Raw genomic sequence first — 72,089 nt, 5'->3', positions numbered from 1 at the left:
TAATATTTAAAAGATATAAAATACATCAGTTCTAAGCATTTAGTTTTGAAAATATTACATATGCATGAATAAAGATGAAAACTGGTGTTAGAAATTAAGGATAAATCTAAGTTTTATCAGTTTTTCATGATACTATCGAGCATGAAAAGTTTCATATGGTTGCTGAGTGAAATGTTAGTGGATGTTGAGCTAGAATTTTTTCTAGTTATGGCCAAGCTTGTGGTGGTTGCTGAGCATATGGAAAGACATGTGGGTGCTGAGTGAGCCATAAATTCAATTAATGTTGAGCTTATAGTTGTGTAAGCACTTAACATTAAATACAATATTTTAAGGGCTATTTGATCAATTTCTTGTTCATTTGACATCATTTGAAATTGAAGAAGTGCATGAAGAGCTAAAAGAAATCTAGATAATTTGATTTGAGCATTTGCAGGAGATTTAAACAACTGTTCGACACCATTCTAGTAGAATTTATAAGGTATTTACTATGTGTTGAGCTATTTAGTTTCAAATTTTGCAAACCCTAGATATATGTAATGGCATCTAGTTCTTTGAAAGAAAAAGGAGTAGAGGGAAAAGAGGTTTTGAATGATGAATTAATTAGCAATGAAATCAAACAACCTATTTTCAGGGGAATTCTAGATATAGCTTATAAGTAGGATCCGTTTGGTATGTTGTCTATGATACTACCCCAAGTCTTGATTTACACATGTAAGATTGGAAGAATAGGAGACATGGAAATAAGAGAAGCATATGGGAAGCTATGCAAAAATGGAGCCTTGAAGAAAGAATTCAAGATTGTAGAGAAGAAAGGGTTAACTCGTGCCCTAGATTTTCCCAACATCTTCAAAATAGAGTGGATTAATATTATTTTAAGTAGAATTCATGATAGCTTAGTATGGTTAGAGAATGAGCCAATAAAAATGACAAAGAAGATTGTTCATAGGGTAATAGGGCATTCAACCTTGGATTGGCCAAAGACTATGAGAATTGAATCAAAAGAAGTTATTGAAAAGAACACAGGGGCTGTATGGAATAAAAGGGGAATGACCATTGATACTTTCATAGATCCATTGATAGCTTTTGCAATAAGGGTAATAGCACAAAATTTTTATCAGTCTAGCAGATTAAAAAATGTACCTTGCATTGCAGTGGATATGGGCTACAAAATTGTTAAGAAGGATCATGCTTATGATCTTGCCGAGTTGTAGTTGCAACAATTGATTGAGAATTTGGGAGCCATAAGGAAAATGAAGAGTGCTCTATGTAAATTGTTAGGATAAACCACAGATAGAAATAAAAACTACATGCAAATATAACCAATAACAGAAAATAATAGATCACACAAAAATGAGCACAAGTCACCAAGATTTAATGTGGTTCACCCAATCCCTGGGCTACATCCACCAAATAGAAAGTCCAATCTTATTACAATCTAGTGATTACAACCTAATTACAATCCCTAATCCCTTACAACCTAATTAAAATCTAAGAAGAACTGAATCCATATCATCTCCTTGGCTGCCTCTGTAGCAGCAACATACTCTGCCTCTATAGTGGATAGAGCATTAATCTTTTGTAACCTAGAAACCCAACTCACGACTGCCCCACCAATAGTGAAGACATAACCTATAGTACTCTGCTTGGTGTCAATATCCCCTGCCAAATCTAAGTCAACATAGCCTTGTAAATCAGTAGTAGAGCCCCCAAAGTGTAAACACTTATTGGATGTTCCTCTCAAATATCTGAGAATCCATTTAACAGAATTCCAATGCTCAAATCCTAGATGACTCATATACCTACTAATGACTCCCACTGCATGGGCAATATCTGGCCTAGTGTATACCATAGCATACATCAAGCTTCCTACAACTAAAGCATAGGGTACCTTGGACATCTTATCCTCCTCTTCTTGTGTCTTAGGACACATCTCCTTAGTCAATTTCAAATGACCATGTAAAGGTGTGCTAACAGTTTTAGCATTCTCCATAGAGAAATGTTGAAACACCTTCTCAACATAATTAGCCTGAGATAGTGTTAATGTTCTATTCTTCCTATCTCTGCAAATCTTCATACCATAGATTTTTTTTGCTGCCCCCAAATCCTTCATAGCAAATGCATGTGCTAACTAGCATTTTAGCCCCTTAATATGATCCATGTTAGACCCAGCTACAAGCATATCATCAACATATAAGCATAAAATAATGTAGCTATCATCATCCAACCTCTTAAAATAAGCACAATAATTTGAATGACACCTGTTATAGCCATGATCATGCATAAAACTGTCATATTTCAAATACCATTGCCGAGGTGCTTGCTTCAAGCCATATAAACTTTTCTTCAATTTGCACACTAAGTTCTCCTTACCTGTGACCTCAAATCCCTGTGGTTGAGCCATATAGATTTCTTCATCCAAATCACCATGAAGGAAGGCTGTTTGAACATCTAGCTACTCTAAATGCAAATCTTCAGTAGCCATAAGACTTAAAACAGTACGGATATAAGTCATTTTAACAATAGCAGAAAATATCTCATCAAAGTCATTTCCCTTTTTTTGTGCAAATCCTTTTACAACTAACCTGGCCTTAAATCTTTTCTTACCTCCTTCCTCTTCTTTCAACCTATAAACCCACTTATTCTATAAAGCCTTTTTACCTGCAGGCAACTTGCACAAATCCCATGTCTTATTCTTCAGCAAAGAGTCCATTTCATCTTTCATTGCAGACTCCTATTGAATCTTAGTATCCACCTGCATAACTTCATCATAACTTTCAGGTTCACCAACATCAGTAAGTAAAATAGAATACAAAGAGGGAGAAAATATTTATGGAGGTCTAATTTGCCTCATTGACCATCTAACATTCACTAGTGTGTGTGGTATTTGTTGTTTTAGTTGTTTCACATCATGAGGAATGGCTGGAACAACAGCTTTTGGAGTATCATCTAGCACTACATAATCATCTTCTTTCTTCTCATGTTGCTGCAACAGATCTTTCTACAACACTTTCTCATTGAATATGACATCCCAACTTCTAACAATTTTATGATTTTCAAAATCCCAAAGCCTATAACCAAATTCATTAATGCCATATCCAAAAAATACACATTTCTTTGATTTAGCTTCTAGCTTGGTTCTATTTTCAGAGTCTATATGAGCAAAAGCTTCACAACCGAAGGTCTTGAGAAAAGAATAACTCACCTTCTTACCAGTCCATGCTTGCTCTAAAATACCATAGCCCAAAGGAGTAGAGGGACCTCTATTAATAAAATATACTATAGTATTGATAGCCTCTGCCCACATGTGTAAGGGCAACCCAGCATGCAACCTCATGCTCCTTGCGTGCTCCATTATAGTCTTGTTCATGCGTTCAGCCACTCCATTTTCCCGTGGAGTCCTTGGAATAGTTTTCTATATACAAATACCATTATTGGAGCAATAATCTTCAAATTCATGACTGCAATACTCACCACCATTATCAGCTCTGAGACATTTTAATTTCTTACCAGTATCATTTTCAACCAAGCATTTCTATTTCTTAAAAGTTTGAAATACATCAGATTTTTGTCTAAGGAAATAAACCCATACTTTTCTAGTTGCATCATCAATAAATGTAACATAATAATGAGAGCCACCAAGGGAAGATACCTGAGCTGGTCCCCATACATCTGTATGCACAAGCTCTAATTTCTCCTTTTTGTTTTCCTTCGCAGTCTTTACAAAACTCACTCTCTTGTTTTTCATACACACAACTTTCACAGAAATCCATATTAACACATTTCAGACCTGGTAAAACTTTCTTTGAATGAAGTACTTTCATACCTTTCTCACTCATGTGCCCAAGTCTATTGTGCCACAACACTGTATCAAAATCTACAACAACTATTTGTTCTCCCTGCTCAACTGCAACAATTTTTCCTGAACATTCATTTTTCTCTGAAACAATCAAAGTAGAAGGAACAATATGACCTGTACAAAGATATAAGGTACCTACTTTCACAACTTTTACTACTACAAGAGAACCTTTTGAAACCTTCCAATTTTTATCATTAAAAGTAACTACACAACCCTCATCACCGAGTTGCCCTGCTGAAATTAAATTCCTACTCAGCCTTGGAACATGTCTTACCTCATGTAGTAGCTAATGATTCCCATTCTACAAATCAATCTTAAATTTTCCCTTTCCAACAATTTGACAGGGTTCATTATCCCCCAAATAAATAAGCCCAAAATTCCCTTGGACATAATCAATGAAATAACCCCTATGAGGTGTAGCATGAAAAGAAGCACCAAAATCTAAAACCCATGAATCATCAACACTTTCTAAAGATAGAAGCAAAGCATCCTCTTCGGATTTGTTACTTACCACATTTTCCTCCTTGTCTCCATTTGATTTATCTCCTTCATTTTTCTTTTGATTCCAGCAATCTTTCTTTTTGTGCCCTAGTTTCCCATAGTACCAACAATCATTTGGTCCTCTCGATTGAGACCTCCTCCCCTTTGACTTTCCTCTTGATTTCCCATGATTTCTAGAGTTACTTCCTCTCTCAGTCATTTTTCCCTTACTTTGTGCATTCAAAGCACTTCCTGATGTAGATCCACCTAAGGATTTCCTACGAGTTTCCTCACTCAAAACAACACCGATCACATCATCATATTTTAGGGTACTAGATCCAGGAACAGAATTACTCACCGCCATTACCAAGCCATTCCAGCTTTCAGGCAAAGAACACAAAATCAAGAGAGCCCTAATTTCTTCATCAAAATTAATACCCACAGAAGATAATTGACTAGTAATAGTATTAAACTCATTTAAATGATCTGCAACAGATCCACCTTCTGCCATTTTCACATTAAATAAACGCTTCACGAGAAATATCTTTTTTGAAGCGGAGGACTTTTCATACAGTGTTGCTAGGGTTTTCATCAAATCTTCTGTCATCTTTTCTTTTGTAATATTAAATGCCACCGATGGTGCCAAGCATAATTGAATGCTTTCGAGTGCCTTTCTATCCAAAAGATCCCATTTAGCCTCTGACATAGTTCCCTGATTCTTGGCTTTGCCTTCCAATGGCTTCCATAAATCCTTCTGATAAAGATAGTCTTCCATTTGCATCTTCCATAACTAGAAGTTATGCCCATTAAACCTATCAACCCTCAGCTTACCCTCATCTACCATTGCTCCCACTCAACTGTGAGACTCCCACTCAACTATGAAACTTTCCTATAGAGGATAACTAAAAAAATAAGTAGGCTCTGATACCACTTGTTAGGATAAACCACAAACATAAATAAAAACTACATGCAAATATAACCAATAACATAAAATAATAGATCACACAGAAATGAACACAAGGCACCAATATTTAATGTGGTTCACCCAATCCCTAGGCTACGTCCACCAAACAGCAAGTCCAATCTTATTACAATCGAGTGATTACAACCTAATTACAATCCGCAATCCCTTACAACTCAATACCACTACAAGAACCAATTTCACATCACAACATAATGAAAAATACCTTACCCTAAACCCTTTTATACAAGTATTTTATGGAATTTTAGGGTTACAACATGTCGGCCATATGTCGGCCATAATATGTCAGCTACAAAGTCGGCCACGACCCACTAATTATGAAGTATGTACAATACTTTCCTGATCAAGCACCATAATCTAACATAAATTTGGATCTATTTTGGTATGCATTTTCTTCTATGTGCAAAATACATTTCCTACATTTGGTAAGGTTGCATGGAAGGTGAATATATCAATTGCATTATAGATAAGAGAATTTATTGAGAAATTAGGTGATAACTTTGAGTCAGTAATGACTAGTTATTTTGAAGATTTTAAGCAATTTATGAAGAAGAGATTAAGGATACTAGTCTCACTAGTGGAGGAACATTTTAATGATGTTTTCTTCCTAGTTGATACTGATTTCACTTATGTACAAGCAACAATTCCCAAGGTGAGATGGCTAAGGCCATTAGGATATGAGATCAATGTTGATGAGGCCTCTATAGCAATCACAACATTACTTATAGAATAAGTAGATAAGGAAGCCAAAGCATTTGGTAATTATGACTTGACCAAATAAAAAATCACAATGGAATTGAAGACTACTTTAGCAATGAGAAAGAAGAAGAAATTGGTGAAGAAATTGAAAGAAAAATTTGGTGAAGGAGCTGAGGAAGAAGAAGAGGAAGATGATGAAGAAGAAGAAGAAGAGGAGACACAGGCTCAAGCACCATTGGTATTGACACAAGGTTAGGAAGAAGATAAGCATGAGGAGGAAGTATAAATTGTAGAAGGTGCTAAGGAAGAAGAAGTCAATGAAGCAACTATAACTATTGATAAGAAGAAAAGAAAGAGAAAGGCTCAAGCAGTGAGAAAATCAAAGAAGGTTGTAAAACCTAATAAGTCCAAACCTACAATACCTACCACAAGGGATAGTAAAAAATTCATTGCACATAAGGCTAAAGAAGTAGCCAAGCCTAAAGATCAGGAAGGTGGAGCACAAAAGAGACCAAGAAGGAAGTATGTTGCTCAGGATGAATCTAATGAGGAGAAGACTGAATTTGATGACAAAAAATTCCAAGTGGTGAGTCATAGTCCCTCCTTAGACTTAGAAAATTTATGTAAGAACACTAGAAAAAATGTAGATTTATCAAGTTTCTCTCACATTCAGTTTGATAATCTTGGTAAGATTGAGAAGAACCAAGTAGAAGAGGCAGTAAATGCCATGATGACTACATTTAAAAAGTCTCCTCTAGAACTTGCCAACTCCATTCCTAAAATCTTATATGATAGAGTTGAGTAGAAATGACACTATTATTTAGACACTGAGAAGAAAATTAGGGCGACAACCCTTGCTCAAGTTATGCAAGAACTTAGAAAGGCATAAATGTCTAAAGCCATAAAGAAATATGATGTAAGATTTGTGCCAAAGTATAGGGCATTTAGCATATTGATAAACAACATAGAGGATGTTGTACATAAATCCAAACAAATGTGGAAAATTACATATGGACTTTCAATAGCCAAAGAAGCTGACCAAGTACCTATTGAAGTAGGAGAAGATGAAGAAGATGACAATGAACAAGGCACAATTGAGGGATGCACCGATATGAATATTGAAAATTAGGAACTATTTGAAGAAGAGCAGTAACCATAATAGTGTACAAGATACACAAATGCTAAGTGCCAACCCTCCACAAGTGACAAGTGTAAACACTGAAACTATCAAAGTAAAGGATATTTATGATACTATTTCTTAGAACATCAATCCCCTTATAGAGGAAGATTTGAAAAGGATACTTGTCCAAACCACTCTCTAGATAAATTATGTGACAACCTTGTATTGCTAAGTGTGGATGAAATATAGAAGAAAAAATCTATAGCTATAGGGGAGGAGGTGAAAACACAAGAAAAACCTATAATCACTCCTCAAGTCACAAGTGTACAACCTTGACAACCCATAGTTGTTTATCAAAGGAAGGACACAATAAGTTTCATTCTCAATACACTGATGCAAGACACTGTAGTCTCAAAAAATGTAAAAGAAGCTAAAAAAGATAGGGTTGAGATAGTTGGAGTAGACAACGTTGAAACACCAGTTAATGATGGGACTCAAGGCCAAAGTAGATACACCTACAGCTCCAAATCAAAATCTAGGTGCAAATAAAACCATAGAGGTAGAAAAGGACAAGTTTGAAGAGATAATTTTGACACCCAAGCTAAAGGAGCTAGTAGCAATCCAAAAACTGGTAACATTACTATAATCTGGTACTCCTTCTAGTCAATCTCTTCAAAGGCTGAGCACAGATGCTACACCATTGCAATATTCAGTGTTAGGTCCTAACTCATCTAAGGTAGAAGAGGTAATTACTTATGGAGATGTTAGCCTAGATGAAGAGATTGTATTGCCTAAATTTGATTATATATCAATCACAATTGAGCAGCTAGGTGTACTACAAGAGCCCCTAGCAAAGAAGAAACATCAAGAACTACTCAGAAGGGAGCATATGTAGAAGCAAGCTTTGATTGATATCAAAGAAATTTTCATAGATGCATTTAGTTTGCTTATTCCAGATGAAACCAAGCCAATCATTGAACAATTAACCAATATAGTGGCAAGAGTTGGTGACACAGACCTAGCTACTAATGTTAAATTATTAGAATGGTCTAAAAAGAAGTTCCAAAATAAAATAAATGAGAACATATCCAATGATATTGCACTGACACAAGTTGCGCTGACAACTAAGATAGATAGTGTGAAGAAGGTACTAGATAAGATTTTCTCTTTGTCACCAAACTGTGTAATCCTACACTCTTCACACAAGAAATAAGGAATCACATCCTGAGTTTGGAGAGTCAAATCCAGTCATCCGGGGCTCTATTGCCCAAGTCTCTAACTCAAAGTGAGAAACATTTTAGGACCCTATTGCAATCCCATAGTTAGTTAGCATCATTACAAGTAGATGAAACCAACATCAGGGCTAAACTAATCAACATCCAGTCCACATTGACTCCTCACATGGAGATTTTACACAAGGAGCTAGGCTATGCAAAAATACTTTTGAAGAAAGACCCCAATCTTTCTACATTAGACAACTTAGTACATCTTGTTGCTAAGCTGGCCATCCAAATTAAGTCTTTGGAGGTTGCTTGTGACAATTGGGATGTAGCTCTTAAGATTATACTTTAGGTCCATAAATATTTTTTGGACAAATACACTATAAATGTATAACTCATTGACATCAGTGTGAAAAAGGGGGAGTAAGAGAAATGGGGGAGCAAGTAAGAAACAAAGACAAGAGAGGGGAGAGCAAATGGGGGAGAAAGTAAAAAATAGAGACAAGCGATATCTATACCCAAGGGGGAGTAAGGAACAAAGAGAGAGTATTAGTTGATGCAAATCTACTCAACAAGAGAAAGATTTTGATACGGTGTATAGAAAAAATCAAACAACTTAGCGGGAGTTATAAAATTTTGAGGTATAAGTCATGTTGCAAAATTTTAATGTTTTAAAATTTTGTACAGAAGCTAGACATATATCTATGTTATGCTCATAGGAATAAGATTATTAAAGTATGATGAAGTATTTTTGACACTCATGTCAAAGGGGGAGATTGTTAATCTTAGATTGGTTTTAACAAGTGAGTGTCTATACACTTAAGTCATTTACTTAGTTCATGCGAAACAAGTAACATATGACAAGAACAACATGTAAGTTAGAGCATGCCAAGTAAATAGTGAGTGCTAAGTCACTCATGTGCTAAGTCATTCAAGTGCTGAGTAGATAGTATATGCCAAGTGATTTAGGAGCCGAAAAAGTAGTGCATGCTGAGTCATTTAGTTGTCGAGTGACAACATTGAAGTCTTAGTTAGTGCTGAGCACTAGGGACTTCAAGTATTGAGTAACACAATTTTAACATAGTTGTTTGTATTGGCACAAACTACTATGTAAACCATTTTTGGGATGACTTAAGGATTGATTTACAATCTTTTTTTGATAAGGATGAATCCTAAGTGGGAATCCCTATGTGTTGCATGCATCCAATTTGGTGAAGGGAAGGTTTAAGTGGCAATATAGATGAATCATAGTCGTTGATTCATATCTAACCCTAAGTCACCTAGGTCTTCTTAATGAGGACAAAAACCTAAATGTTCTATGAGTGAGAAGGAGAGTTTGCATGCACAAATAGAACATCCATGGTGACCAAGATATTATGATCTGAGATATATTGTAGAATCAGTTAAACGAGAATCGAGGAAGGTAATAGTGAACAACAGAGAGACATTTGATCGAGAAGGATCAAGTACACATCAATATAAAGGTGATCTGACATCAAGCAATAGAGTGCTAATCATAGGATCATTGCTGAGACATTCTAATAGATGAATCAGTCAAATCTCTTAACACAATAGTCCTAATAGGTTATTTTAAAATCCTCTAACAAGGTGCTTACTTAATTGTGTGTTGAAGTCCTTTAACCAGGCACACTTCTAACATGGTATTGAAATGCTTTAATAGGGTAATACCTAATAGTCTTTGTAAGCTTTTAACAGGGCAAAGCTTTCATAGGGTAGATCATATTTTATGATCAAACATTGTAACCTTTATTGGATACACTTTATTACCGTAGTAGTGAAGATTTGTGGGTGTCATCATCACCCTAGTTTTATCTTCTCATTTAAGGGTTTCTGTGTAATCATATCTTGTGTCATATATGTGTGAATGCTCACTTGTTTACATACTTTAGATGTATATGCTTTACATGGTATTTCAATTCACTTATTGAATATTTGAGATGGATGTATGGTGAATTATTTTATGGGTTAAAGTTCAAAGCACTGATTCACCTACCTCCTCTCAGAGTTTACCTTACCTATTGTAATTCCAACAAAATGCATCTAAGATTGAATGCAACTATTGTTCGTTATCAATTAAACCTATTCTATGTCCTTCTTTGGTATCAATATCTACATGAATATGTTCTTGAGATGCCATTTTTTCTTACTTGTTTAACTTGGTCCTCAACCTTGTCCTCTGCATAATAGGTTCATTTTTAGCTAGTTCAATGATCAGTGTTTTTGAACTCTTCCTATTACTTGTAGAACCAATTGAAAATATGTTGTTAGCATTATAAGAGGAAGAAAATTCTTGAACTATATCTTTAGATTAAAACTAAGGTCACTAGTACATTAGGCCCAATTTTCAACCAAAGGCCCATTTGGGTTGTTAAATTCATTTTTTTTTTCCAAAATGGGCCAATATCATAGAAATTTTGACCATGGTTAAATTGATAGTCAAAATTTTGACCTTTCAAACATATGATGTGATATTAAAAAAGGGCAAGGCAGTGTTCATTTTTTTTTCGTGTAGGAGACTACAGTAGGTAGGAGTTTAATCCTTGTGTCTTTCAAGCAGGCCTTTTCCATGAGCTCTCTAAATTATCTGTTCGATGGGCTACTCACCAATCACACTGCTACTCATGAGTTTGTTGGTTAGTTTGTCCTAGCTATACCCTTCCAGGAGGAGGCCGTGCCCCTTCATTTGAGACCGCTAGGCAAGAAATGATGATTACGGGTAATATTGCCAAGGCTAACTACTAGAGCCTCATTTGCAAGTGATTTCCCCAAGTTCTTTACAGTGTTTGATTTAGTGAAGAAGCCAAACACATCAACATAGGTTGTAAGAGTTATTGTACCATGGCATGAGGTTATTTGGTTGATTCACTATAAGTATAGGTTATCTTTCACTTCATAAAGTGACATCTAACCATTAGGGGGTGCCCACAGGTTTTCATAGTAGATTGGAGAATGATCATGGTCTGTGGGGTTATGATTTTTTAAAGCCTGCCACCCTATTTTTTTGCCACCTACAACAGGGTATTATGACTGTGATTTAATTTTCAATCACTTGGTTTAGCATCCAATGCTATTCAAGGAATGTTTGAGGGTCTGAGTTGTTAGAGGAGTTTATCATTGTTGGGAGGAGCAGATCAACCCTATCACTTCATCTAGAAGGCTTGTTCATGGTGACAAAAAACAAGTTAGGAATATGCCGATGGCTGTCCACACTAATTAGTTGTTGTAGAAGGTCTATAACTAGTTTGTAGTGCATCCATTTTCAAGTTATTCAAATTTATTTTAGTGGGTCATTCAGTTGCAGCCTCATACTATTTCTTTTAGATGTATTTTGCTTCAAATTTTGTGATAGTAGAGGTTGATATAAATGCAATAATCATGGGAAATTCCTAACAACGTAGGCTCACTCATTGAAAACCTAAGCTTGTAATAGAAAACTCACATATTCACAAGCTCATTGCTTGAGCTCTTGTTGTGGTCTCATTGGGGAAAATTTCAAAAAGGAATATGTAAGGAAGTGTTCTTACAGTTGATAGAATACATAACCATTTATGGGTTTAATGTTGAGGACAGTGGAAAACCTTCTTTCAAGCAATAAAAATATGAATAAAAAGTGTCCCAAAGATTTTAAAACATGTGAACATTTTAACAAACTATTAGCAATAGTCCAACCATAGTTTTTACAACCATAATTGCCTTATATTTGTTAAACAACTAAAATAGACATATTTGCAAACACTTGATATGTAGGTAGTGATGTAGTATGGCAATACCCATAATGAATGCCATAGGACAAGGAGATAATGAATCAATCTATCCTTTGAACCATTATCAATACTAACTATTCGGCTAGATCATTAGGTCAATTCCACATTCATGTGTAGGTGCCTTTGAAATTGCAAATGCAATCATAGGGAGCAAGAATCAACGTTAACCATTTTAAACCCATCAAAAACCCTCTTTGCTAGGTCATGAGTCAATAAAAAGCTTCCCAACCTCATAAATGACTGCATTATGTCAAAAAAATTCCTATCACAACTCCTTAACCATTCTAAATATGATAACAAATATACAACATGATTGAAATAGGGATGGCAGTAGGTCTTACAACTTCCTATATCATGGTTGCAACCTATTTTCTACCTCCACTATGCTTCTTAAAAAATGATTATGATATAACAAAGTAAGATATTGCTTCTTTTTCTTTTCTTTGGAGTCTCTGAAACCTCAAACCTCTAGCAGCCACTAATATAGGAAATCTAAAATGTCTATTTACAGATTTCCAAATCTACTTTGCCTTGTAGTGAACCTTGAGCAAATCCTCTTGGACTAGCTAGGAAAAAACCCTTACCCTAAAATCAATATTCCCTTGGGGTTTTCATCTTGGTATTTCTCCTTTCAACAAAATGCCCAATCTTTAGTTTCACAATAAAAAATAAATTGTCAAAAATATTAAACTTTCCTTTACAAATCCCTTTTATCCTCACCTTTCGAAAGTTCAAGAATTTTTTTTCTCCATAAATTATTTTCATTTTAATTTTCATTTTGTTCTAGCTCAGTAATTTTAACATAAAATATTTAGCTTTACAAAAATGATTACTTAATTCCTTTTCATAAGCCCAATTAGCTGAGAGAATCAATAATAGTCTACAGGTCTTCATCTCACACTAATGCTTGAGAGAGGACATGAGAAGATAGCTACTCTAGACAAGCTCCAAAAAGAGTTTGATTAAGAGGATTTGAACTCAATTGGGGTGATCTACATCAACCCATCAATAAAAGATTAGCAAGATTTTACGGCCTCAAAGCAAGCCTCCTTTTCAACATCCTTGAGCAAGCTTGTTGTTCTTGTGAGCATAATTCTACATCATATGCTGGAAACATTACAAAATTTTCCACTAGTACATTAGGCCCGCATTTTCGACCAAAATTTGTGACCAAAGACCTATTTGGGTTGTTAAATTCATTTTTTTTAAAAAAAAGGGCCTAATATGGTCAAAATTTTGACCATGGTTAAATTGGTTGTCAAAATTTTGACCTTGAGAACATAAGATGTGATAATAAAAAAGGGCATAGTAATGTTAATTTTGTTTTCGTGCACGTGACTATAGGGGGTGGGAGTTTGGCGTAGGGTCAACAAGAGAAAAGAAAGGAGGTAAGAATTAACCACCCTATAGTTTATGGCCACCAAGATCATCTATTTGAAATGCATTTGCTTCACTTTTGGGGCTTTAAAATCACCATCTATGTATGGTGCCTATCGATAAAATCTTTTGGTATCTTATACTATCTATGTATGGTTTCCTGACAATCTTAAGTCTTTCCCTGCTACATTGAAACAATCCATGTTGGTGAGGCATAGTCTGGGATCAGACTTGTACAAACTTCAAGTTGATGAGGGCAAGCTGAGTGCCATTTCTTTACGGGTTGAACTCTAGGCCTATGACTAGAGTGTAATGATATTTTGTACTGGGGCCCATTAGAGGGAAATTTTTAGATATAGAAGACTAGAATATGATGTTTTTTCATAATAGTCTATATTAGTATGGAAATTTTGGGATATAGAGGATTAGATGCCATTTTATTTTAACTATAACATCATGAACTAACTAAAATTAAGGATGGGATGTGGTAAGAGAAGGGCTCATGGGAACAATTGAATATGATACCTTGCAATAGTGATATGCAAAATCTTTGAATGCTCAGCTATGAGGAAGATTTTACAAAATAATTAGATTATAGGCTAACTTCACAAGTTTGCATACTTAGAAATGGCTCAAAAAAGGAGCACATCAATATAGATTGATTTGATTTCTATCCCAAAGGGTGTGGCTAGTCTAGAGACTAATGTAGTAGGATTTAAAAGTCCCAAAAAGCTTTGAAAAAAGTAGAGAAAACTAAAACTTGGGATATTATGACCAGGTGTGTACTTACATGTCCTTCAAAGTCTCATTCCCTACTCAATTTTGCACCAAGAAGTCAAATGATTATACTCTGACAAAATATATGTTGCTTTTGTTAACAATTGCAACTTTTTTACTTGCTTTAGCTATTAGAACTACTATGAAGTACCCTTTATTCTTCATTGATTCCTTCTATTGTCAAGCTCTTCCTTGTATTGGCTACATTCCTCTACCCCAACATGGTTAGAACAATGAAGCGAACTTTTTAATACAATAGAAAATTTTGATTGACAATCATGAGACTCCTTTTCAAAGGCAATGCATGGATCTTCTCAAGAGAAGCCATATCTATCTATGAATAATCCATGTTGAAGAGCTTTTGATTGTTACCATGTAATATGTTTCCATGCTCCTGATTATGGATTTTAGCTCCTTGGCTACTACTTTTCCTTTTTTGAAAGCAAAACCATGCTCATTATGACAGCCAATCTCACTCTATCATGGTGCATTGAAATCCAATGTACTTCTTCATATCCGCTCTCTTAATATTTTCTCTCTGATTAATGTCCTTGATGATTGTTCATCACCTTCATGTCATTGTCATGACTATAAACACATCCCCATTTTTAATGTTTTTTGTTCATTGGCATCTTTGTCTTGAAAGTGAATACCACTGTTTAAATCCTTGGCATCTCAGATTGTCCTTGTATTATGAGATTGTTTTCATGCACTGTGCTACTGTCATTTATCTACTTGTAAATATTTATCCTCTTTAGTTCACTGCTAACACCATGACCATCTTTGGTACACAACTACATCGTATACCTTAAAGATCAAATACTTTCAAATGGAGCCTAGGATCTCTTGACTGCTCTTCTTCTTGTGATATTGCTATTAGGATTCAAGTGTGTAATCTTGAGACAAACTCATCAACCCATATTTTATGAGTAGGAGTTCACAAGAATCCATCTTTGATGAGAATGAATGGAACACTTAACACTCATTGCATCTAGGTTATGCTCAGAGAGGTGAATCACCAGGACTTGTTGGGAGGTCACCCATACCGGTACTACTCCAGCTTGAGCACTCTTAACTACAGACCACTATGGATAATATCTTATGATTGTGATCTCATCGACTTGATTGTATCTCTTTAGCTAAATGATCTATTCAATCATAACTATCTTTTGTATCTATTTTCACCATGACACCATATATCTCCATTCCATGTTGGAGAGTAACTTTTGATTTTTTAAATGCTTGGAACATGCTTTATTTGTAATATTTATTTATCTTAAAAAATTGGTGGTCTAAATGAGACATATCTGTTTTGAATTCTCAAAACATGTGCTCTTAACTTATTGGTTGGTGGGATCAGCCATATCACATTATGGAAAAAAATAAGAGTTTTCACTTGAGATGTCATTTACTACCTTGGAAAGGGGTTATAGTATTTAAATTTTGAACATAAAGATCAATAATGTCATTTAGTTCACTCTTTAAACACATTTAACCAATATTTCTATTTGAAATGTCGCACACTGCATGATGCATTTACTAAATTATGTTGCAAGACTGTCTCAGTGATACCTCATCAAGCTTGTATATCTCTATTTCTTTTTCTAAAAGAGACATATTCATGACATATTGAATGTTCCATTTCTGAGTATAGTAGGTTTTGCATTTATTTCCTTTGTAGTTTGGAAAGATCAAAATAAATGAATGTGGCAATGTTTCCCAGCTATACATGGGAAGAATTAAGCCAAATCTATTTTGGACATCCAATGAGAGTAAAATCCCATGAGACCACAAGAAGTGAATATGCTCCATAAGAGTGGATTTATAATGAAATATTTAGTGAATTTGTTTCCTCAAATCAACAATTATCAACGCCCATTCATACTTGATTTTTCTATGAATTTGATCAAATATACATGGGCATTTTCACATACTTTCATTAAAAAATTCACTTTTTCTGTATACTGGCATCAGAGAATACTATAATTATCTCATATTAGATCACTGACATTTTTGTCAGACCTCTTACATGAATAGCATAGACCAAAATGTAGAAGGCTATATGTTGGGTTTCAAAATAGACTTCAATTGCACCCCCATCCAACAGTTTTGGAACCGATATGTAGTGCTTGTTTGGAGGAAAATTTCATGGTAACATGAGTAGTAAGGCTGCCAATATTCAACAAAAGGCATTGGATTTGAGAGTATATTAACTATTAAATGCAAATACTAATAAATCCCCATAGTTGAGTCAAATGGAACTTCTAGTTTACTTTTTTAATTTTTAGGGGCATTTGAGAGACTTGTTGGCTTCCCCAACCTAGTGTCCTCATCATCTCCAAAGATTAACATGGTTTCCTCCATTAGCAACATCAATTTCTAAAACCAACTTTTTACTTATGAAATTATACTTTCTGCCTTGATTTATGGTATAAATCATAGTTGGCATACTCGTCATTTACTCAGCGAGTTTCTAACACTCACTGAGTGTTTCAGCCAGGCGAGTTTTTCTGCCATTAACTCATGGATTTGAAAACTTGGGCATCACCAAAAAATCATTGATTAATAAGTGAGTCTTTAGCTCATGAATTTTAAAAGAAAACTTGTCCCCGCATGTAGGCCAGCAATATAGGCCCAAAAAATTGATTTTTTCAACACGATTTTTCTATTGTGTGATTAGCATTCCTCATGAGAATATGATTTTATACTCACTATGCATATATATAAATCTAAACTCTACTTATTTCTTTTGTTTTCTCATTAATTAACTCATTAGATGCATCTTCTCATTGAAATTTGCAAAAAAATGTATTTTAAACTAAATTTTAGAGGTTCTTTTAGGTTCTCGAGTTTTCTCGAGTTTTTTTAAAAATGGCCAAGTTTTTCCTGAATAAACTTCTAGGAAGCTTGGCGAGTTGTTGCTGAGTTTGAGTTTTCCAACTATGGTATAAATAATGTGGACTTCCTAATGCCCAAAAATTGGACAGAACCAAGTCTACTCCTGATTCAGGTAGAGTTTTGCATGCTTGATGGGACACGATATTGGCCAGAGTTAGAATTGAGCATGACTATTGTAATTTTCCTATTCATTCCCTCAATTGTGCCTACAGGGTAAGAAATCTTACTGATGCTCTTCATTTTAATCTCCCCATTTTAGGTTTTCTTGCACTGAAGTTGGATTTGACCTTTTCTATGAGTGTTAGCTTTGTCAGAGGAGTTATTTCATGTCATCAGTGAGCTCATTTAATTTTAGGGCACTCATGCTACTATTAAGGGTATTTCTAGCTTCTAGTGTATGTTTTCAACCAACGTATTTTAGACCAAAATTTTTGACCATCTAATAAAATAGGGTCAAAGTGGTCAGAATATGTAAGGAAACATATCTTAGTTTTTTAAATACATGCTTGTGTTGGTCAGAACATTGACCAACATGAGCTTAATATGTAAAAAGGGCAATTTCGGCCCATTATCATTGTATTCTTGAAGATGCGTGCGCGAGAGAGTCAAGGGTTTTCTCAATTTTGGAAGAAATCCATGCTATTACAGAGCAAGGAAATGATCAATCGATAGTAGATCGAAGACAAACTTGGTAAAACTACGCTATTCTCGGTAAATCTCCTTTGCATTTTTTTGACCTACAAATCCTCTTGATATGATATGAAACCCAAGTAGGGAGAATAAGTGATGACCTTGTCATAAATGAGGATTGGTCACTAATCATGCGATTCTTCAATTTGAATATAATGGATCATAGAGGGTAAAAATTGAAACCATTGTTTTGGCTAGGGTTTGAAGTGAAACAATTTTTTTTTTCATGGCTTTGAAGTCATTTGTTCTAGACCTTCTCAAATGTAAAGCTCTATCTCTACCCATGGCTAATATGGGTATGCTATATTTAATGATATAGACCCCTCTGAAAAAAAATGATATCACTACACACCTTCTTTTTTGCCACAGCTACACCTTGGGTGTTCATGATTTTTGAAATATTTTTTTTGATATTTTTATATGGTTTGAATTGGGTTTCTTTGTATTAGAATTTCTTTTTCCCTAATTGTTTTTGTCATATAAAGCCCATAGACAAGTTAAGGAATGTGCAGAGGGTATGAGCTTGCAAGAAGCTTTACTAGGATCTCTTTCTTCTATCTTTGCTATTTGAGCGCCATGGCTTCTCACTTCTCATGTCATTTTTTTCTTTGTAGCTTTCTTGGCATTTAAGAAAAGATGACTTTTTCTCTCAACTTTTCTATATTTTTCATGTATTTGGGCATCTCTCAGCACAAAATGAAGGGTTTCTAATATCTTTTCTTGCATTAGATTTTCTGTCACCTTTGGATGAAATATGTCTTTTGCTCTAAAAATCAACATTGTGTGGGTTTTTATCTTGCTGTAAAAACTGAATGCCTTTGAATTGGAAAAAAATTATTTTCATATTTGGCTCTAAATTATAATATGCCTCTGTGCATAGTATATCATCGTGGCTTTGACATCTCCACAAGGATATTCAAGTGTTTTTATACCTTTTTCAGCTTTACATGCATGGAAACATTCCTTGTTCTCACACAATCACCCCTTGCTTATCAATCTTAAAAGAAAATTTGTGCAGAAATAGCATGTGTACGTCTTGAAACCATAAAAAAACTGTGCAAAAACACCATGAATTACACTTTGAGAATATTGTAACCCTTGTCACATTTAAGCTGTAGCACAAGAATTTTTTTGATGGTTTCTTGACAGCACTAAGTTGCAACACAAACACAACCCCCCACACCTCAAGATTGAAACTTAAAACCTTCTTGAGCTTCTCAAATGTAGCTCACAATTGCATGGTACATACATTACTAGGAACATCAATTTGATATCAATTTTGAAAAAAATCCTTGCAAAATTCTTGAAAAATATGTCATCAAAATCTCTTCCACCTATAGAGTGGTTAAAGGCATGAGCTAAGATCTTCACTTCTCCCTTCTTGAAGGCTACTGCATAGACTTGCATGTTGGCATGTCCAACATCAACAAATACAACATTAAGAAAGTTAGTTTCATGAAAACCTATATTATAAATACCATAGACCAAAAAAGTCATAAACATGGTCTTGTGAACCAAACAAAGTGGATTTAGGTTCACACTAGAAGAAACATTGAAAACAACCCTATACTCAATATCAATGTAAAATGAAATTTGAATTCAACAATCTACAATTATTATCTTCAAATTATCTTTTGGTACACATTTTTTATCATATTTTATAATTATCTACTTGGTATCTATATTTACCTCTCTTTTTTTCAGAGTCTCTACAAAAGAACATTAATGGATGCTCTTACACTTTGTGCCAAAGGCAATGTTATACATTAAGTTGAGGTTAAGGATAGTCCATTTGTTAAGGCCAAGCATTCATAGGTATGTGTGCTATTTTGGTTTCTTTGATTTTGTAGTTAACATCACTTCAAATTATGATTATGCTAAACAAATACATGAATAAGAATTCCTCTATGCTACATATAAATCTATTCCTCAGAAACTATGGGAATGGGGTGCACCAGGGAGATAAGAGCAATAGCTTACAATTAACGGTAACAAAAAAAGGAAGTAAAACACAACGTATGCACATTATTATGTCAATCATCAAGCACTATATTTTGAGCAACATGGATAGTCCATCTAATAAATCAGATCATCTATTTTAGATTTAAAAAAAATTGGTATAATTAAGCACAATGCATATAATTACCAAAATATATTTCTACAGTAGTGAAACACTTTACAGAGAGACCCAATTGGAGGAGGCTATGCCAATCTTGCAGGATCTATATAAGCATGATAGTTCATTGAAATATAATATTTATTCATGTTATTTTTATGCATCTAACTCCATTGAAAAAGGTAAGACTCTACATTTTGAGATGCACTTAATTTGTTTTCAAGTGAATAAAAACTTTGTAGATCCTAAACTTTTGAGCATGTATTCAAAGTGTGGTAGTTTCAAGGATACAATCAAATTGTTTAAAAAAATTCATTCATCTCATATTGTGCCATAGAATGTTATGATAAGGTATTGTATTATTAATGGGATTTGCAATGATGCCCTTATAATCTATTACCAAATGTAGAGGACAAGGGATTTTCTTATATGTTTTAGCTTAACTTACGTAATGTTCCTAGGATAATTTTGTGTTAAATCTTATTGATACACAATCATTTGGATTGGAATGCTTAGGACTCTAGCTGCAATACTAAAGATGAATTATTGGACCTTTCTTTCCTGACTTGAAATCATTCCACCTTTAGCTCTCGACATCTTTAAATTGCAAGACAACACCACTTGTCAAACATTTGGGTTTTATATTTCATCTAAAATCAAAATGCTAAGAAGAAAAATCCAATGAAGACATCCTACTTAGATGATTTCTATGAGTATAATATCTATTCTTTAAATACAGTTTGCATTATGTGGTTTCTAGACAAAATGAGAATTTCAATTAGGACACTTAATCGCAAAATTCATCTAGTCTATTTTCTCCTTAAAGAAGATATCTAATAGATCCTTTATCATTTATGGATTCCCACAAAATATTTATCAACACTTACCTTGTTTCTTGTAAAAAAATGCTGCATTTCTAAACTCAGATCTACAAGCATTTGAACCCTCCAAATATAATATTCCTTTATAAACTCTAAGTTTAACACTAAATCCATTTGAGTTTAGATATCTTGATCTCTAATTTCTTTTCCAAAATCATCCTCCAAGGTGAAACTCACCAATTTTCTCTTCTTGTATGCTTATGGAATTGTTTTGGATGTTTCAAAGAATTTCAACATCCAACCTATATAGACGTTTGAGTCCTAAATTCACATCCCTTGATGTTAGGCCCAAATGGTCTAAGGATTACATTTTTAAAAATTGTATAACCACCATGAGGCCAAACTTACATAAGCTAATTTATTTGTAATTAAGTAAAATTTGAATTCTTTGTTTGACCCTTAGGCCAACCCACTCAGGCCTATTTTTCAACAAATTTCAATTGCAATTATTTCATGGCTAAAATTGTAATGATATTAGGCTCATGAGTTTTTGAAATTTATCCATCTTTTGAGCTCACATGTTCTTGATTGAAGATTGCATTAATATGTTTCAATATTTTAGTCATCTTCATTAGTTGATGATTAATCACATTAGTCATCACTATAAGGATTAGTCATGGCATGCTGCTGTTAGCACCTAAGTAAATTTCATCTTGTGACATCTCTTTGAGGCATTTTTCAAATAACTAAGATACATTGTCTAAAAATCCACATTTTGCAAACATCTAGGCCTTCTAGAAATTATAGGATCATTTTAGTTACATTTGAAAACATTAATCAACAATTTCCATATGTGCAGATATAAACATTAACTACAACATGTCCAATTTATTTTTAGGTATATTTTCCTATGAAGAAAGACCATGCTTGACAATATGAACTTAGAAAAAAATAATGGGACAATGGCTACATTGTGGGCTCAGTTTCGAAGAAAACCTGATAAATGTTATTGTCCTTGCAAAAAGTGTAAGGGCTTAAAGAATTAAAGAATTCTAATCACAATAGCCCAGAATCATTGTAGGCAACATGGTCATGTTGAAGGGGGCCACAATTTTCGTCCATTGCTAAATGTGGATTTCCTACTGGAGGAACATGGAGGTGTGAATATCCAAGCTAAGGATAACACTCCCATGGAAGAAGATGATAATGTGCTAGAGGACATGATTGAAGAAGATGGTATTGGGGCAGGTGATGAAGAGGCTCACAATGATGGTACTAGTGAATTTGATAATGATGATGAAGATGGTCTTGATATAAATTTACTTGAGAAGGCACACGAGCCCTTATACGAAAGCTCCAAAACAACTCTTCTCTTGGCTATAGTGTTGTTGGTGAAATTAAAGGTTATGAATGGTATATCCAATGTAGCAATGTCATGTATGCTAAGGTATGTCATTTTTTGTCATCTTCAATGTTAGTATACAATTACTATTCATTATATTAACAATGCATATTTGTTGTTGTAGGTTGATTAGTGAGTTTTTGTTACCACCATCAAACATTTTGCCTCATTCGTACTGAGAATTATCTAACATTATGGATCAGGTTGGAATGAAGTATCAGACAATACATGCATATCCCAATAATCACATTCTATATCATAAACAACATGAATTTGCAATAGAATGCTCTGATTGTCATGTTAGTAGATATCAGTCAGATCAAATAACAAAAAAAGTGCCTCACATGGTGTTGGAAATGAGAATAGAGTAACTGAGAGGGGTAGGGGGTGAATCAGTTACTACAAAACTTTTCACTGTCCCTAAGATGTCTGAATATACCCTTGATCTGATTAATATAAAATGCTGAATTTTGATAATGCAGCAAATGATAAATATTAAGAACTGATATGTTATCATGCACAAAGCAATTCAGCAATTAAGAACACAAGAGACACCAGTTTTAACGTGGAAACCCAATATGGGAAAAACCACCAATGTAACTAGATACTATTTTTCACTCTTTTGAAGTGAGCCCTGTTAGGAGCCAACCCTGTTAAAGGTTACAAAAAACACACTGTTAGGTGTGACCCTATTAAAGGATTTAATCACCCTGTTAGGAGTGGCCTTGCTAGAGGTCTTTAGAACAATTCAACTGAACTGTCACCTTGTTAGAGGATTTATTGAATGATTGTTAAACCAAATCTGTTAAGAGATTTTGAATTCACTGTTACAATGGTTAGAAAGAAACAATGAAGTGACCTGATATAATGTGCAACTTATCTTTGCTGATTACAGATCTCTATTATGCTTGACTGGATCCTTACTGATCAAATACAACTTTACAGCTCCTTCAACACATCTAATCCTTCATTAGACTCTGCTCAATATTTGCCTTTTCATTTCATACTATATTTCGCATTCATAACTTCTTTTTCACAATCACACACACCTTTTAATTCATAACTTGAATGACCATATATACCTTTCAGATTATCTTAGTTAGGTCAAATCACTAACTAAACAAACAATTACAATAGTCGGCTAGAAGTAATTAATTAGAAAATCCCTATACTGGCCGACCCTGCATGGTGAACTTTGTTCAAAAAATAATTCCTGTGTTAACCAACTAAGCTCGGTTAATACAGCGAACTTCATGACAATCCTTCAATCACTGGGAGAACTCGGTAAGTACTGAGTTTCCTGAGATAACCGAGTGAGCTCGGTGGAAACTACCCTTTGGAGACCGAGTGAAGCTTGGTTAACACTGACTTCTCCATGATTCCTTTGATGACCGAGTGAGCTCAGTGGAAACTACCCTTTGGAGATCTAGTGAAGCTCGGTTAACACTAACTTCCACATTTCCTTCGTTGACCAAGTGAGCTCGGTGAACACTGTCTTTCACCTTTCCTTTATTTGACCGAGTTAGCTCAGTTAACACTGTCTTCTGCATTTCCTTCGATGACCAAGTGAGCTCGGTTGGCACTGTAGATTGCATTGCAGACTGTCTAAGCTCGGTGAACTTGAGACTAATGACTGATATGACATTTGTGTGACATCAAGGACAACATTATCCAACAATCTCCCTCTTTGGAATTGATGGCAACACAACATGTCATAACAGAATGAAATTTTGAAAACAAGTCCAACAAGATAACAGACTTCTCCCTCCTTCAATAATCTCCCTCTGTTAAGGGACTTCATGGAAAACTTTTCAAATTTCACAAATTTTAGAAGGATATGACAATAAATCTCTCCCTCTTTGACAACACATGCTAAAGACAATAGAAGTTACGTGAATTGTAATGTACCTTTAGTACTGATTCATATACAATGATTTCTGATTAAACTGCATCAATAGATAGATCTTCAATCTTGTATGCGTTGATGCATCACTAGAACTTATTTTTAGTGGACTTCAGATAGGGGAATGACCCCTAACTTACCTCAAGATACAAAAATGCATCCTTAGGTAAAGGCTTTTTGAATATGTCAGCAATTTGTTCCTTTGTATGGATATATTCCAATCTGATCTCCTTGTCTTGCACCAATTCTCTGACAAAATGATATTTTATTGCAATATGCTTGGTCTTGGAATGCATCATTGGATTCTTAGATATGTTGATTGCACTAGTATTGTCACAGAACATGACAACTGGTTCTTTGATTTCCATCTTCATTCCTTGCAATAACTACTTAAACCAAATAATATTTGAACAGTTTACTACTGCAGCAACATACTCTGAATCTGCTATAGATTGGGATGTACAATTCTACTTTTTGCTTGTCCAAGAAACCAATCTTTTTCCAAGAAAGAATGTTCCTCCACTTGTGCTTTTTCTGTCATCAAGGTTTCCTGCCCAATCAGCATCAGTAAACACTTTCAAATCCAAATTACCTCCAAATTTGTGCCATAAGCCATAATCTTTAGTTCCTTTCAAATATCTCATTATTCTTTTGATTGCCATCAGGTGAGTTTCTCTTGGCTTTGCTGAAAATCTTGCAACAATACCAACTGCAAGGGCAATATCTGGCTTGGTATGAACTATGTATTGCAACTTTCCAATCATAGATCTATACAATGTTTGATCTACCTCTTTGGATTCATCATCTTTGGTAATTTTCAATCCAGTACACATAGGAGTTCCAATAGGTTTACAGTCCTCCATACCAAACTTTTTCAATATCTCCTTGATGTATTTTGATTGAGTGATGTAGATGCCATAGTTATTTTGTTGAATTTGAAGACCAAAAAAGAATTTTATTTCACCAAACATAGACATTTCAAATTCCTTGTTCATTTGTTCTGAAAATTCTTTGCAAAGATCATCATGACCTGTGAAAACAGTATCATCTACAAATATTTTTGCCAAGACAATCTTATTATCTGGTCCTTCCTTTATATACAAGCTACCATTATCATTAGTTCTTTGAAAACCAATCTGAATAAGATAGTTATGCAATCTTTCATACCATGCTCTAGGGGCTTGTTTCAGACCATACAGTGCCTTGTGTAATTTGCAGACCATGTTCTTTTTATCTGGATCAACAAAACCTTCAGGTTGTTCAATGTAAACCTCTTCATCTAGTATTCCATTGAGGAATGTTGACTTGACATCCATCTGATAAACTTTGAATCCTTTGTGAGCAGCATATGCAAGTAAGGTTTTGACTCCTTCCAATCTTGCAATAGGAGCAAAGGTTTCTCCATAATATATGCCTTCTTCTTGAGAATATCCTTTGCATACCAATCTGGCTTTGTTTTTGGATACCTTACCATCTTTAGTCAACTTGTTTCTAAATACCCACTTGGTTCCAATTACATTCTTATTTTTAGGCCTGGGTACAAGAGTCCATGTCTTGTTATTCTCTATCTGTTCTGTTTCCTCGTTCATTGCCTCAATCCAACTATCATTTGCCAATGCATCTTTAATGCTTCTAGGTTCAAAATCAGCAAGTAAACAAGTATTTTTCAGCTTGCTTCTTGTCAAGGTTCCTTTAGATTTGTCTCCAATGATCTGATCTGGTGCATGATGTCTTTTGACATATTTAGCTAATACAGGTTCTTTGCCTCTTGAATGAGTTTCATTGCTATCTCCTTGTGCTTCAATTTCATGTTCAAGCTATTCTAGCTCGGTAAGAATTGGCTCAGGTGCTTCAGACTCGATAGACACTTGCTTGGTAATGTCTGAATGTTGCTGTGGCTTCGTTTGAACTTTTTGCAACTCGGTTATTGATGACTCAGGAGTTGAGGATTCTTGAGTGAATAGTATGCTTGGTATAGTATCTGGTTCATTGTAAACAAATCTTCTGTAATCTTCAGGTACCTTTTTGCTTTCTTCTTCAAATTTTTCTGCAAACTCATCAACTTTCACATGTGCACTTTCTATGAATTTGTGAGTGGATAGATTTAAACATCTATATGCTTTTCTTTTGCAATAATATCCTAAAAATATTCCTTCATCACCTTTTACATCAAATTTTCCTTTTCTAGATTCTTTCAAAATATAACATTTGCTTCCAAACACTTTCAGATAACTTACATTGCGTTTGTAGCCATACCATAATTCATAGGGAGTTTTGAATGAGTCCTTCTTCAACTGTACTCAGTTTAAGGTATGAACTACAGTGTTGATGGCTTCCTTCTAGTATTTGATAGCAATGTTCTTTTCTATCATCAGGGTTCTTGTACAATCCATGATGGATTTGTTTCTTCTTTCAGCTATTCCATTTTTTTTAGGAGTTCCTGGTGCTGAGACCTATCTTTTAATACCTTTTTCAATGCAGAAGTTGTTGAATTCATGTGATATGAATTCACCACCTCTATCTAACCTTAAGCATTTTAGTCTTTTTCTGGTTTCTTTTTCTACTCTTTCCAAATACCATTTAAATTTCTCAAATGCTTCTGATTTATTCCTTAGATACATGACAGTCATCATTCTTGAGTAGTCATCAACAAAAAGAATGGAAAACTTTTCTCCAGTATAATTTTCTATTCCAATGGGTCCACATAAATCAGTATGCACAATTTCTAATATATCTTTAGACTAATAGTTCTTACCTTTAGTTTGGGTGCTAGATCCTATCGGCTTTCCTTGCTCATTCAACAATTTTGCCTTTCCATGCATGAATTCCACCTTGAATCCAGTATTGAGTAACTGTGCCACACTTAGCAAATTATGTTTAAGACCTTCAACCCAATAGGCATTATTACATACAAGTTCTTTGGTTAGACAGATTCTTCCTCTTCCTTTTATGAAATGAGGTTCATTATTACCAAACCTTACACTGCCACCATCATAGTCTTCAAACTGATCAAACTTAGTTTTATCACCAGTCATATGATGTGAACAACCACTGTCTATAATCCATGTATCATTCTTACTTATATGAGAAACAAGTGCCATTTTATCTTCCTCATCACTATCAGAATCATCTTTAATGGTAATATAAACAATTTCATCCTCACTATTATCAAAATCTTTAGAATTTTCAGCCATGAAGCATGATTTCTTACCTTTGTTCTTGGACGATTTAAAGTCTTTCTTGCCATTCCATTTGTAATCTTTCTTTTCATCATTTTTTTGCTTGTTTGGACACCTTGTTGCAATATGACCAATTTCTTCACAAGAAAAATAGATTAGAGGAACTTCACCTTTGTATTTTCCTCTGCCTCTAGAATATTTGCTTGCTAGTAGAGCTTCAATCACTTCAAGGTCACTGTCTGAACTCTGGCTTGATTCATTTTCACTTTCTAATTGAGATTCCTTCTCCTTTTTGTTTTTCTCCTTGAGTGAGAGCTTGGCTTGAAATGTTGATTCAATGTTCTTGGAGGCTAGAACATAGTTGTCAAAGTTATCTAGTTCAAATTCAGTTAGTCTTCCAACTATGGCCTCAAGATTTATCTGATGATTTGCTTCACACCTTCTTTGTTGAATTGCAGAAACTCTGATTGCATAAATGAGAAGCAAGGTTCTGAGAACTTTTCTTATAACTGTTTCTCCTTTGATATCACCTCCAGATTCTCTGATTACACTCACACATGCTTTAACTCTTTCAACATACTTTGCAGTGTTTTCATCCTCTCTCATCCTCATTTGATCAAATTGTCCTCTTAGAATTTTTGCTTTTTCTCTTCTCACATTATCATCTCCTCCATAGATCTCTTTTAGCTTGTTTCACATCTCAAAGGCAGTTTTGCAATCCTTAATGTCATCAAATTCTTCATAACTGAGAGCGGATGCTATGTCTATCATCATATTGTTGTGAGTCTTCTTTTCAGCAATGTTATTGACAGACAATGTGCCAGAAGGTTCTTCATATTTTTCTTCAAGGTATTTCAGTCCAGTATCACCAATAGTAGCCAGATGAAGTCTCATCAATCCTTGCCATGTGGAGAAGTTATCTCTGTTAAGTTTTGGAATTTCTCTTTTGTAAGACATCTTGATCTTTGGCTTAGATCCTTGAAATCTTTTCTTTCAAGCACCAAAAGCTCTGATACCAATTGTTGGAAATGAGAATAGAGTAAATGAGAGGGGGAGGGGTTGAATCAGTTACTACAAAACTTTCCACAGTCCCTAAGATGTCTGAATATACCCTTGATCTGATTAATATAAAATGCTGAAACTTGATAATGCAACAAATGATAAATATTAAGAACTGATATGTTATCATGCACAAAGCAATTCAACAATTAAGAACACAAGAGACACCAGTTTTAACGTGGAAACCCAATATGGAAAAAACCACCAATGTAACTAGATACTATTTTTCACTCTCCTGAAGTGAGCCCTATTAGGAGCCAACCCTGTTAAAGCTTACAAAAAACACACTGTTAGGTGTGACCCTGTTAAAGGATTTAATCACCATGTTAGGAGTGGCCTTGCTAGAGGTCTTTAGAACAATTCAACTAAACTATCACCTTGTTAGAGGATTTATTGAATGGCTGTTAAACCAACTCTATTAAGAGATTTTGAATTCACTGTTACAATGGTTAGAAAGCAACAATGAAGTGACTTGATATAATGTGCAACTTATCTTTGCTAATTATAGATCTCTATTATGCTTGACTAGATCCTTACTGATCAAATACAACTTTACAGCTCCTTCAACACATTTGATCCTTCATCAGACTCTGCTCAATATTCACCTTTTCATTTCATACTATATTTCGCATTCATAACTTATTTTTCACAATCACACACACCTTTTAATTCATAACTTGAATGACCATATATACCTTTCAGATTATCTTAGTCAGCTCAAATCACTGACTAAACAAACAATTACAATAGTCAGCTAAAAGTAATTAATTAGAAAATTCCTATACTAGCCAACCTTGCATGGTGAACTTTGTTCAGAAAATAATTCTTGTGTTAACCGACTGAGCTCGGTTAATACAACAAACTTCATGACAATCCTTCAATCACTGGGAGAACTCGGTAAGTACTAAGTTTCCTGAGATAATCGAGTGAGCTCGGTGGAAAATACCCTTTGGAGACCAAGTGAAGCTTGGTCAACACTGACTTCCACATTCCCTTTGTTGATCGAGTGAGCTCGATGAACACTATCTTTCACCTTTCCTTTGTTTGACCGAGTTAGCTCGGTTAACACTGTCTTCCATATTTCCTTCGATGATCGAGTGAGCTCGGTTGGCACTGTAGATTGCATTGCAGACTGTCTGAGCTCAGTGAACTTGAGACTAATGATTGCTATGATATTTGTGTGACATCAAGGACAATATTATCCAACACATGGTTCTTTGGTACATTCCCATTATTCCACATCTTCAATGGTTATTTAGGTGCACTAGCTTGGCACAATTTATGGATTACCATGCATGCAATAAAAGTTAGGATGACATTATGTGAATGCCTGTCGATGGTTCTACATTTAAAAAGATAGAAGAAACATGGTCACACTTTAAAGAAGAACCTCATAATCTGAAGTTTTCATTGACGACAGATGGTGTCAATCCATCTGGAGATATGAGATTTGTTTACTCAGTGTGGCCTATTTTTGTTATTAACAATAACATTCCTCCTTGGATTTCCATAAAGAGGGAGCACATAATGTTGTCAATGATTGTGCCAGGCATTTTTTCATTTTATAGTTATCTAAATTAATTTATAACTAGTGCATGAAAATGGTCATAATAATTACATAATGTTTATGTTCATTCAAATGCTAGGTAAATACCAAGTTAAAGATATGAATGTGTATATTGAGCCCCTAATTGACAAGTTGTTGAAGTTATGGAATGGCATCACTATGTATGACATCTCTAGACTGATAGGAAATCAACAATTTTAATTCCATGCAATGCTTGTATGGACAATACATGATGCCCTTGGGCTAACTCATTTTTGCGGTATGTTATATTGTTAAGATCACATATTTTTCGTCTGTTATAGTGCTTACACATTACTATTGAATGCTTAAGTTGCACATGATAATTGTACATGATCCAATTATACATGATCTTTTAGGTCTTTAGACAAAGGGAAAATTTGCATGTCTAGTTTGTGGTTTGAAGATGAGATCTCGTCATTCGAGAAGTTTAGAAAAGTATGTGTTTGATGAGTTTAGACACTTTCTCCACAATAATCATAGGTATCAAATTGCTGAAAAACATCTTTTCAATGGGAAATAAGAGACATCATTAAGGCCACGAGGAATGACATCTCATTTATGGAAGTTGGAATATGATCGACTAAATCGTCAAGGTAATGTCCAATTTGTCATCCGAAGTTTAAATTTTTTATTTTGATATTGTCTTATATTTACTAATTCTGTAATTGATGCTTGTGAAGGTCGTCAAGGCATCAATGACCAACTTCCTAGAGGAATTAAAATTTATCCTACTCAATTTAGTAGGTTACCATACTACAAGGATCTCCCAATCGTGCATTTGTTTGATGCTATTCATATTGGAAAGAATGTAATAGAGATACTATGAAAAATGTTGGATGGAAGGCATAATAAAGAACAAATTGCCAAAATTTGTACTGACATTCATGAATCCAATCATGCACTAAAAGCTTTCATTGAATCAAATAGCAGTGGAGACCACATAAATACAAGTGCCCTTCCCTTGTTATTAATGGAGCAACAAAGTGATGCATTAAAAGAAGTCATAAAAAAAACAAAATTTCCAACAAGATTTGTTGCAAATATAAGCCCTCTTCTACCAAGAAAGGTGATTTTGGGTCAGGGTTGAAAACATATGATTGGCATACCTTCGTCAAGGTAAGTCATGTTCTCTATTTATAGTATATTTGTAAGATTGAATTTAGTACCAATTGCATTATTTAATAATATATTGAAATGATCATTTTTTAATGATTGCAAATTTTCCTACCTCTATCCCTTCCACAATAGTTTGACAACAGTATTAAATAAATTATATATGATTTTGGAAAATACATGAGGTTAGAAGTGTTTTTTCATAGATTTGTAGCTTTTTATCTAAAATCTGTTGTATAATTTTATTTGAAATCTCATTTATGTATTTTTGCATGTTGAATCTCTTTTAAGTGGCTATCATCTAAAGAAATTGATAAAAAAAGATATAAAATATTGGAAGAGAAAAATTCCACAGCTTATGTGTGAAATGCAAAGTGTTTACCTCCAAAAATTTTCAATGCTCAAGAACACTACCTCATACATCAAGTTGAGGAGATTGAATTGTGTGGACTTGTACAAGCTAGATCAATGTGGATGGTTGAGAGGCACTTGAAATTTATGAAGGGCTTGGTTCAACAAAGAGCACATCCTGAGGGTTCTATGATAGAGGGATATATGATATACCAGACCGTGGTGTACATTAGTAAATATATTCCAAAGTTTGCAGTAGATATTCATGTAGATCGCATTTGGGATCCCAACTATAATGAAAAATTCAAAGGGGAGTACTTGACAGGGAAAGGTAGATTGAGGAGGGTGAGAGGTAATTATAATTTTTTTTTTTGTAATTTAATAATTCTTATCCATCATCAATATATATAAGTTGTTTCTAATTGGTGTAATTGTCTTCTTTATAGTTGGTTGTGAGTGGGATGCACTACACTTGTATATTGCAAATAATTTTGATTGGATGACAGTATGGATTGAAAAGTCTCAAGAAAATGGTCGCTCATTAACATGGGATGGTGTTGCATCGTTGGTTAAAGAAGCTCATCGTAATGGAGATCCCAATGTTATGCCAATGGTACTTGATCTAATATATGGCTTAAGAGATAAAAAGGTACACATAAGATTACTAATCATGAGACATAAGTTTAATATCAACTCACAGATCAATGAGAAGATTCTTGACATGTTTGAATAATTGAAAGTCAAACACCACAAAGCTATGTACTACCATAGCAATAAATTTGGCACAAAAAAGTTAGATGAAATGAAGAAAATGTGTGATTTTGGGATAAGTGTTGTCTTTGCAGTCACCAATATTTCATCTAGAACTGACATACATCCTCAACAATTTGAAAATCTATACTATGACATTTTGGATGATATACTTGAGTGTAACTTTAATTCATTCAAAATAGTTCTATTTTTCATCAAATGGTTTAGGTTATGACTGAATCAAAATGATCCCGATAGGACTGTTATTGAACACGATAATGGATTTACTATGATTAATACAAGGTCATTTGAGCCAGTCGGAGATGAGCCCTATGTTCTTCCAAGCTAATGCAAGCAAGTGTTTTACTTTGGTGTTCCACACAAACCAAGTTGGTCATTTTTTGTTAGACATGACCAAAGAGGAAGGCTGATAAAGTATAATGTGATCAAAGAAGAAGATATTGAAGAAGCACAAGAGGAAGTAAATGATTATTAGGAATGACAGTTATCCAATGATGATGAAGAAGAAGATTGTGATGATTTTGGTCATGCTAATGATAATGGTGATAATGATGATGATGATTTTGATGACGATCATGATCATGGTGATGAAGATGGTGATGATCATGGTGATGATGGTCTTGATGATGATAGTGATGAAGATGATAATGATGGTGATGAAGATGGTGGTGGTTATGACGATGATCAAAGTGACAAGTACGATGATAATGATGATGACGACATGGATGAAGATCATGATGATCAATGAAATGTCCAGGCAGGATCAATGTCAACTATGATGGGGTCTTGTATGACCAAATTTTTCTTTCCAAACCATATGTGCACATATAAACATTAAGTAGAACATGTCAAATATTTTTTTAGATATAAACATTAGTTACACTAAATTTTTAACTTAAGACAAATGATTTACATATACAATCTACTTTATTATTAATATTTTTTTTGGTAAGTCTATTACTTTAATTTCGCTGCTGATTTCTAAGACTTACTAATTTTATTCATAGGGCAATATGGATGCACCATCTTAGACACCTTTAATAGAGGTAAACATTAATTATTGTAAATTTTAATGTTAATATAGAAAAAAATGTCTTTTTATTATGTTCTTTTCTTTATGGCTTGGGAGTTATTTTGATGAAATTATATTGATATTTGATGTCACAAATGATAGGAAAAAACTAGAATGATCGTTGATCAAATGTGATCTAAAATATGAGCATCATATCTACATGACATCACCCTTAGTACTAACCCTATGTTCATCACCCATCAAATTAAGCAAAGATACATTGATGAACTTGTTAACATTATCATTGAGGGTGGCAGAAGTGAGGAGAAAGAGGCACTAAGAATAGAATTGGACCGTAGAATCCAATCTTTGAAGATAAGCAGTAATTCGACTAAAGAAGTAATAGAAGTTCAATAGATATTAATATTTTATAGTATCTTATGGATCATGATCTCTAATTTTATGTGTTCTTGTATACACATATGTGCCAGTTGCGACATCACATGGTGAACATGGTGAGGGTTGTTGCACACAACCTTCATGTAAGTAACACTTTGTTTGTTTTAATCAACATTATAACACTTACTTTTTTTTTGTGGATGTTTCTCGCTAGTATCCCATTTGATCTTTATCCATTGAAAATTTATTTGCTAACAATATTCTATTCTTTAGCTCATGATGAAGTGTGGACTCCTCCTTCGGTTGGCAATCCAGTATTGCCTGGTGCATTGTCGGCAACAAGGACCATGCAAACATCCTTGTCTATGCCCACTAGAACTAGTAAAACCTTGTTTTGCTATATTTTGTAATGTGATATATTTTGTAATGTATTTCTAAAAGTTGACGAACAAAGAAGTAGCATATCAGTGCTTAAATGATGTCTAGAGAAGCCTTCATACACACAAACACATGCATACACACACCATACATACATACATACATACATACATACATACATACATATATATATACCCACACATAGAGAGACATGGAGATAGGCAGGGAGGTAGAATAGGTTTTAGGTTGTCTCTTATTATTGACTGCACTTTTCATAGTCTCTAGTATTGTCTTCTTCTCCAGTAATATAATTTACATTGGTTTCTAGGGAGCAAATTAATTGGTCATATTAACAAAGTGTGACTAGTGGTGTCTATCTGTTGTTCAATTCATTTGGTGTCTGCTTTAATTGTCATGATGTTTCAGTTGATAGATGAATAGAGAGTACTACTACTAAAGATGATCCATTTCTTGGAGTAGTTCATGTGATTAGTACTAGTTCATATGAAGGGACATTGTTGCTGAATAAGAAAACTATGTTTTTGTTAAAAGAACGAAAGCTTCCAGGTGCTTTAAAATTGTTATTATTTAAAATGTAAATTTAGTTCACTTTTACATTACTCATTTTGGACTGATAAATCCTTTATGTTTTTGTAGGTAATAATGCTTTCTTTGAACATATTTTTCATATGACATTGAGACTATTTGGACCCACCATACGTAAAAGGTACGTAGTTTCATATCATCGCTACATAATTTTTCTTTTCTTCCATTTATTGTAATATATTAAAGTTATTGATCTAACAATCTATTTGTTTTAAAAAAGGTGGAATTTACAAGCTACAAAATTTAAAAATCAGCTAATTGCATCTTTTGAAGATAAATTTGAAAAAAACATTTTTGACACTGGCCTACTTCTGAAAAGAGCAGCAAAGCATATAAAGACTATGAGGGATCAATATAGAAGGGCTCTTAAGGATAACCCAAAGTATGACCATCCTCATATGATTCCACCAATGGAGTGGAATGAAATAATAGAAGATGCAAAGGAGAAAAAGCTATGTGAAGATAGAGATAATGAAGCAACACAGGGGAAAAAGAGGTATGTCATGATAGTATTAAGTACATTGTAATCATGCACTAATAATTGATATTTGTAAATATATAATCTAAGATGTTTGAAATTGTTCATAGATTGTAGGACACATCTGTGGCTACAAAAGCAAGAGTAGAAAAGGTTGGCCAACACAAACTTGGCTCTGATGGCTATATGAATCTCCAGTCTCAACTTTTAAGTAGAGCAATGAAATTTCATTTAAAAAAATATAATTTTGCAAACAATTTTGTTTAATGAAACCATACATGGAAAAATAATGATATTAAGCAAAAAATATAGGGCACAAAATTCAATGTGGAGGTCATAGATGAAGATAGAAAAATTTCCTTGAAGGAAGGCTATAAAGTTGTGGCTACATGCCTACACGAAGAATCTGTAAGCCTTGCCCAAGAATCCAGTGCACCAAATGATATCTCATAGGTAAATTGGTCAGATTAAAAGTAAATACAATTGAATAGTTGAGAAAAATCTTTTTTGGTATTAGTTTAAAATATAAATTGACTACATAACAATGTGCATAAAATATATTTGTCCCGGTAGACATGCATGCAAAATTACCAATATCAAATTTCCACAATCCATTTGTAGTGCAAGTTCATTTTGGATCTGATTGTGTTTTTTAGCATCATGGTCTTAGATCACTCTATGTAATCCATCATTAGCTGGATGAGAGAGAGTGTAGGATGCATGCAAAATGTCATATCATATGCAAGGCATGTGAACTATTTTCTAGAATGCCTGAAAAAAATTTTACACCTAGCTGTTGGTCAAAATTTCCACCAACGCCTGGGTTTTTTCTACCTTTGTTGGTGGAAATTTCTACCTTCATTGGTCAAAATTTCCACCAACATATGGGTTTTTTCTACCTTTGTTGGTCGAAACTTTCTACTTCATTGGTCAAAATTTCCACCAATGCTTGAATTTTTTTCTACCTTTGTTGGTTGAATTTTCCACCTTCATTGGTCAAAACTTTCTTCCTTCATTGGTCAAAATTTCCACCAACGCTTGGATTTTTCCTACCTTTGTTGGTCGAAATTTCCACTTTCATTGGTCGAAATTTTCTATCCTCATTGGTCAAAATTTCCACCAACACTTGAATTTTTTCTACCTTTATTGGTCAAAATTTCCACCTTCATTGGTCAAAACTTTCTACCTTCATTGGTCAAAATTTCCACCAACGCTTGAATTTTTTCCTACCTTTGTTGGTCGAAATTTCTACCTTCATTGGTCAAAATTTTGACCAATTCTTGATTGAACTTGTTCAATGGCCCTGGAAGGTTTTTGACCAATCCATTGGTCAAAATTTCAACCAACCAGTAAGTTGCTCAAAATTTTGACCAAAAAAATTTTGACCAATGGGTTGGTCAAATTTGGTTGATAACTGGGTCAAAAATTCCACCAATAAAGGTCAAAAAATGAACCCAAATGTACTAGTGGATGTGCCCTTCTTCTTTTTATATTGAAGCCACATTTTGGTGTATTTAATGACATTGTTAGTCCTCTGTACTATGTCATATTATTTAGGTTTTGAGAAATCAATGGGAGGTAAGGATATTTCTTTTGTTTTAGGTACTCAAGTTTGACAACCCCCAAATTGTCCCCTTGAAACCCCTTAATGCTCAATTTCAACTCGAAAGAAAAGACTTGTGATAATAACATTCTAGAATTGTCTCTCCTTTGAACCTCTCTTTAACTCAAGCAATCTTCCTAGTAATCCTCCAGGTGAGGTAAGGGTGTGAATTGTTCTTCAATTTCCAAAACCTTACTAGTGAATTCTTTATTGTTGAACCCATTCTTCGCATGGCAAAACTTGAAATAAAAACCACACAAATCACCCCCAATATTTATGACATCATCTAGAATTTTTCATGTATGTATACCATGGTTTACAAGGAGCAAACTATCTTATTTATCTTCAAGCAATTTTTTTTTGTTACAACAACAAGTTGCCGACAAATTTTAGATAATAAAAAGAAGGTAATGGAAAAATAGGGTAATCTCAGAGTTTGTTCACCGAAACTACCTACCCTAAGATATGTGAACCTAGGAAATTGAATGAATAGACTACCATAGATTTGGGTCAATTGGAACACTTCCACTAAAATTCTTTTCTCTGTTATACCCACCAGTTTAAAACATAACCTGCCCAAAAAAACATCATGGACCTTCCTATAATTAGACAAGACCTAGCTCCTTTTTAGTGTGGGGAAATGATTGTATATAAGGATATCTTAATCCCAAGGTTCATGAGGCAGTGGAGAGAGATCTTGAGTATAATCCAGACAATAAATGAGGTAGGGAGACATAAATAGATAATTTTTTGATGATTTGGGTTAGTTTCAACTATTCTTTCATGGAGCTAACTATAATATTAGCCCAATATAAGTACTGCTTTCCTTCTAACATAATTTCAATGAATTGAAACATCCAATCTTCAAACATAATCACCTCTAGTGAACCCATAACTCTACATAACAAAACCATCAAATCATGGAAATAAGATTCCATATGGTCTTTGTTTAGAATTTTTGGAAGTTGTGAACCAACCTTATAAAAAAATTTAGTCTGGTAATAGGTTATAACATAATAGTTTTTGTTAGGGGTTTCACATAATTTGGCACATGATTGAGTTGGAGTGAAGTTTTTGAATGTCTCATTGAGTATTTTAAACAAAAACATCAATGTATCCCTATTAACTAAGAGAAAGACACTTCCATCATTCCTTTTGAGTCATTGAGACCTAATATCATAATGGTTTATACATTCTTGAACTAATTTAGGTCTTACAATGACTTGGGGAAAGGTTACAACTAATAATAAACCACTATCTATGATTTCACCCATGAATTCACCCTCTATATTTTCTTGTATTTTGTTGTAAATAGTATCTACATTAACTCCTTTTAAATCTGTATAAGTTAGGAGGGGACCTCTGCAATTCATATTGATACTATTCCTCTAAAAAATGAAGAGAAGACATCATAGTTTCTAATTTCAAACAAAATCACAACTCTAGACAAGCTCACAAAGAAACTATTGAGAATTGGAAATTGGATGAATGGATTATTAGGAATTTACCTTGAATTCATAGTTTCAAGCCCTATTGAGCCTCTTGAGCCTCCTATCTAGCATTCTTAACAAGTAAAACTTCGAGCAAGAATGACCTTACCATTTTGAAAGAGATCCTTATTAAATACCAAATTGTATGAGAAATTACAATGCTATTATTTGGAAAGATTTCTTCACTTAAAAGTACCATACAAAAAGACTGCTCAAGGTAATTGCCATAAATGGGTATCTTTTCACTTTTTACCCCTCACTTAATCATCATTACTCTCACACATTGTTACCTTATATTTTTATGCCTTATACCACATACTTGTCCTTAACATTAAATGAGTTTGTACAAGCTGTGTTTCCTCAAGATTACCTTATTCATTGGCATATTACTTATTTTTTTCTTACATTATCAAATGATGTGTCAAGAACCCACTTCAATGTGCATACTATTTCACTTCAAATACCACCACCATATGCTCCTTTTAGGTCCCACCATTTCTCTTGCATGAACTACTTTTGTGATGTCAAACCTATTTGAACTAGTTTGAACTTGGCTTAAAGTGGTTTAGATGGTTCAAAGTGGTTCAAGAGTTCAAAAAGGTTCAAGGGTACAAAGGTTAAATACCTATTAACTTATTAGGCTTTGATTAACTAAAAAATGGCTAAGGACTAGGGATGACTTAGGGCAATTTTGGAAGATATTTACTTAAAATATTTCACATTGGAGAGACAAAGCTAATGGTTCAAAGCTAAATTAAGAACTAATGCAAGATGACTCTAAAAAAATAGTCAAACTAACAAGGTGCAAGAGACATAGATGCCTTAAAAGAAACTTATACTTAAGGCATACTATTATCAAAGTTAATCATATAAAAAAAAATCAAATTTCTTATCAATGCATCTAAAGTAAATGCACCAATTCCCAAAGATTTGAATTTTTGAGTAGCTAAGATTCTAATAACATACCAAAGAAATAAAGTTCTAAGTATTTCACTTACCCTATCCTCTTTCTCAAGAGTACCTCCAACACCCCTAATAACAACAACCAAAATTTTGACCCTTTGACTATATTGCTCAATTTTATCATCCTCCATCATCCCCATTTCATCAAAATTTCCTTTCAATATGTCTACCTTATCCTTCTTCATAGGTGAGTCTACTCCATAGACTATCACCCATTTTTACTAGATATCAAGAGTAGTCTCTAAGTCTTGGACTAATGTATTCTACATCAAATAGGGTGCTAGCTATGGATTCTATAGCAATAGTAGTATGCTCCTATTTTACCTTAAATTGATCTATATTAAGAGATCCTATAGGAATAACATATCTTGTGACTACAATATTCTAATATTTCTCAACCATACCTCTAAAATAGAGTTTTATCCTACCACACCACACTAGCTAGTTCTCCCTTGTAAGCTTAGGAACTTTCTTCCTCATCATCTTGGATATTTCCCTTGAAATGTTAGGCTTCACCACCATAAGGGACCAATTCTCTAATACCAATTGTTAATCCTAAGAGATCAGATTACTACAAGGGGAGTAAATCAATAATCAACTAAATAATCAAATTTTCATCCTTATAAACCTTTAATTGATAAAAAAAAATAGAAACACATCAAAATCATTCATCACATGAAAACACCTACAAAGTTGACATTGATATTTTGGTATCACAAAAACCCAACTTAGAATAAAAATACAATGGGGATTAGTACCCAAAAATTGTGTACTCTTCTAAAGTATGTCATGTTAGGAGGTTAACCATGTTAGGAGTTACAAAGACACTATCACGATATCTATCTGTAGGAATATCAGGAGCTTTTCCTTGTTAGGGGTATCCTTGTTAAAGGAATTTTAACTCTAGCTAAAGTTTCATGCTATTAAAGGATTTAGAATAAAAGACATGTTAAGCTCTACCTAATTAAGGGATTCATTTTTTTGACTGTTCAGGAATAATAGAAAGATTGATATATGTAACAATACTACTTATGCCTAATTAGATCCACTAATTCTCAAACCCACTACTTCACACACTTGAGATCTCCCTAGCTGGATCACACCTTGTACTTCTTCACCATACTTTCTTTCTTAGGATCAATGACACAAACTGTTCATCTTTCACCTCCTAGTCTTCCTGGTTCATCGCCTTAATCAAAACCTAAAAATGTTAATAATATTAAATTCAAATATCTCACTTAGATCCAACATCCATAATAAAATATCAATTTCCCTAAAACACATTTACATGATCACACCAACTAATTCATAGAATTCTGTGCTAGTGTTCAAACATATATTGACCAACCACTTTCTTCTTCTAGAATCTTCTCCAAACACCATCCTTGACCAATGTGATGCTAGATCATCACCTCCATATGTTCATCCACATAACTAGATCATTAATGACTCATCCGAAGTCACTACAACCTTTTCACTAATCATTAATCATGAGCTAATTGATTGTTACTCAAGAAATCATTCTTCTTTAACATGTTCATCAAACATGTCACTAGTTCACCAATCACCACTCCATCCTGGAATTGATTTAGTTGTAGTGATAATGAGTTGTTATTCTGAGCACATTAACTTCACCAAGGTTTTCACATCATCATGTGATCGCTCCACTACATTCAACATGGATTTAATAAACCAATCAAAATTACTTATTACTTGTTACTAACTATTCTAGTAGTTGCACTGTAAATTCACCGATCATCTTACTCTTCCCTTTAGAAGTAGTAGTCACCATTTGCACTTCAAGAGACATAACCAATGTTTTCTTGGTGTTCAAACCCAATTATCCTTACTGCAATACTCTTCTCATTATAGTTATGCTTGGAGACACACTAGGAACATTATGTCAACAATTGAAATCAATCACAACAAAATAATCGATCATCATGCAATCAAATGTATATATTGACATCACTGAAATCACCAGTCATCATACCATCAATTCTATTATTTATACCAAAATATTATAGAAAATCTCATATCAACCTTACATTGACATAAAGTTATTATTAGCATAATTGATGAAGTTGATAGAACAAGTAATGATGTGATGATGAAAAGAAGTGATGATAATTTTTTGTGTTTTCATTGATGTCAACTATTGATATAGTTTTCTTAGTATATTTCCAATTATAATTGAGTAGATTTCGATGGTGTAGAGAAGAATGATAGAATTGATGAAATAATAACACAACTACTATGATTAGTTAGTGAAAACTGATATGCAATTTTATTGGTTTATTAAACTAATGTAGTGCAAGGATAGAGAATCCCCAAAGGAGATGTCCTATCCCCCAAAAAATAATCACATAGTAGAAACACAACATGAGATACATAATTTGATACCAAACTCAACTCTTTATTCATAAATCAATTGATTAAATGCAATGTACTAGGCTATAAAGCTTTCTCAGTTATGACCAAATACAATAGAAACTACAATAATAGTTCTGCAAGATCCCTCAAGATCCAATCCAAAACCTCTAGCTAGTCAGATCTATAACACAAAAACACTTAAGTAGAAACCTCCAATATCTCAACTTGTGATCCCAAGCCCACCAAAAAATATCCTTGTTTCCCAAGCCTTGGCTACTAGCTCTACTCAAAGTTTTCTCCTCTTCCACATCCTCTTCTCCAAGTTGGATGATTATGACCTAAGAATCCACAAGACCCCTTTACTTATACCCAACTAGGCCACAAGTCATCCTAGTAAGTAAAAAATTTAATTAACCCTTACATTAAATACATGTTGAGAAACAAGTCAGCCTCCAATAGATATTAAATACCAAATGCTTTAAAATGCTTACAATACTCATTAAATACACATATAAAAAATAACCAAGACCCAAATGGTCCCAAAAAAACTCCCATGATCACTCTACATGACAATCTCAATCCTCACACAATAAATGCACCAAGCTAGCCAAGAAAATCCATGAGAAATCCATCTTGAAAGCCACACTTCCAAGCATTAGCAAAACCACAAGAATCATCAAGCTCCCACAAGCATCACCAAGAAACATAGTATATGCCAAGAAAATGTATAATATTTTGAGCTCCTTTAGTGATTGAGTCCCTTCAATGACCGAGCACCACAATGACTGAGTACCTCAGTCAATACTATGCCCAGTAATCACTGAGCATTCACCCTTATTTGACTGAGCACCAAGCTTCTCCACTAAGCCCATTCGGTCAAGCCTCCCACCAAGAAATATCATAGAGGTGACCGAGAACCTCCAACCTAAGTTTGTAAGTTCTTGGCAATAAGCATTGGGCAATATATCTAGTCAAGTGCTATGAATACCATTAGTGTTTCGATGATAATGATGCATTTGCCAGTATTGGGCCTTTCAGTTTGAGAGGAAAAACACCCAAACACACATCTAATAGTTTTAGTACATTTTAGTGTTGTTAAAAGGGACAACTGAAGTTGAAGTTGAAGGAACTTTGCAGGCACTTCAATTTCTAGCTGATGAGGAGATGCGGGATGTCAGAAGGATAACCCCAATGCACATGGCAGCGCACCAACTCAAAGAATCAATCTTGCAATCAAAAGATTGTGATAGTAATGGATATCACTCAAATTAACCTAATATTTATAGCGGAATGATGACTCTACACCCAATGGACAAGCACTGGATTGTGGCATTTGAAGTGAGAGCCAAAGATTCTGGAGTTCTCTGCATCCCGACACAAAATGCAACCCCCAAAAAGAGCCACTGTTACCTAGGGTTTTGGAACCCTAAGTTTTTTCCTCCCACTCAGTTATGTGAGAAATTAAAAAGAAATTTCAAATTTCAAATTATTTTGCATTCTTATAATATTTAATTCTTCAAAGGAATTAAATATTAAAGTGCAAAGTAATTAGGTATTAAATTATTATATATAATTAATTTCTTACCTAATTCATTCTAGAAAGAATTAATTATTCTTTCAACGTATGTGCCCATAAGAAAAATATAAAAAGGAAGTGGGCAAGTTGATAGATATAAAATTAATTAATTATTTAATAATTAATAGTATTGTTAAGTGCAAATTAAATATTGCACTTGATCATAGAAAAAGAAGTGGAGGATAAAGCAAATATTAAAAAAATCTGAAATAATTAATTCTTTAAAAAGAATTAATTATCTTTGTGAAATGAAGTTATAAAAGCTCTTAAGAGATTGATTAAAGTGGAGAAAGGGATGCAAAAATGATTAATTCTTTTTATAAGAATTAATTATCATAGCAAAGTGAGGGAGAAGGTAATAGAAGTTCGGCAAGAAGAAGTTAGGGTAGTTGCCAAACTTCTTGGCAAAAAAATATTTAAAGGTTGAAAAGCAATTGTAACAGGTTCTGTTTTTCATTTTCCAGGGGGAGTTCTATAGTTGCTATGGGAAAAGGAAGTCAGAGTTTTGTAATATGGAGGGAAGAGTTGTTTTATTTTTTGCAGATTGATTGTAATAGAAGGACATGATAGTACTATTTTTGTCTTGTCATGTCTCTAAAATGAAAAGGAATATATATGTATTTGATCTTGTGGTTTGAACATTTATATTTTTGGTTTTTGAAGAATACTATGTGTAGAATAAGATTTAGTGTGCAAAGAACATTAACAATAAGAGAAACATTCACAAACTAAAAACTAAATTCACATATATGCTTAGACAAAGAAAGAAAACAAGAAATGCAAACCTCAAAAGAGAAAAAACTCCATGCTTCCTTGATTTTGTAGATGTGTCCTTTGATGTGGATGTATGCTCAATTGCTTGCCCAATTGCTTCAATGGTGGAGATGGGTAATGGCAAATTGGTAGCCTTGTGAGCTCTCAATTTGGCATTATAAAGTTAAGATTGATGACTTTGGTTCTCAAAATAGCATGGTAACTTTAGCTCAAAGATTGTTGTTTTTTACATGGCTTGGGATGGGATTCAATTTATAGGCCAAGGGGTAGAGGGATGGAGGGCTTAGATGAAAGGATGGGAAGATAGTTAAGGAGGGATAAGATGCACTCAAAGGGGAGCACATGGATTGTGCTTGTTTAGTACCAATGGGAAGGTGACACTTGTCACAAGGAGGATGAGTGTGAGAGGGTAGCGTAAAGGGTTGGTTAAAGGCATGATGAGTGGGGTTGAGTATGTAAGAGAGATGTAAGAGGAATGAGTATGGAAGAGGGAAGAGTGTGGAAGATGGATGTAAGAGTCATGAGTGGGCTTGTAAGAGTCTTTTATGGTTTGTAAGAGCACTCATGACTTGGTGGTTGGGATTTTTGAGGGGAGACTTTGGTTTGGTTTAGGAAATTCTTAAACTTGCATAGGGAATGTGACAACATTAGGGGGTGGATTAGGCTTGGGTTTAGGATTAGATTAGGGATGTTAGAGATGTGCAAGTGGATGGCATTAATGAGGTTGGGTGAGTTAGTGGCTAAGCTAGGTTAGTATGGGTGAATGGGTGGATTAGGCTAAATGGAGGATTAGGGATAAGTTAGAGGTTTTTGGATTTGAGGATTTTATTTATCAAATAGATTTATTTAATAAATGGGGATTTTTGGAATTAGATAGAAGAGTAGGATTTAATTGATAAATAATAGGTTATTTGATTTATCAATTAGGACTATAGATGATTAATTAAATTAATCAGCTAGGGGATGGCAAAGGATTAATTAAATAGGAATTTAATTAATGATGCCTTCAGAGATAACTAAATAGGATTACTAAAGCGGTGTAATCAAATTTAGGTGTCTACACTATGTTCTTTATTTCTTTTTTCAGATACAGTCTTTTATTACTACATTGAATGTAATGTATGTAATTTTGCAATTATGTACTCACGTTTTTGCATAAACATATTTTTAGCTTATTTTCTCTCCCTTCTGTAATTTGAAAGATTGATTAAGTAATCCTGTGGTTTCTTATTCATCTTTCTCTTTCTATTCAGTTTTAAATCTTGAAATTGCATTCATTTAATGTCTATGGGTGAATGTCAAAAAATCCTTTGTGTCTTCAGGTTAAAGACATAAGCATATATCACATTCATTGAATATCTTTACGAGGGAGCTGTACCTCTCAATTCAGAGGAAGATTATCAATAAAATGATAATCTATCCAATTGTTAGTGGCAATTGTTCTTCTATTTGGGCATCTTGAGTTATATTTTTGTATTTAATTTTGGAAGGACAAAACTGTTTACTAATAATTTCTGGCGACTCTGCTAGGGAAAGAAAGCAAGTTCTAGTGCTTTTCTTTTCTTGTAAATCTGAAGGTTACCTCCTCGAGGATGGAGGTTGGTGACTCTAATTGATTGTGGTGAAATAATTTTGGTGTTATGGCTTTGGTTACAGCCCAACCATGGGGGGCTCAGTTTGGGCCATTTTCTTTATCTCAATACTCAGCCTTACCTAAGAATTCATTAGAATATCTCCCAAAGTTTTTTGGTGATGCAAATCAAGACCCTGATGATCACATTCAAGCAATTATAGTTACTTGTGGGATTCTTGGTGTATAGGAGGAGAATGTCTTTGTTAGATTATTTGCTGGAAGCCTCATTGGAAATGCAAAAAATTGGTTTCAAAATTTGCTAGATGGTTGCATCACCTGTTGGAATGATCTTGAGGTGAAATTTCTTTAGAGGTTTATGCCCACACTTGATGTAGCTAAATTTTTATTTAATTTCTTTCAAATCAAGTTGGAAGAAGGGGAAGTCATGAGAGATTTCATTGATAGATTCAATAAAACTGTTGGTAAGATACCCATAACTAGCCAACCAACTAAAAATAATCAGTTGTGTGTTTTCATTGCTGCCATGCAAACATAAATTAAATTCTTGCTTCTTCATTTAAAAGTGAAAAAATTGCAAGATGCACAAAGGGAGGCTATTATTTTAGATGATGATATGATTCTAAGTGGAATGAAGTGTAAAGACATTGCAAAGGAAGGATTTTATCTCTGTGAAAAATAGAATTGTCTAGACGTAAAGCCTAAACAAAAAAGGCTCATTCTCAAAGCAAGTAAATCAGCACCTCCTATTTATCAAAGTCTAATAGTTTTCAATGATAAAGATCTTCAAATCCCTCTGGTGAGTGAAAGTACTTCCTGTAGTGTAGTTGGAGCCTACCATCTACATGTTGAGTCTGAGAATGAATATGTCTCCCAATCATCTAACTCAATGATTAACCTAGATGTACCTCCTAATGAACAAGGGTTGCAAGGTGGAAGATCAAATGAAAACTTGTCAGAGGATGTTTCAAATGCAGAGTTTGATTCTTTAATATTTGGGATTGCTATTGATATTTCATCAAATGATGTTATTCAGGAGGGTATGAAAAATCAACATACACAAGAAAAGATTGAAGCTGATTATGAATTGTTTTTGTTTGATCACATTGAAATGAATGAAGAGTCTTTTCAGCCCAAGGCATTCAAAGATATTAAGAAAGATGAGATGGAAGTTAAAGGAAATACTTTTAGCCCTAGACCAATTCCATGCACACAACCCGAATTAGAAGTGTTTAGGTTTGATTGTGAAGACGAGCTGACGGATTTTGGTCCTATGCTGGAGTCTTTTTGTTTTGATATAGACTTCATAGATAGATTCTTGGAACCTAAATCTTTGAAAGAGGAAGTTGCAGATTTAAATGAGAACTATGTGGGTGATCACTTCAATAATTTCAGGAAAGACTATCACCATAGACACTTCATTTTATTTGTCAAGAATCTCATGGAAGATGTCAAGAGTGTTGATAAGAAACAACCTATGTAGGAAGACATTGATGTGCCACAGTTGATTAGCTATAATGTTGGCTGGCTTCTTGGTTTTAACTTGCTATTCAGAAAGCTCATAGCTATGGAGTTTTTCTTTTCAATGGTTGTCCTCCAATTTTTAGGAATGGGCTCACTTGTACACCAACCATTGTTTCACATTGGCACATACTTCTCTAAACCAGTTAATGGTTTTTTGTGAGCAGCCAGGTACATTCTTTTGAGAATGGGTAGCTTACCCTACTCTTTGTACATAAAGTTTTTGTTGTGGCTAGGTATGGTTTTCTTGTGTTTGCTTTTGTGGTGCTGGTAGTTTTTGTGCTTTTGGTGTTCCCTTGCTCTTTTCCTCTCTGCAAGAAGCTCATGGCTCTTTTCATGAATGGAGCGGATATATTTTTCAAACTACATGAGCTCTAGACATTTCTATCCTTACACCTCAAGAAATTAGGATTCATTGAAAAATAAATGATGATGAGTTGACATAATGGAATATTACTCATCTTTGTCATCGATGAAATATTTAGGCAAACATTTGATGCCAACCTCTAGTTAAAGGTATATCTTTGAAAAAAGGAATGAAAGTATGACAGTGGTTCAAAGTAAAAATTTGGAGCAACTATGCCTTTTTCATCTTTATCGGGTATTTGTAAATGCAGCCTGTATAGAGTTAAAAATATTTGGAAGTGGTGATGATTTAATGTTGAATAAGTTACAGATCACAATCATGAAGAGGGGTGAAAATCAAATTTTCACTAAATTAATCAGCTTGACTCTATTATATATGGTGGCACAATAAAGATGGGATCCCTAAAGTAATAAATGAAAAGTAAACAGAAAAAGAAAATGCTTCATGACATATTAGGGTATCCGAGAACTTTGTTGACATTAGTATGTAGAGACATCAAATATATCTTATCAATATTGCTATGATAAAGGAGTTCATGTAACTCTCAAAATTTTCTAGGCGACATTGTGAAGGTGATACTCAAACTCAATGCAAAGAGCAAGCACATCTTGTTGTTCGAGCATAGAAGTTTGTATAGATGTTGACAAGGTATCAGGGACTAGAGGCCAAATTTAGCTATCATTGTCTTGGACACAACGCAGAGGTTTTGCACAAGAAGTTTTGGAATGTACATTCAAAATTGATTCAATTGATGTATCCAATGAAATTCCTATAGGGAAGGAGATTATTATAGAAAGGCTGGTAATTAACAAGACTAATCTTGCAGCAACAGTTAGAGTGGACTTAAAAGTTATGGAATGTGATGTACTTTAGATACATGATGGAAGACCACTTGTTTTTGCATAGGGAAAGCATGGACTTGGATTCCAAGAGATAGTTGATCACGTACTTCAAGCTCAAGAAGAAGTTACACAATAGACTTGAATGCTTCGTAGTTCTTATCCAACTACATGCCTAGAATAAAGTTTGCTCCTCAATTATATGGAAATGCCACGATGGTGGATGCAACGAGTTGCTCAACCATATACCCGATTCACCCCTGCATAAGTATGGTTATTTGCAAAACATATTAATATTGTTGAGAGAACAATATTAAGTGCATCAATGATATGAAATATGTGAGGAGTTTGGCCAGCTATGATAGATATGGTAGCGGGCAATATGTGCTTGGTTGTGTTCACTTCCACGTCCTCGAAGGATTTTTGAGTCCCGCACTTAAAATGTGCTAACCCTAATTAGGGTGATGACATGACAATGGCCCCTTTGGTTCTTGTGATAGTTTTGATAGTGATTATTCCATACAAAAATAGAATAATGGAACATGCAAGGTGATGAGTTTTAACACAATGATCTTTCTTGCCTGTGGGTCTTCATTTCTCATCAAGATAAACATTATGTCAAATAAGAATCATGCATTGTCAACTCAATGCATGACTTCTCGTGGTGGTGTGAACCTTGGTCAAACAATTTCGGTGCATCCGTGTGTCTTTGAGTGTAATTTGCATTAAAGCCATACAGTGAAGCATAACGTTCAACATTCTATCCTTTGTGGATATAATCAATCTCCTCGAACATGTGCCTAACCATTCCATTTTCTGCGGCCAACAATTCTTCTCGTGCCTTTGCATAGTGCTTCAATTGGCCCCCAATCATGTGTATAAGATGTGCATCGAGAGCCAACATCAATGGCATCCTTAGTGCCTCTACTTTCATAGCAACAAGTTCTCTAGTATGCAGATGAGTTTTATAGACCTATCCCAATGATGCAACAACAACAAGCTCTGAACTGATATCAGTAAAAAGCTTTGATATGGGAGCCCCTAGCTCAATGGATTGAATTTCTAATCTAGCAAAACATGGCGGTATTTGTTCCTGTAACTTTGCAAGTTCTTGGCAATTAGCATTGGGCAATATATCTGCTCAAGTGCTATGAGTACCATCAGTGTTTCGATGATAATGATACATTTTCCAGTATTGGGCCTTTCAGTTTGGGAGGACAAACACCCAGACACACATTTGATAGTTGTAGTGCATTTTAGTGTTGTTAAAAGGGACACCTGAAGTTGAAGTTGAAGGAACTTTGTAGGCACTTCAATTTCTAGCTGATGAGGAGATGTGCGATGTCAGAAGGATAACCCCAATGCACATGGCAACGCACCAACTCAAAGAATCAATCTTTTAATCAAAAGATTGTGACAGTAATAGATATCACTCAAATTGCCCTAATATTTATAGTGGAATGATGACTCTACATCCAATGGATAGGCACTAGATTGTGGCATTTGAAGTGAGAGCCAAAGATTCTAGAGTTCTTTGCATCTCGACACAGAATGCAGCCCCCAGAGAGAGCCATTGTTACCTAGGGTTTTGGAACCCTAAGTTTTTTCCTCCCACTCAGTTATGTGAGAAATTAAAAAGAAATTTCAAATTTCAAATTATTTTTCATTCTTATAATATTTAATTCTTCAAAGGAATTAAATATTCTTTCAACATATGTGCCCATAAGAAAAATATAAAAAGGAAGTGGGCAAGTTGATAGATATAAAATAAATTAATTCTTTAATAATTAATAGTATTGTTAAGTGCAAATTAAATATTGCACTTGATCATAGAAAAAGAAGTGGAGGATAAAGCAAATATTAAAAAAATCTAAAATAATTAATTCTTTAAAAAGAATTAATTATCTTTGTGAAATGAAGTTATAAAAGCTCTTAAGAGATTGATTAAAGTGGAGAAAGGGATGCAAAAATGATTAATTCTTTCTATAAGAATTAATTATCATAGCAAAGTGTGGGAGAAGGTAATAGAAGTTCTGCAAGAAGTTAGGGTAGTTGCCAAACTTCTTGGAAAAAAATTATTTAAACGTTGAAAAGCAATTGTAATAGGTTTTGTTTTTCATTTTCCAAGGGGAGTTTTATAGCTGCTACAAGAAAAGGAAGTCAGAGTTTTGTAATATGGAGGGAAGAGTTGTTTTATTTTTTTGCATATTGATTGTAATAGAAGGACAGGATAGTACTATTGTTGTCTTGTCATGTCTCTGAAATGAAAAGGAATATATATGTATTTGATCTTGTGGTTTGAACATTTAAATCCTGGTTTTTGAAGAATACTATGTTCTTTATTTCCTTTTTCAGATACAGTCTTTTATTACTACATTGAATGTAATGTATGTAATTTTGTAATTATGTACTCACATTTTTGCATAAACATATTTTTAGCTTCTTTTCTCTCCCTTCTGTAATTTGAAAGACTGATTAAGTAATCTTGTGGTTGCTTATTCATCTTTCTCTTTCTATTCAGTTTTAAATCTTGAAATTGCATTCATTTAATGTCTATGGGTGAATGTCAGAAAATCCTTCGTGTCTTCAGGTTAAAGACATAAGCATATATCACATTCATTGAATATCTTTACGAGGGAGCTGTACCTCTCAATTTAGAGGAAGATTATCAATAACATGATAATCTGTCCAATTGTTAGTGGCAATTATTCTTCTATTTGTATTTAATTTTGGAAGGACAAAACTGTTTACTAACACTATGATATTGTAATCACCTAAAAATGTTCATCTACTAAATTATCCCCCTTCTCAGCATTTTGGCTAAATTAGTCGATCAATTTCCTAGGCCAAGTTGCTAAAAAATTAATTAATTTGATTATAACCTATAGTTTGACTATATTATTCTAAGTCCCTATTTGATTAAAAGAACATGTCCCCTTTTAATTAAATAAAACACCCCATTCTTCTAACCCACTCAACGTGAACACATAAAGTCCTTTTTCTATTTTACAAATTAAAAGAAAAGGCTTTTTGTTTCACATGAAAAGTCAACTTCTTTTCATTGGTTGATTTTATCTTACACAGGGATCATGCCTAAAGTCAATCCACACCCTTGACTGTCCATCATCTTGATCTTGATCTCCACCATCCATGCACCTTTAAGGGAAAGAGCTCTCCCCTTCTCAAAGGATCCACACTCTTGAGTATTGTTATGCTATAGGTTTATCAATTTATCTTCTTGAAATCTTGCGGATAACTTATATTTTTCTTGTCTAATTCTCTCATATCATTTCATGTTATCTTAGATTCATCTAGTGTAGCCTTTATTTTGTAATAATCTAGCTCATGTAGTTCAATTAGCATGGATTTTTAATAATCTCATTTCCTTAATATAGTTTCATTGTGCATCTCATGCTATCTTAGTTCACATTTGCATTACATGACTTGAGAGTTCTTCTGGACACCTGTATTCTTGCACTTGTCTTAAGAACCTCCCATTGCATGGTTTACTAGCAAGGGTCATGTCTCAAAGGCTCAACTAAGAGCTATTCACATTGATCAAAGCACACCTTTTTACTCCATGGATAGGGATCTCTAAGAATTGTAATCCATGGGATCACTTGAATAGAAGGGTTTAGAGTGTGACACTTTCTAAGTGTACATTTTTGATGCCACCATGGGGCTAGAACCAAGTTTTTAGCTCCATTTTCTTGTTGGTATTAAAGTTGAATTCTCATGTATGGTTTTTTACACTAGAATATTGGATTTAATCAAGTGAATTTTTAGGTTTATGACTTTGGTTTTAAGGCTAACCCTTATGCAGATTTGTTTCAAGGCCAAAACCATAGGGTTCTAAAGAGTTGATCATATCTCTTCAACTATTTAGAGTTAAGATTTGATTTTGGTAGGTTTGGGATGCATCCTAAATTTATCAGTCCAATTTTTAGAGTGTTATGAGTTGATTTATGTCTGTTATGAATTTTTCTTTATTTCTCATAAAATATAATTTTTAGGCATAAATAAGCTAGTTTTTTTGAAATTGATCAGGAGGCTTAGGATAGACTAGCTAGTCCATGCTCCTAATCTGAAATTAGGATCTATGAGTTCTTCTAACACCTCTAATGGTCTCTAGGACTCCTTACTCACTCAAGGATCCCTTGAACTACCCAAACATACCCACCAAGTCAAGAATTCCAACTTCTTAGCATTCTGAGTTTGTTCTCTAGCAACCAACTCCCTAAAGGTTTATAAGGGTCATTTAGGATTCTACACCATGCCAAGTTCTAATAGGGATTGTGATGATTTTTAAAGAGGTTTTACAACCTATTCTACATAACCAAAATGATGGTAAGGTTGGGTTGATACTTGATTGAAGATTTTTTTCACAAATAGGGCTACTAGAGGAGCCCCAATTAGGCCTCCTTGTAGATTTGTAGGACTTTTACCAACTTTCCTTCAAGTTTATCACAAATATTAATAAGAATTTTTTTTATAATTCATCCATTCTCCAAGATTTTTGGGGTCTCAAGTCTTCAACAGGTCATACAACATTTTAGCCAATAATGAGGGTTTTAAGGGTTTCATAGTCACCTTGCTATCCTACCCTTCCACAACACTTTCCAAAGCCTTTAAAAATTTCTCCTTCAAAAAATAACACCTCCTAAAACCCTTATTAAATCCATCCAAAGGACTTGGTATGAAATCCACTCCTCTATCTTTTAGAGCTATTCTGCTGCTATCCACTCCTAGCCAAATACTATTGTATTTGCCTAGGGAAAGCTCAAAGAAATGCTTGCACATGCATCCAAGGGCCCTAAATTTATGTACATCAAAAATACAGTTTTTAATTTAGGATTACAAGGTTTGATGGTTTTCCCACCATGGAAACTAAAGATACAACCCTTTCTTTACATGGCACACCAAAACTGGCAGAATATAGTCTATTTAGAAAAAATTAATAAAAACACTTGAAAAACTTTAAAAGACCTAATCTAATGCTTGCACAAGGAATAATAAACTCTATACATGCTATTACATCAAAAAAATTCATAAACACTTCTCTATTCACTTCAAAACTTATTGAAAACTAGTAATTGTCACTGCAATTCAAGGTAAAGTCTATTGTTCTATACTATGGCCGTACAATGGCATTTGCCAATTCTTGCATTAGGGTTCCCTAGGACTTTTACAGCCTTCCCATAAATATTTTTGTTTTATTAGGGATTTTTAGCCTCTTAGAAAAGTTAGAAATACCAAAAAAAGAAAAGTTGCTAGCAACTTTTTAGCAACTTTTTGTTGCTTGAGCAAATTTTGCTCATACATTGCAAATGACCATTGTAGGTCCTCCTAAAGCACAAATATTCTCAAAATCAAAAAAAAAACATATCCCTAGGCTTCTAACATATCAATGAACTCATTATGCATTCATGGAGGTATTGTGCCACTTACTAGGAGTAACCAACTGCACTTGAACTTCTAGGACCTCGACACACTGAATGAGCTTTTAAGCTCTTATTTTACATACATAATTCTTATGAGAAATTCAACACAAAAAAAGTGTGTTGGTGGGAGCCCTTGGAAGGGTACTTCTACACTAGAAACAAATTAAATTTTTGGAAAGGTCTTGGAATTATATAGGGGCTTTGTTCTTTGTGGTTTGAATTTAGAGGTTGTATCAAGGATCAATAGCTTGATTTTAAAAATATGGTCTATTTTGGGAAAATGAGTCGCTAGGACACAAATGAAAAGATATGATTAAATTTCTTACATTTTTAAATTCTCTCTAGTTTTTAGTAGGGGTCTTTTCTTTGCATTTCTATTTTTGGAGCCCAAATCATAGCCAACAAGTCCAATCTTGTTTACTAGGTAAAAAACAAAGATTAAAAATGAGAGCATTTGTGATTAGCTTGCATTTTCTTTGCATACACTTGGTTAAAATATAACTTTAATTTTTGAGGTAACTAATCACTTTGTGTTGTAGGTCTTACTTGGTTATTATGCCCTAACCTTGGTTGTTTTGTAGGGAGTTTCTCATTTCATTGCTAAACATAATGCATGTCAAAGACCTTGCTTGCTAAAAGGGCTACTAACACTCATTTGCAGGGCTACCCAAAGAAAATAAAAAAACAAAAAAGTGTGCTTTATTTCCCTTATTTTTGTGTGTGGCAATATTACTAGTTGTTCATATTTCATAGGCGCATAAAACTTGCAATTGGGATCTCTTGGTGGTAGGAAAGTATGCTCTTCACCCTTGTGGTGAATCAAAAATATTAACCCACCTTTAGATTTTGAAAGTAAGTGGGTTAATTGAGCTTCTTGGTATGTTTTGGGGAAACAATTAGAATAGGAGAGTATTCTCTTCACCCTTGGGGTGAATCATAAATCTTGACTGCCAAAAGTTGATCCATTTTGTGTAGTTTAGAATCTTTTAGCAAGCTTGCTCTTGAGAGATCAAGAGGAATGAACCAATTAGGGACAAGTGAACCTAACTCTTCCAACCCACTATAAAATCAAGGCTATCAAGGACACAAAACTTTGGTAGACATAATACTTGTCTTCATCTCATGGAAGTACTTGTGGGATTGTGACCACGAGGAAATCACTAAGTGAGAATGATTAAGGTACTCTTGTGGCCATGAGGTCCATTACTTATCATATGATAAGGTGTCATGTATCAGGAGAAAGAGGAGTACTATGAAAAAAAGCTCTTACTAAGAACCTAGGATAGAAACTACGTTATTTTTCTGCTCAACATCTTAGTGTAAGGATTGATCCTACTGGATTACCTGGATCACCCCAAGATTTTACACTCACCATTTGTGTCCCCTTGGTTATGCCAATGGAATCTCCATGAAAAAGCCAATATCTCTCATGGGTAACCACTTGGTGTGAAGTGAAGGGGCATCAAGCATGGGCCAAGTTGTTGAGTGATGAACTATGTCCTTTAGGTAGATATTGCTTGATGTGTTCTCAAATGTGTTAGATTCATGAAAATCTTTTGAACATACACATGACAATAGTTCTAGAGCTTTCTTTTGAGATCTCACATATGCTTGTATCTGTGTGCTAAAATGTTGTCACACTTCTATGAATCATTACATGTAAGAAAACTCAAGAATGAGCCCTCACAAATCGATCCATAGCTCTCTACTCATAGAGTGCAAGGGTTTGCAATGGAGGCCCTCAGTTTGACCTATTTTTGTGCCCATGCAAGTACACCATGAGATGAGAGATTCAAAGAGGAAAAGCAAGAATGATAGTCTCCATGATCTTCAAATATGCATGAAAATAAGATCTAATCTATGAAAGAAAAATCTAATCTATAAATGCAAGATTTAAGCTAAAAGCCCATGATGGGTGCAAGAGAGAAAAAGACAAGAAAATAGAAGTTCTCCACAAAAAGCTTTTGTATTCAAACTCCTTCAAAAATTAGTCTTCAAACCTGCAGCATAACGATAGCATAATCATGGGTCTCTAAAATGAGGAGAGGGCTCTCCCTTATAAAGGAAATTATGGAGGTGAGAGGCTTCTCACAACCAATATGGGATAATAGAGCTTGATCCATGTGAGACAAAATTCCACCAATGAGAAAAGAGGAGTGGTTGAGGAGAAAGTGGAAAGATAAATCCCACTTAGATCACTTTTTTTAAGTGTAGAGAAATTAAATAAAAAGAATTTATTTTATTTCCTTTTTTCATCAAAAGAGATATTTAAGTGGGATTTTTATTTAATTAAAAGGAAGCAAGTTCTTTTTAATTAAATAGAAGATATTTAATTAAATTAAAAGAGAGGTTTTTCTCTTAATTAATTAAATGTGGATGAACTGTTTAATTAAAAGAGAGGTTTTCTTTTAATTAAATGGGGATTTTATTTTATTTAATTAAAAGAGAAGATTTTCTTTTAATTAAATAAGACTTGGAATAAGATGATCAATCTTAGAAATGAAATAAATCGAATTTGATCAAGGAAATTGATTTGAATTGATTTAATAAAATATTACAAACCATTGATTCAGAAAATTTGATAAATTGATAAATTGAATAATGGGGGCCCATAGTCTAGGCGACCATTTTTGGGTGCATACAGTATCATGCAAGGTTTCTTTGTCCTTTTCTTTATTTTTTTAAGACTACTCCATGTGTCACATCTTGCTTTTAAAAATTGAACTTTCTATGCTATCAACTTTGTCTACCAAGTCAAAATATCAATTGTAAATATTTTTCTTGTGTTTCTTACTAGGGGAGTTTCATCATTTGAATTTTATTTTCTATGTCTCTAATGCTTGAACATGCTTATTTTGGCCTTTCCCACCTTCTTCATCTATATCCTCTTTCTAGGACCCTCTTTTTCTAAAGGTTACCTTGATATATTGACTACAGTCCTTGATTTGAAGATTTGTTCACTTGTTTTTGCTTATATATGTACTTGGATACTTGGGCTTCTTTCCCAGCTCTTGACTTGAGTCTCTAGTGTCATAATCTTCTTGGACACTCTTCTTGACAAGTCACTCTCTCTATCTCAAAAAGTGAGCACTCTACCTTTCTAGCTTCAACATCAAGATATCGTATGTCACCTTGGTCTCTTACATGTTTGGTTTCTTGTCTAAAACTATGGAATTCAAACCTTGTGCTACCAAACCTCAACCAAGTCTAGATGATCATGAGTTCTTCCATGCTACTAAAGAGTTTCAAGACCTATATGCTCAATACAAAGAACTAGAAGAGATAAATTATCTTTCTTACCTTCATCTTTCTAAGAGCATGATATAAATGGAATCTAAACTTGAGAAAAGGTTAGAGGAAAACATTGCATTCTTAAATAAATCTCCCTTAAGACCTTTACATAAACATGGGTCATCTTCTTCAAGGTCTACATAGTCTACTCCAAGACATCAAATGTCTTCATCTTCTAGATCTAAAGATCTCTTTAGAGAACAAGGAAGAGATATCTCCTTTGAGCCTATGCCAATATTTCACGATGGAGCTATCTTTGACCAACATAATGATGAAGACATGGATGCATGCTATGCACTTGAGAAGTAACAAAAAGATCCTAGGCATAATTTTGAGATAACTTTTACTCCCTTGGAATATTCTTATGATGACACTAAGCTCATCACATTGCCTAAGTCTAGCTCATATGGAAACCCATTCTCGAATATATATTGTACTTATCATTGACATAATGAGCATAGTACTTCAGATTACATTGAGCTGAAACATAAAATCAAAGATCTTATTGATGATGGGATTGTTTCTATCTCTAATGACTCATGTGGTAAGGATATTTCTCTTAAGAAAGATCATGTTGATGAACCTATGTCTAGTAATGATCTCCTTGATACCTTTACTTCTTCCAACATGCATGAACTTCCTAAAACTTCAAAGCTTAGCAACATGACTCCATCAAAAAAAGAACCTAATGCTTTCCATATTGACTATGTGTACCCTCAAGTGTTATATCTAAAAGAAACTCAAGATAACCTTCACTTGGCTGAAAATATTTTTCATGCTACTAATGTATATGAGCAATGTTAGTATGCTAATAGAAACCAAATTTAAATAAAGCTTGTACAAACTAAACAAAATTCATAAACTTCAAGATAGACTAAGATGAACTCTCAATTAAGAATATGATCCATTAATGGACTCTCTCAATAAGAAGCTCTCTTGTTGAGTAGCTTTATCTAAATGGATAGGATGTATGCTCAATATGCTTCCAAAGGCTTCAATGGATGATTGTGGATTTTTAGTGTGGATAGATGGCTTTAGTATGGATTTGGCTCTCAAAATAGCATTATAACTTTACTTCATGGATTGTGTTATTTTGCAAAGGGGAAGGAATCAATTTATAGGCAAGAGGCTTGAGGGATTGAGGGCTAAGATGCAAGGATGGGAAAAAGCTCATGGAGGGCTTAGATTGCATGAGAGGAGAGCACATGGATTGTGCTTCCTTACAACCAATCAAGGAGTGACACATGTCACATGGTGAGAGGATGGAGGAAAGGGGAAGGATGAGTCAAAAAAGGAGGCTCAAGGGATAAAATCTTCATAAAGACCCTCATAATGACTTGTAAGAGCAATAAAAGGGCTTGTAAGAGTCATTTATGACCTAGTGGACTTCATAAAGTTTTATGGTTGAGATATTTTGAGGGTGATGAGAGCAATTTCGACTTGGACTTGATTAGGAAGGTTTTAAGCTTGTTTAGGCTTGTGCAAATGATTAGAGGATGGATTAGGATGGTTTAGGATTAGCTTAGGGATAGGCAAGTGGATGGCATTTAATGAGGGTGGGTGAAGGAGGACATATTTGTTAACTTTGGCTTGGGTTAGTAAGTTTTAACCCATGTTTAGGGAATGTGACAAGGTTAGGAGGGGATTAGGATTAGTTTTAAAGACATCTTCTAGAAGAGTCTAGACTTTGGATGAGGATAAAGACTTTCTAGAATAGTCTAGAATTTCCTAGGATGAGGATGAAGACTTTCTAGAAGAGTCTAGAACTTCTTAGGATGAGGATAAATTAGATTTTTAGGAAATAAATAAAGTTTTATTTATTTCAAGGGTTTGGGTTGAGGAGATATTTATTAAAACTTTTTTAATAAACATGAGGATTAATATTTAATCTTAATTAAATATTTTGAGTTGGGATTAGGGGTAGGAAATGATGAGATTAGCTTTTAATCGAAATTAAAGAAGGATTAGAAGATTTTGGAAGAGGTTATTGGTCTTAAGGAAATTGGCCAACTTTTGGGCAAAAAATAAATTTTTTTTTTATTTTAGGATTTTTGGTCAATTTATTAATTAAATAATTAATAAATAAGGAAATAATGTTTAAATAAGATTTAAAATTTTTTGGGAGGGATTTCTTAATTAAATTTTTAAATTAAGATAAAGGAATTTAATGGCATAAAAATAAATAAATTAATTAAATAATTAATTAATTAATAAATGATGATGTCATCAGGGACTTTTTTTCAGAAAATAAAAATATTATTTTCTAAAGGTTTTTAGGTGTCTACAACTAAGACTAAAGATTATCAACTTTCATGTGATGCTATGCCTATTATGCCTACTTCAACTAATCCCAATTACCTCTTCAAGAGACTATAATGAAAACTTCATATTTTCCCATGTCCTTAGAAGTGGCTCCATGTCAAGAGGACTCTCAAAAAGCTAAAGGTATAAATGTCAAGAAAGCTCAAGATCAAGAAACCTTTCATCTCCTTCAAGAGGTCATTCTTCCATATCCTACATCATATCCACTTCCTAAGTAGGATGAAGATATCACTTCCACTATTTTAATTGAGCTTACTAAAAATTATGAGAAAAGCTCTCTTCATATGCTATCCAAATCTACTTGTCAAGATCAAAGCATCCCCTCATGTTCTACTTATCCATATCCACCTCAAAACTATGCTCAAGCTTCAAATGCTCCTATCAAAGGTGTTGCTCCTATAAAATCTACTCATGAGTCTATTGATTCCCATGGTCATGTTGCTCACTCGAAAGATACTAATATCCCTACTCATTATCCATTTGCATCTCCAAAATCTATCCTTGGTCCTTATCCATCTAACTATAACCTTCAAACCTTCCTTCCATATTGGGGTTGTATGTTCCTTCATCTCCTACATTTTCCATTCCTAACTCTCCTATCATACCTCAAGATCAACAAAGATGCTCATCCTTGAAAAATCTTCATTCATCTATCCATCTAAGCCAGTCATATCAGTCTTATTCATTAAAAAATCCCAAGTCTTTTGGAAGTGAGAATAAACATAAGAATCCATTAAAAAATGAAGATCATTATGTCCCTGCTAATTGACATGTGAATGCTAAGAAAGAAAAAACATTCAAGAGACCACAAAGAACTACTACCCAAAGAGCTAAATCAAAGAAAATATGGGTTCCTAAATCCATCATGGAAGAAATGTGTTCTAAAAGAAAAAGAATAATCTAAAGCTATATGGATTCCCAAGTTTCTCTTGAATGACTTGAATATTGAAATAAATCAAAGTTGACATTCAAGCTTCCAAACATCTTCATGAAAAGCTTCAAAATCCTTTCACTCCACATTATTCCAAAATTTCCCTACTACCTCATACATCTAAACCTCAAGATATTTCATCCATGATTCCTCCATTATTCCAACACCCTTCAAGGTGTGTGTCAATGTTGATCTTTCCCACTATTTTAGCTACCCTCATGAAATCCTCTAAAGCTTACACTTACTTTCTATCCATGCTCAGTCAGTTCTTTCAAGACATGAACTCTTATCCTCCATATAATCTTCCTACTATTATCTCCCTTACATCACCATATCAACATCTTTGAGGATACCTTTCTATGGTCTTGGATTATCATGAATTATATTTCCTATAGGAGCTCTATCTAACTTGAAAAAGCTTATATATATATAAGTGCCCTCGTGAAAACTACTTATTGTGACACCTTGGTAGCAAAAGTAAAGAGAAATAAATTCAACCTATGGTGAAAATCATTTCTTTTGGCACCTTGGATAAATACCATGATTAAATCCTAGTAAACAAGCATCATGCATAATTCTTCCATCATCCATCTATTCCCTCTTCCTTTTTTATCTTTAAAATGTTGAGCTATCCTTGCATATTGGCTATCTTGTTCATCAATTTACCTATTTTTCTTTCTCATTCACTCATAGCCTTCATATCCAAATTCATTTTTATTTCTCTATCCCATCACTATCCTATCTAGTTGACCCCTTGGTCTTGATCACATTAAGAAAAAACATGGCTCTCATAGGCCTCTTGAAATGTCTACTCTTTTGGATTACATGATTTCATGCTATCTCTCTTGTTGGCTTCACTACTTAGCCTAAATGCTATCTTTCTCATTTCTTCCATTGCTTATCCAAAACCTACTTCATATGGCTATCTTTCCCTAACTTGGGTACTCTTGAGGAGTCGGTCCTTGAGGACCACTTTCACTTGCTTCATACTCCTTTCTTCTCCATCTCTTCTTATCCACTAGCTTGTTGCTCCATTACATCCTACGCCTTGCTAGACATTGGGACGAATGATGTGATCTTGCTTGTGAACTAGTAATCTCTAAATCATTCTTTAAAAAAATCCAAAAAAGAAGAAGTATATGATGTTGAAAAAATCCTAAAAAATGGAAAATGTCCTAAAAAATGATCATCTTAGTGAAAACCTAGCAATAGGCTCTTTGATGTATCTCCAAAAAAATAAAATATATCAAAAAAAAAATAATAATAATAATTCAAAATTCAAAAAAGTCTTAAAAAAATATCCAAGTGGTGAAAACCTGGAAACAAATGCTACTTGAGACCCTTGCACCTATGTCTATTAGTCTCATTCATTTTACAACACATTTCCTAGATTAGAATTGTCTCTTGTCCTTATCTAGGGGGCACAACTTCTTATCTAATTGGGGTCTTCTTGTGCATTAGGATTTCTTTGGGAATTATGTAAAATATTATTTCTCAACACTCTCCCCTTGACATAGAGTGCTTCTCAATACTTTTCGAATGGTTTACCTACAGTCTAGGATGTTGTGATACTTCTCATTGGTAGACTCAAGTCCTACAAGAGATGGTCATGTGACATACATAGACACACACTTAAACATTAAACTTATTAAGACATGATGAAATTTATCTTCTTTGTGTGTTGTCTATGAAAATATATTTGTTGATTATTCCCTCCCTAATACTCTTTCGAGGATGTCATGGAATAGAAGACTAGGGGCATGGATCATGTTTTACTTTCTTTCTACTTGTGGGTATACTTTTTTAGTCTAAAGTGTTGAGAGCCTTTGTGCTTGTCCTACTTGAAATTTTGGGCCTACAATGTATCATGCTTGTATATTTTTCCAAGACTACACTTGACGGTTATCTCGGTGCTTATGCCTTGATACATGTGTAATTTGCTATACTAAACTTAGGGAATCTAATTGCATAGTCATCTTGACCTATATGTCTTTGATGCATAGGTTGGATTCCCACATTTTTATTTGATATAGATAATATTCATGTCATCATAGTTAATGATAGTGATGATTGTAAGATCTTACAATGTCCCTAATAAGGCTCGATGATAAAAATTAGGACCTACTTATGTAACCCTTGCAATTGCACCTTTTCATACTAGCTTATTCTAGGGTTCATTTTAACTTAGCTTTGCATTTTGCATGTTGAGAGAGCTCTCTTATTTATCTTTCATGGACTTTTTAGCTAAATGTGTTCATCCTTCTCTTTCCTCTTCTCGATCTTATCTTATCTCTTCCTTCCTATTTCTGTCTTCTATTCTATCTTACCATATCATCTATGCTTTTGCTGTATCTTTTCTAATCTTGACATCTTGGATCCATTTTCAGGATTGAAATCCAAATTCAAGTTCATCTTGCTAGTCAAAATTTCTTCCTTCTTCTATGTAGTTGGTTGACCTATTGAGGCTTAATCTTTGAATCTTTTTCGGGCAATCATCATTTCTTCATCATTTCTATTTCATCTCATTTCATCTTTCATCTTTCTTTGACCTAATTCCTATGCTTTATCTTTCTTGGTCAAAATTAGTCAAACTGGGGCATATCTTCATTGCTTAGTGGTTACTCTTTGGTCTTAATCTCTTATCTATCATCATGAACTTTTCTTTATTATGATTTGATCAAATCTAGCTTATTTTTGAATCTCCTCTATCGCATTTCAATTTCAATCTTGAGGGGGCAAGAATATTCTATCACAGTTGTAAATTACTTTCTACTAAAACTATCAATTTTATCTTGATCAATCTTCTTTCTTTTCTCAACATATCATTACTCATCTCAGGTACTGATATTGTCTCTTCTCTCTCCAAATGTTCAGTATTACTGCAAAATAGGTTGTGCATTTAGGACCTTCTATCTCTTTGTGCTTCGTTCTTCAGGGTCAAATCTCTCTATCATCTTGGCTTCTTCATTCTTTAACATAATGTGTTTCTAGACCGATCACACATTAGTCAAAAAGGGGAAATTTAATCACCCAAAAATGGTCATCTAGACTATGAGCCCCCTTTCTAGCATTTTTGCATAATTTATCTAATACTTATCCTTGATCAAATCTCCAAAAATGACATCAGTGGGTTAGAATGCTTGCTAAAGCCATATTATCTCTCCAAATCAATCAAAATCTCTCAAAAAAAAAAAAAAAAAAAAGAATTAAAAATGACCCTTGGACCCCTTATATAGCCATCTGACCTCATTTTGACTTATTTATTAAACTCCTCAGAATTCTACGAAAATTGCACCCCTAGCTAATTTCAACATCCTGGACCTACTTTCGAGATTGAAATCAAAATCTAAGTTGATCTTGATATTCAAAATCACATTTCAAAATTCTACTTTCTTCTATGCAATTAGCTGATCTTTTGAGGTCTAATCTTCAAATCTTCACTGGGGCATCTTTAGTTCTTTGTGTCTTCACCACTTCTACATGTCATATCTACTTCACTTCACATTTTTAATGCCTAAATCATCTTTGTACTTGATTTGACCTTTTAGTCCTTCTTGGTCAACTTTGGTCAAACTGGGACATTCTATCATTTTCTTATGGTCACTCTTTGGTTCTAATCACATATCTATCATCATGGACTTTTCTATAGTTCAATTTTATTATATCTAGCTCATTTCTACATTCCTTTTGCTTCATTTCGATTTTAATCCTAAGGGGGCAAAAATACTCTATCATCACTTGCTACAACTATCTATTTCTCAGGAGCATATGTTTGATCTTTTCATTTGCTCTTGATCTATGTATGTTTCTTGGTGTTAGTAATATTATTGGGTTATGATATCATATCTTTCCTAGTGTTCAACACTATAGCTATCATACTGTACATTCAAGACTTGCTATCTCTTTCCACATTTCATTTTTCTTAATCATATTTCTTTGTCTATTGTTGCCTACTTGGCTTCTATATTCTTTGACATTACGTGTTCACAGATTGATTACACATAAGTTAAAGAGGGGAAAAATGTGATCACCTAAAAATGGTCATCTAGACTATTAGCCTCCTCATCATTTTGGCTAAATTAATTAATCATTTTACTAGGCCAATTTGCTAAAAGTCAATTAGTTTGATTATAACCTATAGTTTGACCATATTATTCTAAGTCCCTAGTTGATCAAAATAACATGTCCCCTTTTAATTAAATAAAATACCCCATTCTTCTAACCCACTCAATGTGCACACATAAAGTCCTTTTTTCTATTTTGCAAATTAAAAGAAAAGGATTTTTGTCTCACATGAAAAGCCAACTTCTTTTCATTGGTGGATTTTCTCTTACACATGGATCATACCTAAAGCTAAACTGCACCCTTGATTGTCCATCATCTTGATCTTGATCTCCACCATCTATGCACCTTTAAAGAAAGAGCTCTCCCCTTCTCAAAGAATCCACACTCTTGAGTATTGTTATGTTGCAGGTTTATCAGTTGATCTTCTTGAGAGCTTGTGGATAACTTCTATTTTTCTTGTCTAATTCTCTCATACCATTTTATGTTAGCTTAGATTCATCTAGTATAACCTTTATTTTGTAATAATATAGCTCATCTAGATTAATCAACATGGATTTGTAATACTCTCATTTGCCTAATATAGTTGCATTGTGCATCTAATGCTAGCTTAGTTCACATTTGCATTACATGACTTGAGAGTTCTTGTGGACACTTGCATTCTTTCTCTTTTCTTAAAAACCTCCCATTGCATGGTTTACTAGCAATGGTTGTGTCTCAAAGGCTCAGCTGAGAGCTATCCACATTTCTCAAAACACACCTTTGAACTCCATGGATAGGGAGCTCTAAGTTGACATTCAAGAATTCCAATCCATGGGATCACTTGAATTGAAGGGTTTAGAGTGTGACACTTTCTAAGTGTAAAAATACCACCTGACATGGTGCAAGGCAGGAGAATCCCCAAAGGAGATGTCCTAGTCCCCAACAAATAATCACATAATATCAGATACACAATCTAATACCAAACTCAACTCATTATTCATAAATCAACTGATTACATATAATTTGTCAGGTTGTAAGGCCTTTCTGGTTATGACCAAATACACTAACAACTATAATAATAATTTTGTAAGATCCCTCAAGATCCAATCTAAAACCCCTAGCTAGCTAGATCTATAACACAATAGCACTCTGGTAGAAACCTCCAAGATCTCAACTTGTGCTAGCACGCCCACAAGGAAATCTCCTTGTTTCCCAAGCCTTGGCTATTATCTCTACTCAAAGTTCACTCCTCTTCTACATCCTCTTCTCCAAGCTGGATGATTATGACCTAAGACTCCACAAGACCCCTTAACTTATACCTAGCTAAGCTACAAGTTTGCTTCCAATAGATATTAAATACCAAATGCCTTAAAATGATTACAATACTCATTAAAGGGTAAAAGTACAGATCCGTGTCACCGTTTGTGATATCAAAACCTGTTTTGGTCAAATTTCATTTCTCTATCAAAAATAAATTTTATTCAAAAAATAAAAATACCCTTTTATAGATCTTAGATTCAATATCATCATTATATAAATTTTTGAGTGTTTTGATTAGTTATAATATGTTAGAATTTCAAAATATTATAAGTCAATATTTCAACATTTCAAAAGATGCTCACTTAAAAAAGGGAAAAAATTAGTAAATCATACCAAAAAAAATAAAAAATAATATTTATCTCTAGAGGAGAGAGTCCTCTTCATGAACATGTAATTTTTTCTGAAGAAGGTGGAGATTTGATTGGAAAGTTTTGACGGGAGGAAAAACTATTGGCTTCTGAGAAGGTTGAGCTTAAGTACTTATAACAAAGAAAATATAGATCAAAATTTTTTTTTTTTTTTTTTTTGCACTAGATATACATGTCATCTATAAGATATTTTCAAATCAAAACAAAAAAAGATGATTTGCATTTTTTTTTGACAGAAACTACACCCTATATTTTTTATAGTTAAAAAAGGGACTTCAAAATAAAATAAATGAATAAATTCTTACTCAAATTTTTTTTTAAAAATGATAGGCATAAATTTCATCCAATTCTACACATTTCATTAGTTTACATCATTTTCAAATTCTAAACACAAATACCATTTTTTTTTGTCATTAATGTTGAACTATCGCATTTTGATATCATGTTCCTTCATAAAAGGTGACACAGGTTTGTGCTTTTACCCTAAATGCACATAGAAGAAATAATAAAGACCCAAATAGGCCCACACAAACTCTGATGATCACTCCACATCATGATCTCAATCGTCACATAATAAATGCACCAAATCAACCAAGAAAATCTATGAAAAATCCATCTCACAAGCCACACTACTAAGCATCATCAAAACCACAAGCATCATCGAGCTCCCACAAGCATTGTCAAGCAACATAATACATACTGAGAAACTATATATGTCAAGCTCCTTTAGCAACTGAGCCCCTGTAGTGATTGAGGACAACAAAGATTGAGTACCTTGGTAATGACCAAGCATACACCCTTCTTCTTTGATTGAGCACCAAGCTTCTCCACTAAGCCCATTTGGTCAAGCCTCCAACCGAGAAATATCACAAAGATGAATGAGCACCTCAAGTCTTCTATGCAAAATTCCAAAATCTTCATGAACCTCAGATGCCCCTGCATTAGACTCCCAAGGTACAAAGAAAAGTGTGTCCCACACTTTGTTCCTACATGAGAACCAAACTTCCACCTCATCTTCACGAAAAGCTTGTAAATCCATATAGACAAAAGAAAAAATATGCAAATCACCCACATTAGTAGCATCCATCCAAAAACCAGAATTATCTATATCACCACTAACCAATCTGCATGCAAATTATGACCACAATCATAAGAGAATTAAAATCCACATCCATAACACCAACATGCAGATTCAAAACCAAATCCACATCAACATCAATATTCAGTTCCACAACAATATATGCCAAACTCACACCATCAACGATCTCATTGCCCACATCAAGATGCTTTACAACATACAAATCATCACCAACAACAACCTAACTATCCATGACCAAGCATTTTGTAATTTTAATATCAGATCCATCCAACCGATCATTAAAACTGATATCAATCCTAGCATTAAAAAGCTTAGTAACCTCTCCAACAATAACCAGAATTTGATTTGCAGGTTTTGCATCAGACTCCACAAATTGATCAAAAAAATCAACCTCTTCCATGTCGACCTTGCTATGCAATCTTCTCTCTCAAATAAGTCTTCTAACTGACCATATAACTTGCTTCCATATTAGTATACTCCAACTCTAGAAGCATACAATTTTCTTCTTTAGTTTTTCAATTCATTTAGACAAAGTAACATCTACAACAATGTCCACTCAAGAAATCATCTCATTAATCCTCATCTCCACTATACTATAGATATTCACAATCAACCCAAGGTCCAATCTTCTTGGAGGCATCTTCCAAGATTTTTGCAAACCCTTTGCAACAAATCACCAACCAGGTGGAGATCTTCTCAAATCAACATCTCCCAATCCAAGGTATTGGTGCAAACTACCTCAACTTTAATGATTTGTCTACACACTTAGGAACAACTATGCTTTGATACCACTTGACATATTGCAAGATTGGAGAATCCCCAAAGGAGATGTCCTAGCCCCTAGCAAATAATCACACAATAAAAACACATCATGAGATACACAATCTAATACCAATCTCAAATTTTATTCATAAATCAACTGATTACATGCAATGTGTCAGGTTGTATGGCCTTCTCAATTATGACCAAATACAATAACAACTACGATAATAGTTTTGTAAGATTCCTCAAGATCCAATCCAAAACCCCTACCTAGAAATATATGTAAAACAACAACACTCTGGTAGAAACCTCCAAGATCTCAACTTGTGCTCACAAGTGCATCAAGCAATCTCCTTGTTTTCCAAGCCTCAACTACTAGCTCTACTCAAAGTTCGCTACTCTTCCACATCCTCTTCTCCAAGCTGGATGATTATGACCTAAGACTCCACAAGGCCCCTTTACTTATATCCAACTAAGCCACAAGTCAACCTAGTCAGTAACAAATTAAATTAACCCTTATATTATACACATGTTGAGCCACAAGTCGGCCTCCAATAGATATTAAATACAAAATACCTTAAAAGGCTTACAATACTCATTAAATACACATAGAACAAATAACCAAGACCTAAATAGGTCCACAAAAACTACCATGATCACTTCACATCATGATTGCAATCCTTATACAATAAATGCACCAAGCCAACCAGGAAAATCCATGAGAAATCCATCTCACAAGCCACACTGCTAAGCATCAACAAAATGAAAAGCATTACCAAGCTCATAATCATCTCCAAGAAACATAGTATGTTGGTGTAAATAAGTATTTACTTATTACATTTTACTTAAGTTTACTTAGTTCAATGCATTATTTTATTATTTCTTAGGTGAGACACTTAGGAGTTTGCATACTCATATGAGTTGTCATGTTGACAAAACTAGAGTAAGCAACTCTAATTTAGCGCATGGTGTCTACAACACTAGAGTTTGCATAATTAACTAAGTTGTCATTTTAATGGAGGATAATCCACTCCTAGTGGACATGTGCTTGGTTATAAGACTTATCACTATGCTAACTCCTAGTCATTCTAGAGGCCTTTATATAAAAGCACTCCTAGTGTCTATGTACATGACATTACATCAATTGAATATCATATTATTATTCTGATCATACTTTGGTCCATTCAGTGCTTGTGCTTGAGTTCCTTGATATTGGGTGATTTTTCTCTAAGGAAAATTCTTACATAGTATCAGAGCTGAGGGAATTTCTCTTCACATAGCCATTGGAGACCATTTTCTTGCCTCACCTCTCGGAGGACATCAACCTAGATTTGGAGTATTGTATTCATTGGGAGAATCTACAGCCAAAGTGAACTTCACCATTGTGTCTAAAATGTCAATTTGATGAAATTTGACTATAAATTCACCTAACCTAGGCCATAATCAAATTTGAGGCAATTTTTTTTTGCAAACTGGCACCCAAAGGCCCGATTTGCAAATTCAGTATGATCATTTATTAGATCTGCAAATTTATTTTTTAGATCACTATTTTATTTTCTCTACAATTTTTTGCCATTTTTGGAGCAATTTTTCAAAAAAAAATTGGCCTACTAGGCCTGTAGAGAAATATTTTTTGCAAGAACTGGGCGGTGAAACCTTGGCCCCCACAAGGAATATTCTTTGTGAATTTTGGTGAATATTCCTTTTTTCGATGCATCACAGGAAATCCCACTCCGTACCTCTGCAATTTTTGGTGCATACATCAATTGGTGACCAAGCCCTGTCAAGCAACAACCTCCACACATAGTGGCTTGTTTATTTTAACTTTGTGGGTTGTTTCTTTTAAAGACCCTTGCACTTCAACATCTGCTACATGTGGGATTAAACATAATCTCTCGATGTCAGAAAAAGACTTTCCCCCAGTGGAAAAGAGTACCTCCTATGTTGGTCATGCTCCATTTTGCCCACTACATTTAGTTTTCTGGTGCCTAACAGTCTCTAACTCCTCGATTGTCGATCAGCCTCCGGTGACATTTTTGAGCTGTGACATTCTTTTTTTCCAGTTGTTACAACTACCGTTCAATGACTGTCCTCATTCTGACAATAGAGAATCTCACTTGATGATTATCATTAAACTCTATTCACCATTTGAGATCCATTATCTTTTGATTATTTCTTGTGTTGTGCTTCCATTTTTTTGGCCCACCTTCCCTCAACCCTGACAGATGTAGCATTCTGCGACGACTTCCTGGCAACATGATAGCTCACTTGCCATAAGGCATCCGAGTTAGCAGTTAGTGACAATCGAATAGAACCCACCACATCAGGAAACTTATTTGTAGACCTTGACATGTCACAATTGCCATGTGTATGTTCATACGATGTTGTACAATTGCTGACATCACTTGACACGTCACTAGGGGACCTTTTTTGGTGACAAAAGCATTTTTCTATGTTAAATTGATAGTCATTTGACCATCATTTGTAGGCCAATTTACATTACTATGATGACCATTTGACCATCAAATTTAAGCTCGCAGTTTGCTACCTAGATCCCTCTCTAGATTCAGTTTTGATTTGACAGTCCAACTTTGGGAGGCCATATCTCAGTCATTCGGACTCCAAATCAGGTGCAATTTTTTTTTTTTTGGGTAAAATTTCCTAAATTTTTTAGTGGTGGTATTATTTTCTAGTTCTAATGCATAGATTTGTTAGAAATTACATTTTTTGGTGATTGTAACTATCTAATCCTGCATTTTGCAACTTCAAATGCTCCATACAGGCTCATTTGGACACATTTTTAGGTTCCATTTTTTTTGAAAGTTCTTTATTTTTTGTCTACTTTCTAGATATACAATCAGATTATAGTGTTGTGTGGACAAAAATATCACTTTTAGAATTAGGTCCTTTCTGCATTGTATTGTTTTGATTACTCTTCAAATTTTTTGTGCATCTGAGTTGCAATGCTTAGTGCTAGATTTGAACCTCAAAAGGTAGTTATAAACAACAAAGTTAGAAATCCACTTTGTACATTTTGGCAAGTGGCCTATTGTCTTTTGATTGAGTGCATGGGGTGGGGGGGTGTATTGTGTTCTTGTGTCTTTCTTTTGTGCTCTTCTAATTTTTGGTATCATGGGTTCACCTAAAACTCCACTTCTAACTTCACACAATTATACTACATGGAAAAATATTGTATGGAGTAGATTAATGGAAAAGGGTTTAAATCTCTATGTTGATGGTACAATTACCAAACCCACTGATGCTACAACACTACTTGATTGGAAAATTAAAGATAATTAGGCTTTAGGAATCATTTGGAGTTGTGTTCATAGAGATCTCTTCTTCCACATCCCAGCTTTAAGGAAGCCAAGGCTACTTGGGACAAACTTGAAGGGTTGTGTGGTTAGGTGGATGAGGAAAAGGGATACCAAATTAAGGATGACCTCGTAAGAATTTTGACACAATTCAAGATTATATCAACAAAGCCAATGAATTGAGAGCACTACTTAAAGATTGTGGTAATCCCATGAAGGATGACCAAATGATTCATCACATCTTGAAGAGGCTACCTTTAGAGTATGCATCTTTTGTGTCAAGTTACAACACTCACAGGTTGACCATGGGAAGTGCCTTCACTAAGCCTACATTTGATGCATTTGCAAAAATGTTGATGTTGGAGCAATCCAAGCTGATAGATATGGAAATTCTCAAGTCATCAAAGACAAAGGCATTGGTGGCTACTAATGAGAACCAATCAAATAAAAGTGGCAAAAGTTCTACCAACATTAAGAAAAAGTAGTGGAAGAAAAAATCACAATTAGGGACACAAAAATCTTCCTCCTCACCATAAGGAAATTCTTCTTCCAATAAGAAGGGAAACAATGATAAGAAGGATAAACTATTTTGTGCATATTGTGAGAAATTGAATCATGATGAGCATCATTGCCAGACTAAGAGAATCGATGAGTTGGAAAAAATACTTAGGAAGAACAAAATTAATGTTCCAAATGCTTCCAAGGATTCAACTCCTACCACTTCAAAGGGAAAAGGGGAAGCACTTATGGCCAGTTTAAGTTATTCAGGGGAATGGATTCTTGACTCAGGTGCCTCATATCATATGGGTTCTTCCAAAGGAGACCTTTCTTCATTGAAATAGTCTAAGGTACCTCACATCTTTGCAAGGGATGATAGAAAAATGGAAGTTCAAGGGAAATGACAAGTTGAGATGGAAAATGAAGAATTCAAAGAAGTTCTCTATGTTCCCAACCTTAGCTCTAATCTCCTTTCAATCTACCAAATCACTCACTATGGAGATGGCAATAAAGTTGGGTTCCTTCCTGATTCAATAATGGTG

Source organism: Cupressus sempervirens, chromosome 5, assembly GCF_028749045.1.
Source record: "Cupressus sempervirens isolate cs-2001-9-10 chromosome 5, ASM2874904v1, whole genome shotgun sequence".
In the NCBI taxonomy this organism is placed as follows: Eukaryota; Viridiplantae; Streptophyta; class Pinopsida; order Cupressales; family Cupressaceae; genus Cupressus; species Cupressus sempervirens.
Note: the sequence above shows the minus strand (reverse complement) of the source record.